Source organism: Amblyomma mixtum, chromosome 10, assembly GCF_055824585.1.
Source record: "Amblyomma mixtum isolate Tamu chromosome 10, ASM5582458v1, whole genome shotgun sequence".
NCBI lineage: Eukaryota > Metazoa > Arthropoda > Arachnida > Ixodida > Ixodidae > Amblyomma > Amblyomma mixtum.
The window spans coordinates 18,897,025-18,968,796 of record NC_143021.1 but is presented as its reverse complement, the minus strand read 5'-3'; the positions used below and the strand labels follow the sequence as shown (position 1 = coordinate 18,968,796).

Sequence of the window (71,772 nt, the reverse complement as noted above, 5' to 3'; positions counted from 1 at the left end):
GTACAATGGCAATACGCCGGAATACCCACCCCCCTCCCTCGCCAAACAACACCAGCCTTTTGCAATAGATGGAATTCAACTTATACATTGCAATTCTCCCGTATGCGCATCGTTTGAACGCCAAACTGTGGAGAGACTATAGACCAGCATAGAAAAATTCGAGATCACTGCGGTAACCCGCATTACAGAGTAATGCGAAAACAATGACGCCTCCTCATTTCTAGTTGCTTTCTTGTTTTTATTTAGTTCTTTAATTACCCGCTTTATTCACATTTCATTCATTTTCGTTCACCTTAATTCACTTTAATTCACCCTTAATTCACCTTAAGGTATTAATTCACATTTAAATCACATTAATCACCCTAATTCAAAATTCAATCACCTTTATTCACAAGTAATTCTCCTTAATTCACCTCTTGACACTTTCCATAATCATTAATTATTGATTGGATTTCGATTAGCTGCACATTTTCCCTCGTTTCATCTCAGTATTGATTTCGGACTTTCAAATTTGGCGTCACGCGTTGGCTGCGCCCACACTTCCGGTCACGTGGTCCCACACTTCTGGCATTTTCAAATTTGACGCCACTTTGGTCTGGCCCCGCCAACTTTTTGAACATTTTTTGCTCTAATTAATTAACTATTCATCCGATTTCGAATTTTTTTTGGTTCAACATCCTCATATTGCCATTATAGTGTCCGTTCGTTCGCGCAAAGCCGCAGGAAAGGGGTGCTATCATTTTTGATCGTGACTAGAGAAGCGACCGGACTAATCACGATTGATCACATCCATGCCGAGCTGCATCTGCGTGTTTCCAGATTACTCTAGATGATCTCGACTTGTTATCTTGAAGTTTCCTTGCCGACTTTAAATTGAAAGATGCCGCGAGCAGCGGCCATTCGTAGTTCGACGACTGTCGAGCACGTTTGTTGCTTACGCCGCCGCCGAGTGATTCAGTTCTTTTGCGGGCGCAAGTCAGCCGAAATAAAGAGCTTCGTTTGCAAGTCTTGTTGGTGTCTTCCTGACCGCTGGACTGCCGTCACTACAACGTGACACTATCATCCTCTTTCAATTACTATCGCTCGTTTGACGCTCTCTCTTCTGAGTTACCCACAGCTGCTGCCGACACATTTTGCGGACACGCCCTCGCCAACATAGCCTAGCAATGCTTTCGCATTATTAATGGTGATGATGATGATGATCTCCTCAGGCTTAATGGCACATACCCACGGCGGGGGATCGGCCAGGGTGCATAGCGGATACAAACGCACTCATGTACAAGGAGTGGAGGATTTGGATATTATTACCCTAACCATTTGAAATAAAGAGGAAAACGAAGAGGAGAAGGCATTGTTGGAGGAGGTGACAGATTGCGCGTGTGCCATTGTATGAATAACAACAACAAAAGCAGCTGAGAGAAAGGGCAAGAGAGGCTGCAGGATCCAACGGACTCCTGGAATGATGGGACCGACTGCCTATTTTTGGTCCAACTAAATAATGTAAAGAAATGTAAAAAACGACATTGGGACAAAAAATTTTGTACTTGGAGTGAAGGTAACCGCACCCTTACAGTAGCTATGTTGTGGCGGTTTATGTAGCGTGCATTAAGTAACACGCGAATTAACACGCTTCTCTTGATAAACTGTATCTGTGTTTTGATATGAGCAGCCTTCTTCATCGTTTGCTCCATCAGAGGTCCATAATTTAAGTGATGGCTTTCGGTCTACACCAGAGGTGGCCTTTGGCATACCTTTAGCATACTCTTGGTATTTCGATACTTCATAGGAGATACAGGGCACAGGCGCTGATGGGAAATTCAAGAAGCATGCATTTTCAGCGCAAATGCACTTCGTAGTCAGGCTTTATTACCCTTGTCTGCCACTTAACCTTAGCGCGTAAGCATACCGGGTTGTTCCATGCTTCATTTGCATCGAAAAGTGCCCACTGCCTCCAGCCCACCCCGAGCAATGCTCAAGGAATATTTGTCGTCGAACGCCACATAATAAATCTTAACCGGAACCTCGAGCTACTATGGAAGTGACAGGACAGCAGCGCGAACGCCATGCACATGTCGGAGAGCGCGGCCAGGAGAACAGCGATACTGTTTCCAGAACCCACCATAAGAGGGCTTTCAGTGGCGCCGTCTTAAAAATACACGAAAGCATAGAGTTAATATTAAGGGAAAGTCCAATAGCTCTATGGATGCTAAATTAAGCATCGGGAACTATTCCAGCGCTTCTATATTTTTTTTTTGCGCGCTCAAAAAACTGGTGCGCTCAGGAGAAAATCGCAGATGAGGTCTCCGTTTTCTTTCCCTACTTGCGCCTGAATGAAACGTTACGTAATCCCTCTGGTGAATCAGACGAATGGGAGAAAACGTACAAACACAAACATGCCAGTAGAATGCCAGACATAACTATTGGCATCCGCTCTGAATCGGGGCGGTGGCAAGTGTCACCTTGTCAAAGTAAAGGCGCCAAAACCCACACACACACACAAGACAAGAGAACGGGACAGAGGCGCTGTGTCGCGTTCTCTTCTCTTGTGTGTGTGTGTGGGTTTTGGCGCCTTTACTTTGACAATGAATCACCAACTAGCCCAGCAAGTTCTCTTAAGTGTCACCTTGCTTAGTAAATTAAATGGTTGTTCTGTCTTTTTTGGAATACGGTCTTATTTTTACCCCGAGAGCGTTAATACCTTCATGTCGGAAAAAAGTAAGCAGAGACTGCTTATGTGTGAGAAGGCGCACGACCGCCCGTAACCCGATACCACGCAGCTGGAAATTCTACCTCTCCATGGTTCTCTCTACCTCTCCATGGCCACCGCACTCCTTGTGATCTGCGCGCTTTTTGAAGCCAGTCGCCGCCTTGAAGGCGCGCAGTGCAGTCATCTTCCATGGAATTAACACGGACCGCCAGTTGATAAAAAAAAAAAAAATCTTGAGAGCCTTCTTAACCATCCGTCTAAAGAAATGCGCAGACTGACGGGCGAGTTGGTGTTGCATTGCAGACCACGTACGCATACGAACGAAGAGAGAGAAGAACGCAGACGACACAAGCGCTCAAGACAACACAAGAAAAATGCGATAGCAGTTAGGTTCCGTGCTATGGGGTCTACAATGTGCGTCTAATGTTCTTGTGACTTTCTAGCTAAAACTCTGGTATGAACCACTTCCATTGCTCCTCTATGGTATGCATGGTCCATCACTTTGAATGTTGGAATACCTATAAGCATATGACATCGCACTAATCCTACCCAATAATCAACCTTACTTCGTTTTCTGAAGGACTACTTCCAAAATTTTGGGGGTCCTTACAACAATCTAAAAACAATTAGAAGCAGTTGTATGTGGATGCGATCATTCGAGGTAAAACTGTTCGCATCTCGCGTTAGAGAGTGATGAAGCCGCGTGCCGACGGCTCTCAGCACGAACAAACAAACGTACAAAGCTTCGCGTCATTACTTCCCTCTCAAAGAAGCACCAGCCCGATGATTTACAACGAAATGAAAGGTATGAAAAAATAAACACTGCGAATGCAAACAAAAAGCGTCCATTAGCATCCATAATAACGCTTCAGGGGCACAACATGTACAATTTATGGGCATGAATGGCACCGCTGAGACGGTTAAGCTCCGTCGAGGACGACCTCGTAACAAGTTTTTCGATTCGACGAAGAAACTTGTAGGGGCTGATATAGCGACGCAAAAGCTTCTCAGTCCGCGGTAGAGGTGTCCGCACCCACACTCGCTCACTGGGCTTGTATTCCGTGCGGCGTAGATTGTAGCGTCGGGCGTCTGTGCGCTGTTGATATTTGATGCGTAGCCGAGCAAGTGGACGGGATTCTCCTGCTCGATGAAGGTAGGCGGTGACATCGGTATTGTCTCCATCGGTGACGTTTGGAAGCATGGCGTCGAGCATGGTGGATGACTCCTTGCCGTGGATGCGCCTAGACGGTGTCATCTGGGCGGTCTCTTGCACAGCGGTGCTGTACGCAAAGACGACGTAGGAGAGGATGGCATCCCAGGTCTTGTTTTCGGCGTCCACATACATGGCGAATACGCCAGCGATATATTTTTGTTCCGACGCTTTGTTTTGTTCCGACGCGGATGGCACGCAGTATATAGTTCGCCGGTGGCTTGTATGGCTGTAGTTCAGAATGGCTTGTGTTAGTTCGGCCGTAAATGCTGTACTGCTATCCGTGGTGAAAACTTCTGGGGCGCCGTAGCGCAATAGGACCTGTTCGATAAAAAATATTGTGGCTTCCGTAGCAGTACCACTTAGCCGGGCTTTTGCTTCGGCGTATGGGCCAAGTGGTCGGTCGCCACGATGATCCACTTGTTGCCCGATGTTAACGTTGAGAAGAAGCCCAGAAGGTCAATTCCAATCTCTTGAAAAGTCTTGCGCGGTGGTGATATGGGCTTCAACAGTCCGGCTGGCCTGCTCGGTGGAGTCTTTCGTCGCTAACAACCACGGCATGCTTTGAAGCATCGTGCGACGTTGAGAGACTGTCGTGGCCAGTATGCCGGTAAAGCCGATGTGCCCAGCTGTTGGTTCGTTGTGCGAAGCCTGCAGAATTTCTACATACACGGCAAGAATGTTCCAAGAACGAACCTCTTAAGCAGCTCTCGAAGTAGGAGGCCATGTTGTTCAGCTCCGTCCTGGAGAACCGATTCCGGGTGGTGACAGGAAGGACCCACGAAGGTCGCCGAGCGCCAAGAGCTCAAGGCCACAGGCGGGGTTAGGCCCCTCATCCAAGTCCAACCAAGCCTTTTGGTCGACGAAATGAGTTTTCATTTCTGTCTTCTTGTAAGCTGTTCGGAATGACGAGGAGGTACGCGGTCTTTTTGGTGGCGAAGTTCTTCACGAGGATGCCATATGGCAGAAACCACGCTTGAACGCTGCTGGGGTTAAGAACTCATTCCAGATGCTCGAAGAGACGCTCTAGGTTACGCTGTAGGTTACGCTGTAAGAGACGCTCTAGGAGACGCGTTGGTGTTGCGCGAAGTCGCTGGTGCTTCGGGCTCAAAAAGGTGTCCTCATCGTTCTCTTCCTGCGGCTTGTCGCCAAGGGCTCGAGATAAGCAGTCCGCATCAATGTACTTGCGTCCAGATTTGTAAACGACAGTGACGTTGAACTCCTGGAGGCGCAGGCTCCACCGAACGAGGCGGCCGGAGGGGTTCTTCAAATTGGCAAGCCAGCACAGTGCGTGGTGACCGCTGACCACCTTTAATTGTCGTCCATACAGAAAGGGGCGGAATTTCCGCGTAGCAGAAATGGGGCGAGGCACTCCTTCTCGGTCGTCGAATAATTGGCCTTCGAGAGGGAACGACTAACGTACGCGATTACTTTCTCCATCCGTTGCTTTTCTTAATGAGGACTGCTGCTAGGCTCACGCTGCTTGCATCGGTATGAATTTCGGTGTCGATCTTTTCATCATTGTGCCCGTGGACCGGGGGGAGGGGGCGGGGGGCGACTTTAAACGACGCTGAAGCTCTATGAAGGCTTCCACTTGCGATGCGTCCCATTTAAATGGTACGGCTGCCTTTGTCAGTTGGATCAGATGCTGGGCGATGCGCGAAAAATTCTTCACAAATCGTCGGTAATACGCCCACAGACCGAGGAATCTGCGCACGGCTTTCTTGTCGATCGGCGGCGAAACTGTGCGATGGCAGCTGTTTTCTGTGGGTCTGTGCGTACTCCATCGTTGCTTAAGATGAGGCCCAGAAACATCAGCTACACAGTGGTGAAGTGGCACTTCTCTGTTTTCAAGGTTAGCCAGGACGACTTGATGGCTTCCAGCACTGTTAGAAGGCTTTTTAGGTGGTCACCAAAATTCAAGCCGAAGTCAACGACGTCATGCAAGTATAGGAACCTCTCGTGGAGTCCCCATCTCTACGACATGCGAAAGAAACTGAGAGCGATGTTCATATTCTCTCCTTCCTCGGGGGAAAGTCCTTGGGCGCATCTGTGCGCTTGATGCTTCAACTGTACCGTTCGCTGTTCCTAGGATACACGCGGTATAGCTTTCCCATTTTAAACAATATTAGAAAGACAAACCTTCAGACACTTCAAAGTGTTCAAGCGCAAGCTCTACGAGTCTGCCTTGGGCTACCTAAATGTGCCTCAACGGCAGCCACTATCCTTGTCGCTGGGGAGCATCCTGTTACTTCATACATTGCTGTTGAAACCATGAGAACACACATTCGGCACCTCACGCGAGTTCCGAGTCATCATCTTGCAGCTCTTCCCGTACTCAGACCACATACTGCATTTGCAAAAGTAATTCAAGCTCACCGTGCCTATCTTCCTTCGCAGTCCGCCCATGCATCAAGACCATGCTCACCCATATGGAGTCTCCATGAACCTCCGGTGCACCTCTCTATTCCGGGAATTACAAAGAAATCTGATTTATCGTTGCCTGCTCTCAAACAACTGACACTGCATCATCTGCTTTTTAACCATAAACACCACATAAATGTCTACACAGATGGCTCAGTGACTTCAACAAGCTCTGCTGGGTCTACGGTGATACCGGCCAGGCCTATATTAATGAAGGTATTTTAACGAATACCCATCTCACCTCTTCAAATGGTGCATAACTAGCTTCTTTACGGGCGGTAGTTGAATTCATCCGTCAGGAATCTGCACATTACTGGACAGTTTTCACCGAATCTAAAGCAGCCCTTCAAGGCCTGCAAGCTGCACTACGCCGCGGGTCACAAGAACAACTCGTTGCAGAAATCCGCAAGCTGTACCATGACGCAACATCGAAAGGACATGACATAATTTTCCAGGGGCTGCCGGGCCACTGCGGTATTCATGGCAATCACCAGGCTGATGAAGCTGCCCGTTCTGCCCACAATGACGGAATCGCAGTCAATATCCCTGTAACGAGAGCTGACGCAGCGTGTGGGCTTTGTTACTTGAGTCTGGGGCTCACACTTTCAGCGTGGAACACGGGAGAGTTCTGCAACCGTCGCCTCAGGACATTGGACCCTGGACTGCGCCTCCGTCTTCCGTGTGATGTAGCGCGTCGTGAAACAACATTAGTGTGTCGTCTATGGCTCAGCGTTGCCTTCACAAATAAATATGCTTTCCGGATCGCGATGGCCGACAGCCCTTCTTGTGTAAACTGTGCCTGTGAAGAGACAAACACTCATCGCTTGTGTGAGTGCCCTGTCTTTGTGACCGAAAGACGTAAGCTGCATTTAGCTCCGGACCACCTGGATCCTCGCAATTTCACAGAGGCCGAGATCCTCGGTCCGTGGCCACAATAGTCGGTTCAAAGGGCAAGGCATCGCGCCGAAGGGATGGTGTCGCTCCGTGGAGAAGGAGCGTCGCGTCGGTGACGGGAGCGGTCGCATGCCGCGTCGGCTCCGTGATAGCTCGCAATCAATTGCGATACATCGTTTTCCCCCTGTAAGCCTGGTACCATCGTCTCCAGGAACCTCAGCGGCACCCGTCTACACCACGTTTGTAAAGGTGGGGCCAATTTTTGACCACTTTTCGGGCATTTGAAGTCTTCGTCACGCCGCGGTGGTGCTAAGCCTAACGGCGCCGGGGCCTGCGATGGCCCCGGTCGGCGATCCCTCGGCCTCGGCGGCTCCAAATCAAGTCACCGGGTACGACCCACAGTCCTTGCGGATCGTAACAATAGATACAAACCAATCCGAGGGTACTACTCAAGGCGAGGATCCTCTACCAACCGAGGACGATTACCTTGAAGATATGGTCCGCGTCTGTCGCGGAAAGAAGAACGCGGCGGCGGCATCGAGGGACGCTGGTGCTGGTGCCACCCAGCAACAGGCGCCGGCTAGCTCTACGCATACGCAGGGCGGGAGTGCGCTGAACGCAACCTCGAAGCGCTCCAGGCAACTCCGGTGGCGGCCGCAGAACACGCCGCGTATCGAAAAAGACGACATCGTCGTGGTGCTGAAACCGCGAAACACGGTCGACCTCAGAGCAACTTTTGGTCCCGGACAAGCCGGCGCTGCAATCCGCAGCATCCTCGGGGACGACGCAAATGCAGGACTTGCGGTGTGGCCTGTTTGGGACCAAAACGTGCTAGTATGTGCGTTGAAATCAGTCGACGCCGCGGAGAAGCTACTCAGGGATGTTGTGCTCCGGGTTGGGGAACGCGAGCTACCGTTCCGGGGACACCCCAAACTCTCCGGTGCGTTCTGTCGCGGCGTCGTGAGTGTTTCGCCTGACGAAACGTCTGAAACCGTTAAAAGAAAACTCTGTGCGGAACCAAATGTGGTGTCTGTGCGCAAGCTGGGGGGAACCCCGGTTGCGGTGATCACCTTCGCGGGGACTAAGGTGCCACGGACGGTGTTGTACTGCTACGAACGGCTCCCTGTTCGCCTGTACAAGAAAACAGTGCCTGCATGCCACCGCTGTGGCACAGTGGGCCATCGGGCCGATGCGTGCCCGCGACCGCAGCCGGGGCGCTGCAAACGCTGCGGAGTCCAGAGTCCCGATGCCACTCCTGACGGCCCGGCGGAACATGACTGCGTTCCGAGCTGCCTCATCTGCGGAGGCGGCCACCCTACCGGAGCTCCTGGCTGTGCCGGGCGGTTCCGGAAACCCATCAAACCCAGCTCCCCATCAGGATCCAAACCGAAGACAAAGACGGGGCCCAAGCAGGCTCCTCCGCCCAAGGCCAAGAAAGCGTCAGCCGATCAGGAAACCAAGACCAAAACCGGGCCATCGAAACCTGTCAAGTCCGCGACCCAGGCGGCGCCCCCGGTCCTCAACGCCAGGGACTTCCCGCCCTTGGCACCCGTCCAACCACAGGTGAGCAGTTGGAGTAGGGCAGTCTCCGGGCCCCCTACCCGTCCCTCCCCTACCCGTCCCTCCCCTACCGAAACCGCCCTACAGCAGTAGGTAGAGGAGCTCAGGCGCCAGAACCAAATTCTAGCGCGCAAAATTCAGGAATTAGAGGCCAAACAGGCCGGGTCATCTGAACCAATGCAAGAAGCTGAGCCAGATGACGAGGATGACGGATCATCCGTAACATCTTGCCTCACTAGCGTCTCGCGGCAGAGCGGGGACACGGTAGTTGGATCAGCTGGTCGCGTCGCCGGCCTAGAGGCACTGCAGCGCCAAACCGAGCAACTGGAGGAGCAAGTGGCGGCCCTCCCGAACCAAATCATGTCAGCAGTCCGCGAGTCCTTCCAGGACATGTTCAAGGCAGCTTTAACGCAAGCACTTCCCGACCTTATGGCCCAGCTCACTGACTCGGTCCTTAAAGCCGTGCAGCCCTGGGTCAGCACCCAAATTAAGAACGCCACAAGCTGCGAATCCCCTCACCTCAAACGTAAGACAGCCTTCCGTCAGGCAGCGGAGGAACATGGTTCAGGCTCGGCAGCTGGTGGGTCGGTGCGGCCCCTCACTGGGGTTGCGCCGGCTCCCGGCCAGAGCTATTCCGATCACCCTTAAATAAATACGACAAGATGGCTAGCAGATGTAATAGGCATGCTAAAAACTTTGAAAAATTCCAGATCATCCAATGGAACTGCAGGGGTTTCAGATCTTGGAAAAAGCGGTCACACCTCCAGCTTTACCTGCAGTCCCTAGGTGACATGCCGGCGCTCATTGCCCTACAGGAGCCCGGCATAGACGCTTAATTATCAGGCTACAGCACCTTTCAGGGGGGCCCCTCTACGTGCATCCTGGTGAATAAGGCTTACACCGTGGTTCAGGTCGACTTAGACTTGAGTACCGAGCAAGAATATACAATGGTCCGAGTACTGCCTCTCAGACGCCGCGACCCGTCAATACATATCCTCAACATAAACTGCCCTCCGCGTAAGCCGCGCGTAACTTTCAATGAAATCTTCCTTCGCGCGATAAAATTGGCAGCCAAAGAGCCTCTAGTGATCGTTGGAGACTTCAATGCTCCCAGCCTTCATTGGGGCTACCACTTCGAACAGGCAAGAGGACGTAAGCTGGCGGAGCTCATCTCCACCCTCAGCCTCACGTTGCTCACGGACCCGGCGTATCCCACTCGAGTGGGGAATTCGGTAACCCGCGACACGTGTCCAGACCTTTCTCTCGTTAAAAATGCTAGAGCGGCTGCATGGGAGAACTTGGGAGATTCTCTAGGCAGCGATCACCTCCTTCTCCGGATTACACTCGAGGCAAAGGCAGCGCGCAAAAAAAGGGGTCAGGCCAAGCTGACCGATTGGCACAAATTCCGGAATCACACTATCCCTTCCGTACTATTTTCCGGCGGCTACGCGGAATGGGCTAACCACATATACAACATTCAGAAACAACACGTCACAACACTACAAACCACCGAAGAGATCCCCGCAGTGGACACCCACCCATTTGTGGGAGGCGCGCCGGAGCTTAACTAAACGGTGGAAAAAGCAGAAAACTAATCGCAAATTACGCGACCGCATAGCCAAACTCACAGAGCAGGCTGCAGCGTATGCTGCCGAGCTCTCAGATTCAAATTGGATAGCACGCTGCGACGCCGCAGCTCATCAGATGAGCTCGAAGGGGACGTGGCGTCTCTTTCGCAGTCTAATCGACCCCTCCCAAACGAGAGGGGAGACGCAAAAGCAGCTCCGGCGGGCTCTGCAAGGGTTCCAAGGTACGACGGCGCAACTTGCGGACACTCTGTGCGACAGATATCTCTGTCGTATGGAGGACCCGCCTGGGCCACAGTACATGTACTCTGGCAGGCCTAATGAAACACTCGATGCCCCTTTTGAGTTGCACGACCTTAAGGCGGCCTTAGCAAAAATGCGCCGGGGTACGGCTCCGGGACGGGACCACATAACAGTGAACCTGTTGGCGAACCTACTGGACTCAGCCTACCTTCATTTATTAGAATACATCAACCAGATCTGGGACGGGCGTCCACTCCCTTCCGAGTGGAAAACGTCACTTGTGACGTTTATCCCTAAAACAGGTAAGGCCGTGAATACGGACAACCTGAGGCCCATATCACTGACCTCATGTGCGGGCAAACTTATGGAGACGATGGTACGGGATCGCCTCTCTCCATACCTGGAGAGTAAGGGCTTCTTTGCAGTCACCATGTTCGGGTTTCGCCCTCACATGTCTGCACAGGATGTCCTTCTCCAGCTGCACAGGGATGTAATACGACCCACAACTATGCAACACAATGACAAAGCCATCCTCGCCCTTGATCTTAAAGGGGCTTTCGACAATGTGAAACACGGAAGCATCCTGGCCAACTTGAGTTCTACCGATTGTGGGGCTAGGACCTACGCGTATGTAAGAGATTTCTTGTCTAATCGCCAGGCCTTTCTTCGGATTGAGGGCGAGGAATACGGCCCTTACATGATGGGAACACGGGGTACCCCTCAGGGAGCAGTGTTATCACCGCTCCTGTTCAACATTGCTATGATGCGCCTCCCAAGCCAATTGGCCCTCTCCTGCCCGCTCTTCGTAAAATGGTGTATACAAATCTGCCACTTCACGCCTGCCAGTACTTTATCCATTGCCGGTCGGAAGGTCGCTGGAGCGGAATAGAGTCCAAATCGCATCCCCTTGAACTCGAAGAGGCCATCCAGCGTAATGAATGCGGTTTTCTCTCGGTATGCCATCGACTTCGATTTGCCAGTAACCGCTCCTGGGGCCCATCGACAAGTAGTGCTTGGCGGTACAGAGCCGGTCCAGTGCGTTGTCTATGCGAGGGAGCGGGTAGCGGCAGTAATCGACGCAGAACCGGAGTGCGCCGTCGTTGTTTCCTAGCAGAACAACCGGTGCCACCCATGGGCTCTTCGATCGCTGGATGAAGTCATAGCGAAGTATGTCTTCCACTTGGTCCCGCATTGCCTGGCGTTCTCACGGCGATACAGAGTAAGGGCTTTGTCGAAGAGGTCGGGCGTGTTCGTCAGTTACAATGGGGCGGCTGGTAATCGGCGTTTGTCGGACTTGCGACGACGACGAAAAGCACTTGCTGCAACTTTCAAGAAGAGTGCGGGCCGGGTATTGTCTGTTCCGGGGTAGTGCTGGGTTGATATAGAAGGAGGGCTTATGGTCTTGGTTAAGCGAGTCTTCTACAGACTGGTCCGGGAGGGCGAAGAGGTCTGATTGTCTGCTGGTTCATCCAGAAAATCAGTCGTCGTGCCTTTGTTGAGATGCCGGTATTCTTTGCTGAAGTTTGTCACTAACACCTGAGCTTCTCCGCGAACGGATGATGCCTCTTTCGATGCCGATCGAGTTGTCGGTCCGAGAGCAACTGGGTGTTTTCCTCGATGATTCCTTCGACGGTCTCGACATCTCGGCCACCCATGGGGACGATGACACTTTAACAGGGTGGGAAGCTCATTTATTCATCGAGGACATTCAGAAGAACACGACGCTTTAGCGTTTTCGTAGAAGGTATGGCTATATCCGTCGATGGAAGGTCAGCTTCGATGGAAGGTCGATCGATGGTCACATCATGTTCACTAAGAAAGTCCATACCCAAAATAATGCCTCGGAAACACTGCTGCAGGATCCCGAAGCTGGAAAGATAAAAATTTGAGTACGCTTAAGCTTCGCCTTTAAAACTGGAACGCGACAGCGTGTTGCAGCCCTGCCAGGGAGTCCACGGAACGCCATCTTTGTCTCTTAACGCATACGCCTGATTATTGCCTACGCGTAGTTTCCTCTTCACTGCTTTTAGGCTATCTCCGTTCTTTAGAGCATGCTCGATTCTATTCATATTAAGTTTTTTTATGTGGGTTACCTTGCGCGTATTGATTAGCTTTGATAGCTATGCCGGTTCTATTCTGCCTGTGGGGTTACAGGCTGTCATGATTTGGCGTTTATGAAACAGCTCTTTCGTATCCTTAAAAAGCGTGCCGGTGTCCTGTTGTGAAAGTGCGCTGCGTGTCTCTGGATGGCCGCTATCTCCTGTGATATCTTCCCTTTTAGGGACCCCGGACGCGCTCGACCAACAGACTGTATGGCGCCAAGAATCGTCGGGGCCCAGGCTCAATATGGGCCCGAAGGGTGACAGTCTGGCCGTCATCTTTATTCACACGCCAACAAGCATTCAACGGGTCAAGCACACCCCTGCAAGAGTGACAATGGCGCCGGCCGGAGGAGAAAAGGCCCGAGCCGGTGGGTAAATGCGGGGGAAGGCGGGGGAATGCTGTAGTCGCCGGCGGTGAGATGAGGGCGAGAGAGGCGCTCCAGCCTGGAAAGAGGGATCGCCCAAATGGACGGGGGAAAACGAGGAAAGCTCGTCAGTTTGGTGACTGACGAGCAAGGCCCGAGACGACACCGCTGACGGTCGGTCCTCCGAGACCCCAAGCGACCAAGCCACTGGGGGAGAAGCAGAGCCTCAGCGAAAGAACAAGGTCAACTCGGCAGTCCCTCCCTTGTTGTTGTTGTTAGTGGCTATTTATTGGTGATAAAAAAAATAAAAACTGAAGGAACAGATGTTGCTAGCCGCGGCATTTTCCGTCGAAACCCGAAGCACCTGAGCTAGGGGTGAGCTGAGGATAGGGGTAGGGCGGCAGTATACACTGCGTACAAGTACAGGATGTTAGAATAAAAATAAATGTGGGGTCCTGCGCCGGGCACGGTTGTTGAGAGTAGTAGACTCATAGTTCCTCCTGACGAAGACTCCGGCGGCAACGCAGCTGCATGCAAGCTTGGGCAGCCCAGCCTTTGCATCATGTACTATTTAATTCTTGAATATATCTGTTTTGCTCAAACTGAGTCAAACGGTGTCTCGTTGCCTCTCCGTTCCGTGTGGACCCGAGCAGTATGCGGTGTCGACACACTGTCTAACCATTTTGTATGCCGCAAACGTTTGCTGCGCACTCCATAATGATAGCTGGCAGATTATCGTTTATTTCCTGACCATTAAGCTCGTCTTCCTCAGTTAAAGCCGAGCTTCTGTATGCAAGGAGATCCTGAATTCCTCTGCTTTTCCTCTGGCCGCTAGAGATCCTCAGGTGGTCGAAATTATTAGCCCTCCACTGCGGCACGTCATTCTTTCTTCACTCCCACCGATATGTCCCTTCCCCTCACGGCGCGGTTGAGGTGTCCACCGAGATGTGAGACAGTTACTGCGCCATTTCCTTCCCTCAAAAACGCGTCAAGAGGGCGTCGCCACGAGCGCCATCTTCGCCACTTGGACCACAAGGCCGCTCTCGTAATCGCCGAAGGATAAAATATATTGGGGCAACAATTTCTCAATAAGGCATCCCTCACCACCGGGTCTGTCAGATCCACCTCTACTAGCCACCTCTGCGCTTCTTTAAACAGCACATCCCTCTAAAGAATATATGGTCCCAGATAACACCGGAACTTAAGAATATGTTACCGTTTTGTTTAGGTCAAGCTTTTATACACCGTTTTTCTTAATGCCATTTTCGTCTAGCGTTACTGAAAATTAAACGTTGGAATAAAGTTTGTAGTTCAACATTTAAACAAGATGTATAAAAATCTATTATTACTGAAAATTAAACGTTGGAATAAAGTTTGTAGTTCAACATTTAAACAAGATGTATAAAAGTCTATTAGTCTATTAGTATTTAAAAGTCTATGTATAAAAGTCTTAGTTTTTTTTCCAGAATTCGAGGGGTAAAAATCGAGGATATTTCTTTACTTCAAATCCGGCTAGGAATTGTGTTTTAAGCTAAAATTCCAATAATTCCGTTTTTATCGGGACCTTTTCTTAAAACAAAGGACAATTTAATGTCTTTTTTGCTGAATATTTCACAAAAAAACATAGAAACGACAGGTTGCTCAGGACAAAAATTCTCTACGAAATTAGGTTTCTTTTTTCTCATTACGATCATTTCTTCGCGTAAACTGTCAGTTTCCTCGGCAGCACTTCGCGTGCCTGCCTCGTACGCTGAGAAAACAGTCATTGAACATCACAGAGGCGTCTAGCTTGTGAAAGTTACTTTTCGAACATATCCTCGAAATAAACCACGTCAATAACAAGCTTACTAGGCGTTTAGGATCACCAGCTGAACAGACACTCCTCTTGGAATAAGCACCGAATGTCCCCGGTTTCAATGCGGGGACTTCAGCTTTGATCAGAAAAACTTGTGTTTTCTATGCCTTGTCATATACCATACGTATATCTTAACGAGCCAGCCGCCGCGGTGGCTCAGTGGTTACTGCGCTCGGCTGACGACCCCGTAAGACGCGGGTTCGAACCCGGCCTCGGCGGTCGAATTTAGATGGAGGCGAAACTCCAGAGGCCCATGTGCTGTGCGATGTCAGTGCACGTTAAAGAACCCCATGTGGTCGAAATTTCCGGAGCCCTTCATTACGGCGTTTCTCATAACCTGAGTCGCTTTGGGGCGCTAAACACTAATAAATCATAAACCATAACGAGCCTCTCATTCCTTTGTCCTTGTGTGTTCTATACAGAAGAGGAATTTTCGGGGAGAAATCGGGTGTAACCAGATTTTTGGAAAATATGTTCGGGGTGCAAGAATCGGATAAAATCGGGTTTAACCCGAAAACAAAGAGACCTGCATATATGCAACTTTTTCTTAAACTATGAAGTAACCCTGCAAGCCTACACCCGCCATTTCTGACAACACAAAACATTATCGACATTTTTCAATGAGGGCGGCTTTCGAACGCTGCAGTAGATCTAATAATACATGCAACTCATTCACTCAGCTTTCATAAGTACGGCTCTTTGTTTTCGGGTTCTGTTCTTTCCGCCATTCGGGTAGTAAAAATCGGGCGACATTCTTCGAACTCCAGTTCAGGTGGAAATCGAGTTATTAAGAAAAAGCTACTGTTACAAGAAAAAAAAAATCTCGTAGTCATGGTTTTTTCGGGTCTCTCTTATTTCGCAGTACGAAGACAGTTAGTGTAGCAGTTCTTTTTTTTTTTGCTGGAAATAAAATGCCCTATTGTGAGCTCAATATTTCATAAACAACATGAAGATCGTGGGTTGGGCTAAGAAAATTCTTACCTGTCAAGATTTTTCTCTAACCTATTACAAATATTTCATTGCGTACGTTGCCAACCTCCCGCAAAGCACTCTTGCGTCTCAGCAGAATCAGCCTGCCTGTACATAAACATTGCGAAAGCATCCAACACCACAGCGGCGATTTTAAGCGCACTCAAGGTCCTTGTAGTGGGGTGTCGTTAGCGTGGGTATAGTGCTTCATACAGTGATTCCGATACGACGTCTTGTCGGTGGCCATGTTTTGCCCTGCCGCTTGTGAATCTCCCTTTCAAACTTGTTCTCAAATTTATCCGCTTCTACAAAACGAGCGTTAAAAGTCGTCCAGGATCCATACTTGACCAAAGACACCCCTTTCTAATCAGTGCTAGATATCTACAGACGTTCTTGCAGTGTCTTGAGATTTGTGAACTGGAAAATCAACATCCCCTAGAAGGCTCACTTTCAAATAGTAATGGGGTCTAACCCGATTTTTAAGAAATGTGTTCCGGGGGAAAGGATCGGGTAAAATCTGGTTGTACCAGAAAACGAAGGCCCCGACCCGTTAGTGAGAGCGGCGAGCGGTCATAATTAAGCGAAGCTTTCTGATGAAGTTTGGACTGTTCGTCTAATCTATGGCAGGCACCACGTGGGAGATTTATGGCGAAATTCTTCTATTTGAGGAATATATAACGAACAGTCTAAAGTACTCGGACACCATGCATGCTTGAAATATATCTATAATGTTGTTTTATGGTCTCAGTTTGAACATTATAATAGCATTTAGAAAGAATCAGCATAATGTTTCCTTTGAAGTTTAGGCTAATTTCCACCATACGTGAAATAACTTTATTTGTTAATTTTCAACATCGGCATGGCATTCCAGTGAACGATGTAACATATGTTTGCAACTTGCACAATAATTTTCTGTCATTATTATAAAGTTAAATGCTACCTTGGTAAGGGCTGCTGCTGGCAGTCACTGAACACTTTTCATGTCTTTTTTTTTTTACAGAGTTTAGTTTAGCTAGGCCACGCCGACCCCTCGCCGAGATGCCGGGTTCGTCGTACGCATAAAATGACATCGCAAGCAAAGCACGGCTGTCACGTGCCAGTTGCCACTGGTCATGTGATTTTTTGGGCATGTGGAAATGGGTGATGTTACTAATGTGACCGATTAAACCCCTTACTAACTCCACTCACGCTGAAACAATGCGCTTTAGAAAACGTTGCTCTGGTGCCGGTCTTCTGCGGTGCGTGTTCGTACGGCAACTGCATGGCTGCAACTTGCGTACATGGAGGAAAAAAAACTATGCTTGCGTAAGTTCAAGTGAAACGCTCAATATGATGCAAACACAAAACAGAATAAAACGGAACGAGTTAGCGCCTCAATTGGCACTGTTACTTTTTGTGGTACCTAGCATGCCGAGCAGCAAGTAACTTTAAGCATGTATTGCGCACGCCGCTCCACGGTTGGTTTCGATTTCGTAATCGGCTCGCGTGGTTATCGCGTAACGGCTGCTCCGAGGAGACGCACATCACCGACGGCAAATCTAGAATGCCTACGAGAAGTCCACCTCACGATGCGACCTATCCTCCGCGATCGCTGAGGTAGCTGAGGCATGCGAAAGCACAGCGCGCGGCCTCGCGAGTGCCATCCGCGCGTCCGATTTCCCCGCCGATCGAGCGCGTGGATGCGCACGCGCACTTCCGGCAAGCGGCGCACCTCCACATCCGGCAACAGGTTTGAAAACTTGGCTCGTCGAAGCCGTCGGTCGGTTGGTGGGTTGGTGCCCGCCGCCTTTGCGCTGTGTGCCCCGCGCGTAATCCGTGGTCGAGCGCTGCCTGTGATGTCTCCAGACGTGCGATAACCGACTGGTCCGACGAAGCGACGACCAACGACGACGCCGAAGCCTCGCCGGAAAGGGAAACAATCGTGGGGGATAAATTGGTGGTGTGAAACATAGCGTCCGCCGGTTAGGCCTAGTAACGCCGCAGCCGCCGGTTCAGTCGACATGGGTTGTGCCGTGAGTACCGCCGCCGACAAGGAGGCCGCCGAGCGGTCCAAAAAGATCGACAGAGACCTTCGAGCTGATGGCGAAAGACAAGCGAGGGAAGTCAAGCTCCTGCTGCTGGGTAGGTTGCTCCGCTCTGTGCGTCCGAACGTCGTCGTCGCCTGACAGGCACCCCGACCTGTCAAGCTCGCGCGCCTTGTTCGAACGTTTCGCGGACGCGCGAGCTCATTTGGGTGCCACATTTGCAGCGACGATCTCGCACTGATTTGCATTGTTTCCGATGCACTGTGCGCGAACGCCGCTCGCGCGCGCTTGACGAGCATGCTTGTTGCTCGAGGCGTGCGTAGACGCTGGCGCTTAGCCCTAATCAACCACTCCCACAGCGCCGGTGGCCGCCGGGGAACCGGCCGGTCGCTCCGTACGCCGGCGGGAATTTCGGCGCGTTTTTGCTTTTAACGGGAGTGATAAGCGCATCGCCGATAGGCCCGCGAGACGAGCCGTATCTCCGGGCCGCCGAGTCAACACAACTCTCACTTTCGGCTCCGATTAAAGGGTTCCTCGCTCTCACAGAGCGGCAGTCGAGGGGTTGCCGATTAGCATCCGCTCGGTCACAGCCAGCGGCGCGCACCGTTGGTTCGCTACGGCGCTTGTCACGCTGGCGATTTCGTGCCGCACACGTCCGATCGTCCGTGCGACCCGTTCGCGAAGCGGATGTCGGTTTTGGGCAGGACACCGTTACGGAGTCCGCACACGAGCATCGTTGTTTGGGTATCGGGGCCGGCCACACAATCCGGTGGGGGCGCGTGGGTCCCTTTAATAAACGAGGAGAGTCGCGTCCGCATCCGCCCTGGGTTGCCGATGGCTTTCGCAACGCGTCCCAGACAGAGCGGTTGAGATTGAGAATGCGCTGAGCGAATTCTCAGGCAGCCTGTCGCTGACGCATTTTTCCTCGATTCTGCAAGCATCGATCATCCGGGGAAGCGTCGGCGAGCAGACGGAATAAAATGGGCGCATTCAACGGCAGCATCATTAGACAGGGGCGCTGTTACTGCAAATTATCATCGAAAGGCGATGGAAAAGAAAACAAAATAGCGACAGGGACGGGATCGAGGGGCTGATAGCCCCTGAGTACAGACGTCCTGAGTGGACGCTCGACTTCGCAGAAGAAGCGCGCGTCGACTGTGCCATTTCGCGGATGCAAATGCCCGCCTGCCTCGGAGTAGCAGACGACGGCCGCTGCGACGGGCGTTTGTAGTACGCGTACCCGGCCGCCGGCGTAGCGGACCCCCGTCGCGGGCGACATTGGACGTGCCTGCGGCGAGGAAGCCGGCGCGCCACACCTCCGGGCGGTTGCACCGAGGCCTTCGCACCCCGCGCGTCACGTCCCCGCCGGGCGCTGTCTTCCGTGTCGCCGCGACTCTTGCGTAATTAACGAGGCGATTAGCATCTGCGCCCTTTCGATCCGCCCCTGTGCAGCGCCCAGGGAGCGGCCGAAAGCGCGAAATTTTTAAAGCTCCACTGAAGGGGTCATCTCTAGAGCCACACAGCTGGCGGCGAGAAAACGGAGCCCAATTCCACGGTACCACGCTGGCGGGGAATATCGTCGCCCGCTATCTCGGGCGAACCGTTCGAGCGACCGTAAATCTCCTCGGCAACCCCTTACCGTGAACGGCAGCACTGGTTTTTCTTGCCTCGCGAGTAGCGTCGACGCCCTGTGCGCGGCTTTTTCGCAACCGCGGAGACAGAATTTAAATGCGCGCTTGCGATGCCAGCCAGCAAGGACTCTTCGGGAACGTAATGTCGCGTGCGTGGCCAAGGCTGTCAACAACTTGGCGCCGGAGTGCGTTGGGCCCCGGGATTGCCCGAGAGTTTGGGTGAAAGGTCGCCGGGTTTCCCGTGTACGGGCGAGGGCAGGATGTTAGCTCATCTGTCGAAGGATGTGCCTTCTCTGCTCCTGACTTTTGCCTCGCTGCAAGAGCTCAGTGCTGGTTGCATCCACCTAGAAGGCAGCTGCTCAGAGCGTGCATTCCCCTTCGCCTTCATTTACGTACCCACATACAAATAAAAAAACTTTCAGCAGTTGTAACCTTGAAACGTTATAACTGCTCTGAAGTTTGTCATTGCACTGCACATCTGAATTGGAGTGGACGAAGGCATTGCCATTACCTTATCATGTATTTCTTACCAGCTGTAGTTTGAGCATTGGGCTGCTTAAAGGAATGTCAGCCTGGTTGACTGTGGCCATTGATCTTGACCTTGTTTGTCTGGTTTCGGTGGTTTGCAGTCATTTCGGGTTCGTAATCAAACTGAATTTTAATCCTAAAAGATTCGAATGAACTTGAAATTGCCCCTTTGTTTCCGTTACTCTTTAGCTGTCTTAAGAGCTAGGTAGCCATAGCCTCTTGTAAGCTGCTGTTGTCAGGCTGCTTGAAAGACACTAGGGAAAGATTGTTTACATCCAGCCTGTCCAGTCAGCTTTGCGAAGCCCTGTTACGATTGAAAAAGTTGGTGTATCCAAAGCTTTAGTGAGCTCGTAGCGCACAGTCTATACCATCGATGCGTTATAAGTAGAGGCCGGATTTTTAGGCACTAAAAACCACATTTTAGGCGCCATAAATAGGCGGCTAAAATTGCATTTTAGGCACCTAACGGAGAAAAATAGGCACTATAAACTTTATCAAAAGTGCATACAGTTCCGAACTTCAGCGCGCATTATCTGCTGTAAAATAAAACAAAAACACAGCAGGAATGATCTGGGACCTTAAGCAAGGTGTGAACATTAGAAGCCATTTTTTCTAAGGCTGTCGCGCAACTTTTCGTACTATACAAATGCTTCAGCAAAGCAAAAGGGACGGTTACCAACCATTTTAAAACACTTTGGTATACCTCGAAACAAACCATTCGCTTGTCGTGTACAACAGCAGAAACAATGAACACCTTAACAGGGGGCCATGTATTTAGAAATAAACATTGTTTAAGTCATTTACTCTTGGTTTGAGTGCACGAATGCGTTTTCGTATGCATGCACGACTGCCAGCTGTCTAGTGTGGCCTGCTCCAACAAGATTACTGCCAAATGCCATGTGATGAAGATGGCATGCGGCTGGGGCACAAGGAACGAAAATAAGGCAGGTTACCAAGGTGGAAATTTTAATCAGTTAAACTGTTTACAGCAGGTTCATGGAACATTTTGCAGATGGTTTCAATTGGAACCAACTGGGAATTATTTGAACGAACCTATAACTTACTCCGTATACTTTTCAAAATGTGGTGCCATCTGGTCGACTACCACTTTAACAGCCAAAGTCATCAACAAGCTGCCACGATGAAATGGCAGAAAATAGGAAAAATGTTGCTTCGATATTTTCGGCTGACGTGGTTGGTATTGTGTACACAGCCGGCGTAGGTGCAGTGTTCACCACAGCCAACTGACGGGGTCATCTAATGTTGCCACGTGTGTGTTATACTCAAAACCGAAATGGATTCGAAAGCAAACAGGATCTGAAAGCAAAACCACAGCGTATTTCAGGCCCCTTTTCTGTAAAATAGGGTATTTTTAGGCACCGACGTCGGAAATAGGGATTTATAGGCACTATAGAAAGAGTATTAAACATATTGTCAACACCTAATTCGTGCTCATATGTAAAAATCGTGCGCCTACAAAACGTTGAAAAAAATAGGCATTTGCCTAAAATCCGGTCTCTAGTTATCAGATACCTTTCACATTGGGAGTGTGTGTAACGTGCTTAGTGCCTGCAGTTGCATGTCCTGGGTGATGGTTTGATGTGTGGTGGGGAGCTGGATGACAGACCAAATTTTTCTCTGCACAAGCTTGTGTCTTGTTGGAAAAGTTGAAAAAAAGGCTGATGTGGGTGTGTTTCTTGAACTGCTGTATTTTTACCACTGCAGGTGTATCTTTTTTTCTTTTTTCCCTTAATTTGTCTTTTTATATACTGAAAGGATGTGCATCCAGCTAAGTTCTAGCATGAAGGGACCATTAATGCATGTGTAGAATATTGTTTGTGCCTTTTCATCTCTGGTCAAGTAGCATTTATTGTGAATGTGTAATCTGTGTTCAGTGCCCTCATACCGGTTCTTTACTACGGAAACATGTTGAAAATAAATAACTAGTTCATGTGTGCAAAAGGCATTGTCTCACCACTTCAAAATTGGTTGATGGTGTTGTTTGTCAGGTTCAGCGATTGATGTAGTTTTGTTACAGACAGTACTGGTTGTAGTCTTCAAACTGCCTCAAAAGACGACAAATTAACGAACAAAGAAATGAATCTGTGGGATTCCCTCGTGCGGTGTCAGGTTACGGGAAGGCGTGAAGCCATGGTTGTCCTCTGTCCCCTCACTTGGTCAAGGGTAAATGAAGACACAATATGCACCGAGGCACGACTAGTGTAAAGGGGAGGCCAATGCCTTTTGAACGTAGCTCAACTCGCAAAGGCCGAGAGGGACGAAGGAACAGTACCAGGGACAGTACCATCAGTACTCTGCACACTGGCTGCCTTTGTGCAGTTGCAGCCGTGGGCTTTGGAAACAGTGGTGACCTCACTGTTGTTTGCCTGTAGTGGCTCTGTGTCAGTGCGGCCATTGCCTGCAAAACTCAGCTCCTTGAACTTACTGAGCGAGATCAGTATCCATTGGTCATGAGCTAGGCACTCACAGATACGCTGCTGTCTTAAACAGTCACTGCTGGCAGGCTGCCACAGCTTGTTGTGACTGCAAACGGGGCCTTGCTTTGTTGTTGCAAGGCGAGCGCAGCGGTACATTGAGAAAGCAGTTCGTGGCCTGCACGCAGTGAAGGGCCGTGTCAGAAACTACTCAGTGTGACAAACAAACGCTGTGGCAGCAGCCTCTTCTTGGTGGTTGGGAACAATGCATCATCAGTGCTGAAGAGCTGCGGGCTATTTCTGCACCCTCGTCTTGAGCTCTGCTAGCTGGCGTATGCCTGTGGGATTCTGCCGCTTGGGTGGCTTGCTCACAGTGGCGGCCTCTGGAAACTGTTGTGCTTCTGCTAAAGTAATGCTGCATGTTGTAGCAGTGTTCATTTGGCTCCTGTGGCTCAGCGTGCTTATAGAGTTGCTGATTCGAGGATGGTCAGAGGGGAGGCTTGCACAGATCACTGGTACCCTTGAATTCGAAAACACCATTTTCCGTGCCATGTGTCATGTGTAAAACCCTCTGAAATTCATCATCATCATCATCATCAGCCTGACTACAGCCACTGCAGGAGGGCAAAGGCCTCTCCCATGCCTCTCCAGTTAACCCTGTCCTTCGCCAGTTGTGGCCACCATATCCCCGCATACTTCCTCATCTCATCCGTCCACCTAACTTTCTGCCACCCCCTGCTACGCTTCCCTTCTCTTGGAATCCACTCCGTCCTCTTTGAAAGTTCTGAAGTTTGAACCTATAGGTTCACTAAGATATGCTTACAGGGTGAGGCACGGTGGTGCTATATTCGCATACAAGACCAGAAGATAGTAGCGCAAATATAAGTCAGGATTACACGCCAGTGCAACCAACAGGCGTCACTTGAAGCAACACATGCGTATATTTCGGCAGAGTGGCGGCTTGACTCCTGTCATTTGTGTGCTTAAAAAAAGTAGTAGTACTATGGGAGCACAGTGGTAAAGTAGCATATGAACCCATTTGGCGGCTTTGCTTGCTTTCTCTGCCTGCCTGTTGGTTGTTTCACTGTTGCTTCGTTTTGCTTGGCTGGTGTGGGTCATTGTTCAATGCATACACTGGCATCACACATTGCCGAGCTCATGCACGCTGTCTACATCTGCCCCAGCCACCTAATGAAATCTGGCCTCCTTGAAATATTGCAAAGTTCCAGCATTGAATCAAATGGCGAATAATCAGGCTTGCCAAAAAAGAAAAATAGTTTGCGGTCTGTGTTGAAACTTTTGATTCTTCATTTTGTGGCAGATGTACACAAGCAGGAACTTCTATGTTTGTGGTGGAATAAAGAACCCGGGACGAAACAAACTTCTGCATTTTTAATTGAAGTAGGGAAGGCTGTGTAACTTGGCAGTCTCCAAACATATTAGCATATGCTTTAGGGACTCAAGTTTGAGTCACATTTTGCTTTGAAATACAGAGACATGTACTGCAGAGAATTGTACTGCACTAAAAAAATATAGCTATTCTAATTCGAGCAATGTCCTTTCTTGATCTGTGCATATGACTTAGTGTTTTTGCAGTCTTTCAAAATTACGAACTGGAAGTGACCAGAAGCGATTATTTCTTGCAGGTGTAAATATGCTCCGCACTTCATTTTCATCATTCTTCTTGAGAGCAAAACACTATGTGGGCTGTCTTAGTTTCTATAATGGAAAGAGCTGCTCCAGATGCACATTTATGACACCAGTGTTGTAACATGAACCTCGGTTAGCACATACAGAGTTTGCCAACATGGCTGCTGGTCATTGTAGTCAGGCCATATTCCAAATGCTGTTCCTGAAATGCTCAGAATTTCATCTGGCCTGGGTTCATCAATGAAAGCAGTGTTGTGTTTTAGTTCACCCACGATTACTTGAAGAGCGCTGTACTTCTGTGAATTGTAGGTGTGTTTCCACAGTAATACTGATCAGGTTTTTTTTTTTTGTCACCAAGTACTCACTTCGATTCTTGACAACAGAATACGGTACTTTGTTATCTGGCTCTAAATGGACCAATCGCATTGAAAATTTCACTGCCCTGCTGTGGATTTTTTCATGGTGCTTGCATTTGAATACTTCCCAAACCACTGAAGTCATCAAAACGATTCCTCACTTCATACCATTGCACTTTTGTGCATTGGTAGCGTTTGTTTCATATAAATTGTGCTGTCAGCGATAAATGAAACACTTAACAAGAAAAAGGTAAAGCCAACAGAGAAATGCACATTAGCTCCTGGAGAGGAAATGCAAGCGAGGTTGTTTAATACTTCTAATGGAGAGTCTTTGCATCTTCGAGGCGTATCCTTTGCTGGTATTTAGTGTCCCCTGACAAAGATCTTGTTTTGCTGTTTGAGTTTCAGTTGTCTCATTGGTGATTCATTTGCTGCTGATAGTACCTGTGGTTTTGTGGCTCCCGTTTCACTCCATGCCTTCCTTCTTTCCTTCCAGGTGCTGGGGAGTCCGGGAAGAGCACCATTGTTAAACAGATGAAGTAAGTGGCATCTTCTTTTACCGTGCTTTACAAGTTGGCTCTCCTGCTGCAAGGATTTCACAACTTGTGTTGTGCATCTGGTCACTGTTGTGTCTAAAAAAAAAAAAAAATTCAGGGGGCCACTTTGTTGACCTAAAAGTGCAGTGAGGCGAAAGCCTTTAGACCGGTGTTGCTGCTTGTGTCACTGATGTGTGATTAAGATGTTAAGTTACGCTGCCGTGGTGGCTCAGTGGTTATGGTGCTCAGTTGCTGACCCGAAAGACGCGGGTTCGATCCCGGCCACGGCAGTGGAATAATTTCTTTGGAGGAGGAATTCCAGAGGCCCGTGTACTGTGCGATGTCAGTGCACGTTAAAGAACCCCAGGTGGTCGAAATTTCCGGAGCCCTCCACTACGGCGTCTCTCATAGCCTTAGTCGCTTTGGGACGTTAAACCCCATAAAATAAACTAAGTTGTTAATTAAGTACACTATTGTTTGTGAATCTTAAACGCTGGAGACACAGGAGGGCGTTTGGGAGGCATCCGTCTGATTGGACGCCTTTCTGCAAACACTCTTCAGCGTTGTAGACAAGGAGGACTGCGTATGCGTTGGCAGGAAGTAGCGTAGCCATTAGCACGCTCGGCTGCAGAACGGAAGGATGGTGGTTTGAATCCCATCGTGCACAACGTTTTTTTTTTCTGGTCTGACTAGAAAAGCGTGACACCTCTGCTGACAACCTTCTGTCGACAACGAAGAGGCATTAAAGGCTTTCGCCTTAAAAGATGCATAGTGAAAAAAGGCACTTGGCTTATTGCAGCATGGTTTCTGAGCTGATTCCATGAGACGGGCGTGAAAGATTGGATGGATGGATCAGAGCACCCCTTATCCATTCAGTGTGTGATCGCGTGACTGTGCTGTTGATAAGTCTGGCTGTGGCCAACACTGTCGGTAGAAAATCACCTTTGTAATGCGCCAGTCACATAAGTAGTGCACAGAACCCTGCCAGTTGCTGTCTGTCATGGTGGGTGCATGGGGGAAACAAATTACTTGGATAACCTGGGATGCACATTTCTCAACTGCAACACATTCCAGTTTGTCCTGCTCTTGAGAATAAATAAATTCTCTAGCTGACACAGTTGACATGCGCTGGCTGAATGGTTATCATGTCGTAAGTGATCAGAAAATTCTTGGAAGGCTAGTGTTGTACTTTTTATTGTACTTTTTTATTTTTTGGTCTCCGTCCCCTTGTTCAGCACTGTTTTTTCACCATTCTTGAGATGAGAAAGTAGCTGATAGGGCCAGTATAGTCCAGACAACTCATGTATGAAGCTGCAGGTTCTCCTCAACGGAGGTCTACCAGCCAATGGAGTTGACAGATTTTCATGGCGTTGCTTTTAATCCATGGTTAATTCCTTGTCAGTCTAGTGTAACAAGTGATGAACCATGTGTGGCTTGGGATTAACTGCGGATTAACATGCTGTCATGGCCATTGGCCCACGCAATCGGCTGGAGGGCCTCTGTTGAGGGGAATTTGTTGCTTCGGTCTTGAGTTGTATCAGATTATAGCTGCCCAGATACATGGCTGGGAGAGCTTGTTTTTGTGGTGCTGTGATTGTTAAATCGTGTGAAGAATTTGCTGCATCGTCATCATCGGCCTGACCACACCCACTGCAGGGCAAAGGCCTCTCCCATGTCTCTCCCATTAACCCTGTCCTTTGCCAGTTGCGGCCACCATATCCCCGCAGACTTCTTAATCTCATCCGCCCACCTAACTTTCTGCCGCCCCCTGGAATCCACTCCGTTACCCTCAAGGACCAGCGGTTATCTTGCCTTCGCGTTACATGCCCTGCCCAAGCCCACTTCTTCCTCTTGATTTCAACCAGGATGTCATTAACCAGCGTCTGTTCCTTCACCCGCTTTGCCCGCTTCTAGTCTCTTAATGTTGCACCTATCATTTTTCTTCATAGAAGGTTGTGGCCGAGTACTACACCAGGGTGGCCAAATCCTACTCTGGTGAGGGAGTGCGTTGTCGGTCCTGGTCCCCAAGATCAGGCCACACTCCAGGCCTGGTTATGCAATTCCATCGACTCATGGATTTTTTTTTTTTTTTAACCTGGTGGACAGTTGCGCGGAACCGACATTCGAACCCTGGTCCTCCTGCATGCTAGGTGGATGCTCTACCTCTACGCCATCGCTGCAACACTTTGTGCCGTATACATTGCAGCGATGACATAGAGGTAGAGCATCCACCTAGCATGCAGGAGGACCAGGGTTCGAATGTCGGTCCCGCGCAATTTGGCATTTTGACTTAACATTCTCCAAGGTGCTAATAATGCAACAAAAGAAAAGAAAGAATATCGAACACTGTGGTGAGGCGAAGGAAACGTGCTCGTCAAAGCTTGCAATCTCCTCGAGGCTTGGTGTACTAAGTATGGCCCTTAAGGGTAACGGAGTGGATTCCAAGAGAAGGCAAGCGTAGCAATAGGGCGGGGGGCAGAAAGTTAGGTGGGCGGATGAGATTAAAGGACTATAGACCCCAAATTTTCGCTTGCGCGTTTTCTTCTTTCAAACGACGCACTACACATTGGTATACACGGAGCACCCCATGGTGTTCGCCTATGACACTAAATAATTTATTGTTGAATTTCTTCTTGACACTGTTTCGGTTTCATCAACCGAACGATGGCTGGGACGTGTAGTTTATATTTAGGTCACGTGAAGCATCAAAAACAGCAATATAACTGCCGTTACATCGTTAGTTGTAATTCCAATTATTGAAGCAGGCAGGTTTAAGTGCTGTAGTGAGTTAAAGCTATGTGTCAGCATTTATATATGTTTTTTCATGCATCATGTGACCTAAACATCAACTGCACGTCACAGCCATCGTTCGTTTGACGCAACCAAAACATCATGAAAGAAAGAATTCAGTTATATTATTTAGTGGTCGTTGGTGAAAACCACGCATTGATCCATGTATTCTAATGTCTAAAGCATCATTTGAAAGAAGGAAACACGGAATAAAATTAGGTGTCTATAGTCCTTTAAGAAGTTTGCGGGGATACGGTGGCCGCAGCTGGCAAAGGATACATGGGAGAGGCCTTTGCCCTGCAGTGGGCGTAGTCAGGCTGATGATGATGATGCATAGTCATGCCTTGTAGACATAATCATGACTCATAATCATTCTGAACGGTATCTGGATGCAGCAGTTTAATGCTCTTGCATTCTCACAAGTAAGCAGTCTTAAGTGTGTGTGCATATTTTTTTTTACCTTTTACTATGAGATAGGAGCCAACCTATGTCACTAAATGAGTGTTCTAGGCTGAATAGTGTGGCAGTTGCAGTCGGTATTCCGTTTTGATGTCCAGCTGAACAGTTTTGTCCCGCCAAGTTAGTGTCCTCGCAAAATGAGGCCTGCATAGCATTCTTGGTCGGTGGGTTGAACAGGATTGTGGGTTGTGTGTGTCTCTCGGGCATATGTGGGGCAGTTTTGTACTGTTGTTTGCTGGGAGCTTAAATGGCCCTTGACCATGTCCGGACTTGATAAACAAACACGCACAGGATGTAGATCGTGGGCTTACGGTTGCCTTTTTGAAATATTGCAGCCAGACACATTGCGAAATACCATGAAGCAATGCACTTACGTTTCTTTGTGACGTAGCCTGTGTCCTGTCTTTCGGAGGGGATGGAACAGACACATTCACGCTACTCAAATGGCTCAGAGGAATTAATTTATTGGTTGATCACCCTTACCGAAAGCTGCCATACTTCTTGGGCGTCTCGTCATCTGTGCTGATGTGGCTGCACTCTTTCTCATTGCTGCATGTTTTCAAATGTGGAGTTGGCAAGTGCTTTATCTTTCTAGGGCTGGTTTGTTGTGGAATTTCACGTTGTTTGTTTCCTTTTTTTGTTCTAGGTTTATTGTACATTCACGCGTGTATTGCTTGTTCCATGCAGTGTGTGCCAGTATAGTATTCTTAATTCACTGCTTACACGTTGCCACGCAGTTCAGGTTTGTTGAGATATTTCCGCCTCATCGCAATGTAGTGGTGTGCAGTTGTGATCTCCTGTGTCGAGCTAACAAACAGGTGTCGGCATACACTTTCACTGCTCTAATGAGGCTTTAAGAAACATGGCGGCTATCTGGTACTTTTTATTCTGTTCTACCCTAGCCTTCTTGCGTTTTATTTTTCTTTGTGTCTTGCAGTGTTTGTGACTAAAGAAAAATACATTATTCTTGGCTGAGAGACCACATTGGCCTGATTGCATACCTAAACCCATGTTGATGTGAGCTGGTAGCTGATGGTGCCTCTATAGTCGGAGACAGCTCAAACAAAGTTGGTAATTCCAACCAATGACGTCGACTGATTTTCATGGCATTGCTGGCAATCCATACATGTAGTACTTGTAGTAATGTGCACATAGTACATGTAGTAAAGTACATAGCGGTTCTCTGTCCCTTCTAACATTGTTGGGTCGGATGTCATTAGAGGAGGCAGGGAAGCTTTTTTTTCTCTCGTGTCCAGCCTGACAGCTTGCTACCTGGCAGCATCTCCAGCCATGCAGGCCTCATTCGCGCTCCACGGTGCAGAGGCGTGACCCTGAGTGGAAGTGTTGACCCAGATCATTAACATTGCAAAAGTTTGCGCGTCACTGGCTTGCACGTTTTGTTATGTGGGGACTTGTTTACTCAGGGGCAGGCTCATGTGAAGTGGGAACAATGTGTGCATTGCGTGCCTGGTGTAAAACTCGCTGGCAACTAATCTGACCCTGTCTGGCTGCGGACGTTGTCCTGAAGCTTCAGCCTGGAGTTAAAAACCATGCAGCTGTGAGCGTGAAATTACTGGGGCTGTAAATGAGTTCTGCTCGTATTAACCCATACGTGTGCGTAGCGTACATGCAGGACACCATTTTTATGCACAATAACTCTAAAAGTTTACTGTGCAAAGGCTTGCACCCACTAGCATAGGTTCAAGAGGGTCTAAGCTTTTTCTGTGCAAGGGTTGTGTTGTGTGCATTCAGTTTTGTGCATTGCGTGCATTCAGAAAGGTTCACCAGTCCTCTCTGGACGCAAATTTTGAAATTTGACCCTTTACTACATTAGAGTTGTGCAAGAAAACCAAAAATAGTTTTTGCGCATTTTCAGAAGGAAACCACCACACGTGATGAGAAATTTGTTTTTAAAGTCGATGTCAAATATTTAAAGCTTTGCCACACTTAATTGGTAGTGATATGGCTTAGTATCTCACATTGTAGGACTGCTCAAATGTCTGTGTTGAGATAAATATTGCCATGAATAAAGGGGTAATTTTAAATTGTGAAGTGAAATAAATGTTTTACATCGAGAAATATTTCAATTCTCTCAAATTTTTCAGGTTTCAGCATAAATGGGTTAACTCAAAGGAACATGCCATTTTTCTCCTGCCAAGAAGACATACTTGCAGTTCCTTACTTCTTGATACCACACAGTGGCTTCTTCTTCTACCTCTCTCTTAAATTTCTCAAGTTTTGTCATAAATGGGTTAATGCAAAGAAACATGCAATTTTTTTCCATGCCAGAATGCGTACTTATAGTACCTAACTACTAAGTACCGCACAGTGGCCTCTGCGTCTACCTTTTAGGACTGTATCAAGGTAGATAACTGAGCAAGTTGGTAAACATTCTTCGTGAATAACAGAAGCGCTACAAACACAGACACAAAGGGGGAATACAGCGCTTATGACTGGTAGGCTGAGAAAGGTCTCCCCCACTGTCACGTGACTGTTGCGTGATGTGCACCCACAGTGGCTACAAACCTGCCGCATTGTAAGCAACAAAATGTCTGCTCCTGTTTGTTTCACTTCACTGTAGCTGATGCAGCAGAGGGGAGGAGTAGAGATGGCTGTTTGGAAATGGGGAAACGCGGGGAAAGCGGCGCTCGTTGTTGTGGCTGAACGTGGCGCCTGATGGTGGTGGTGGTGCAGGATAATCCACGAGTCTGGCTACACGTCGGACGAGTGCAAGCTCTACCGGCCCGTGGTGCACAGCAACACCATCCAGAGCCTGCTGGCCATCATCCGCGCCATGGGGCAGCTCAAGATCGACTTCAGGGACCCCAGCCGAGCGGTCAGTCTTCCTTCCTCTTCCTCTTGCCATCATCGTCATCATTGTTAGAACGGACGGTGGTAGCCGCACAGGGCATTACCCCCTTACTTTGAGACCAGTGGGCGCCGAACGCGCCGAACCTCCCCGCACGACGACCTCGGAGGGATTATATGCCCTTTCTGGGAAAGGGGTCGGGACGGTCGCGGTGGGGACGGGGAAACGGGTTGTCAGGCGGTCAGTGTGGGTCAGGCGGGAAGGCAGTAGTGTGTGTTGGGAGTGTGTGCTGTGTGGTGGACTTGCCGTGGTCGATGATGGAATGTGCCGCCTTTTCTCATCCATGTAAATAAATGGTGATTGTTGTGTTGTAGAAAAAGAATGTGTGTGGTGGCGAGGGATTAAAACGCCGAACAGATCACTTCGTTACTACAGTCATCATCAGCCTGACTGCGCCCACTGCAGGGCCTCTCCCATGTCTCTCCCATTAACCCTGTCCTTTGTCAGCTGTGGCCACCCTATCTCCACACACTTCTTAATCTCATCCACCCACCTGACTTTATTCCGCCCCTTGCTAGGCTTCCCTTCTCTTGGAATCCACTCCGTTACCCTCAAGGACCAGCGGTTATCTTTCCTTCGCATTACATGCCCTGCATAAGCCCACTTCTTCCTCTTGATTTCAACTAGAATATCATTAACCCGCGTTTGTTCTCTCGCCCACTCTGCCCGCTTCCGATCTCTTAACGTTACGCATATCATTTTTCTTCTGCATAGCTTGATGCGTTGTCCTTAACTTAAGCTGAACCCTCTTTGTTAGCCTGCACGTTTCTGCCCCAGGATGATGTCGTGTTTCCTGCTCCGTAGCTTTCGTTGCATTGGTAGGAGAAGTTGTTACAGGGTGTAAGCAAATCATGCTATCAAGATTCGGCAGTTATGAACGCAGACAGGGGAATCGCGCTCTCCAGGAACGTAGTTATTAGATGGAAAACAGTGTTATTCATGTTATACTGCTGTCACACGGGCACTTTCGATCGCGATCGGTCTCGAGCGCGGTTGAAGTTTCAAGCGTGATCGAGATGGACAGCTGCTACACGTATCCACTCGATCGCGATCAACTAGTTGAAATGCTACATACGAGATGGCGCTGCTTGTACTATCATCATCACCATTGATTTTTTAATAAATCTATAATAACAATAGTTAATAAAACTTTCTTGTGAAAATATCAAACTGTGAGCGGAAAAAGCACCTTAATTACTTTCTGCTGCAACCAGCAGTGGACTCGATAGCGAACAGCAGCAAAACAACGCTCGGTGCACGCGTGAACGGTAGCGCCGTCTAGTGACAAGGCGCCAAAGCACATCAACGCTGTGATGAAGTTTTCTTCCGTAATTACTGGTAGCTAGGGTCAGTGCATTGCAAGCCTTTTTTTCGTTCCAAGAAGAAAAACTGCAAATAGTAGAAAATGTAACAACTGACTAAAAGCAAGACAACTGCTTTGCCAGGTGTCGCTCTTGCGAGGTAAACACACTGCATTTAGTTAGGCCTAAGAGCTTGAAAATCGCCAAATTATCTGAAAAACAGGGGCTAGTTGTCGCTTAAATCTCTACGCGTGGGTAAGAGTGTGCGAAATAAAAGCGAACTGCTACCATTTGAGCGAGCTATCGCGTCGAAGAATCCAGCGGTGACATGTATTTATTCCGAAGCGGGCGAGCAGGGCGGTGCCATCTTGTCAACGCATCCCCTCGATCGTGCTCCATGCGCTCGAGCAGGATCGAGGTCGATCGCGATTGAATTCGCCGTGTAGCAACGCCGGATCTGCATCGAGTTCGATTTCGATCGACTCGATCGCGATCGAAAGTGCCCGTGTGACAGCAGTATTAGTCTGTGGGGAACTCTTGAGGGGAGATGCGGATTTCAGCAAAACATTTTTCCGTGCCAACGCACTGTTCCGATGGGTAAACCCCGAGCCAGATCTTGCGATGTTTGTGGGTTTGTGCCAGGTGAAATAAATAAATAAACAAATAAATCGAATAAATTTTTGTACATAACTTTACACATATACTCAGTTAAGAGTGGCATGATGGTCGCTTTTGTAAGTAGGACATATTCAGGAAAACTTTGCACAGAATGCGTGAACTTTGCATGTCTCTCCCTCCGTCTTGTGTTATTCTGCGCAAAGTTTTCCTGAATATGTCGCTACACCAACTGGCCTAACGTTCTGCTCTACTAAGTTTGTAAATAGGTTGCGTAATTTCGCAGGTCTATTGCATAGTGGTGGTGCAATAATTGGAACATAATCTCTAGGCATGCTTGTTTTGCTCTTGATGATAGCGTGGCAAGGCCGGATGAAGTTGCAAGCAAAGTTGGGGAATGTGTGCTTTTGTATTTGTAATGTATTATTCGTAGTGCTTTGCATTGACTAGTGTCTAACTTTGTGGTGTTAGTTGCTGATTGGGGGAAACCAAACTGTTCGCATATTCTTAAACTGGCCCTTAACGAAGGTTGTGTAGGCCAAAAGTTTATTAGATGCTGGTGTGGATCGTAAATGCCTCGTGATATTGAAAAGTTTCCGTAAAGTGGCAGATGAGATAGTAGCAATTTGAGAGTCAAACTCTCATGGACTCAAACTCTTGTTGTATTCGTAGCTGCATTGTATTCGTGTAAATGGGCTACTTTCATGAGACGTAAATGAAATCGAAAATGTGACAACATAAAATGTGGTAACTGGAAATTAATTATCATATCCTGCAGTGGGTGTAATCAGGCTGCTGCTGATGATGTCATTAAGGGATCATAACAGAAAGATGCAAGGTATTTCTGAGTGTTTGTTTTATAAACCAACACTGTGTTTTGCAAGTAGCCAATTATTAGACAGCATCCTCATAGCCATGCGATCACCAACAACTGATAGTGAAGACACTAGTGCACTGAAGATATTTTCTGGTCTGAGCGACTTTACTGTAGAGTGGCTTTGTTATATTTAATCTAAAGACAATTTTTCTATAACTTTGTTTAGTGATGAAAGTATGAAGATGGGTCGGTAATTAGTTACAAGCGCTTTGTTCCTTTTTTAAAAGTAGGAATGACTTTTGCTCTCTTTTAGATATAACCATAAATGCGAGTGTTGAAAATCAGACCATACAGATAGTTATATCAGATGTAATAGTTGCAGGTAATTTCAAATGGCATACGCAGAAGCCACCTATGCCTAGGCTTGCATTAGAGCATTAAGATATATTTAAGCGCACTTCATTAGGGGTAACTGGAAACGGATAAAATGTGTGGAATGAACTGTGTAAGTTTGGTTGTGAAATCGAGTGCTGGTGATTGCAGGGTGATCATATGATATGCCCTTAAAAGGTAAGTTTAGATACAGGAGCACTGTGAGAGCATGTGTTAAAAAATTAGTGTAATAGTTTTCATTCTTTCTTGCAGTTATTTTTTTATTTCTATTGTAACGCTCTCTCCTAGTGATGCTTCTTAGCCTGTCTTCCCGACTGTCTTCTCCTACTTTTCTGGCTGCACATAAGATGACGGATGCAGGCTCATTCCTCGAGCTCCGCTTTTCTTGCTGTTTTCTTTTCGAGACTGGCGTGGGCAGGAAAGTTTTAGGGGGTTTCGTATCGCGGCGGACACATACCAAGGGGGGAAATCGGCAGAGGCAGGTGGAATGCCTTTGTCTTTGCTGTTTGTGCCTCTGCTCCCATTGTTCTCTCCGCAAAGGCGTCCTCCGATTTCTGCGTGAATGTGATGCCTGTCTTGGCTGGTGTGTCAGTGCAATTGCAGTTACGGATAGACATCGTGACACGTGTGGGTTTGCGCGAATGCGGTTGGGTCTGGTGTGTGAGGAGGGGGGGGGGGGGGGGGGGGGGGGGGGTAGAGGGCATTGCAGTGCATTCTTTGTTTTTTTTTATGATGCACTAAATCCTCCTTCATCACTCGTTACCATGCGATGACTTTATTATTTCCATTCTTTGCTGGTTGGCCACCGTCAGCTTTGATACTGCTGCATGCTCTGTTTTTAAACACTTCAGGCGCAGAAACAAACCGAGTGATAGGCGGGGGTCGCATTTGAGGAGAGGGAGAACCTCTTGCTTGGCAGTCTTAATGTCTTAAAGGGACCACGAAGTAAATTTTAAGGGCCGGGCCTTTTTCTTTTTGCTGTGGAAAAACTTAGGTGTGTAAGCTGTCCATCGTTAGAAGCAGTGAAAAAGATTTTGTGGAGAAATTATTTATCCTTGGATGCCCTCATTTTTCTGTCTGTGTGCGAATTTCGAATTTTCAGTTCCGAAGCAAATATGAGTGGTAAAAATTGCTTGGATATTGAATAAAATATTTTCGAATGGTTCTAAATATTCGGTACAGGTAGCTTAAACTAGGGTGACAACACAGCCATGAAAAGAGAGAGCTGTACTGCATATAGTTTCTGTGTGATTTATTATATCTATAAGGCTTACAAGGCATTAAATAAGGGAGGAGGAATCATGTAGTAGTGACAGTAATAACCCTGGTAAAAATTTCTCACTGTTCTCCAGCAGTTAAGCACATTTTAAGCAGATGCTGCGATCAGTAGCTGCTTGGAATTGTATAAACCATTTGTGCATTGTGCTTTTGTTTTGTAACATTTCTGAAACATTGGAAACAAGTGTTAAATTTGTGATTTCTAAGTGGTAAGCTTACACAAAAACTTAAAAAAAAAACACGGGAAACCTATTCTAAAATGTTGGTCATCCTGCAGTATGCAGATCTATGTATACTGGGAACACATGTAAGCCTAAGCACTGTTATTCACACGACTTATGTCAAACTTATATACTACTGTATTCACATTCAAACTAATACCATGTGTTCATGATTATATACCCTCCCATTAGGGCAGCCCACAGGTGATGGTGGGGAGTTTGTTTTTAGGCAGATTTTGTGATTAAATTTTGGAACTATTTATTCAGTTTTACTACATGCACAAACTAAGAGATTAGGCCAGAAAGTTCCGTTACTTGAAAAACAAAATTGCCACGAAATCAGTGGAAAAGGCTCTGCAAACTGAGCAGCAAAAGTTCCCAGGTGGAGCCAGTAGACTCCTGTTTAGAACCAGTAACTCCCTATGAAACCAGTTGGTGCAGTAAGGTTGTGACTAGTTGGCCAACTACAAAACCCACAATGTTTCCTCTGGACCCAGTTGGCTCGGTGCAAAACCAGTAAGGTTCCTGCTGTAGTTGGAACCAGCAGATTCCCCGTTGCAAATTTTGAACTGGGGAAACTTCAACTTGTGGACTTGGGTGTATTTCTTTGCACGACATTATTAGTACAGTAAAACCTCATTAATACGTACCCGCTTACCAAGTAGTTGCGGTTAAAATGTAGTTGTGTGAATTCCCCGGCGTAGCCACCATTGAAACCAATGTATTGGCTGACCGCTTAAAACATAGTAGCCCATGAACTGCCTACCGCTTAATGCGTACTTGCCGTCGCGGTTTGGCTGGCGCCATGCTATTACGTAAAACGTTTTCCGCCTTTCCAAAGAGCATTGTCAACGTGCAAACCGCTGGCGATTCAACACTGCGGCCATTTCGGCCATGTCCCGACGAGCGCGGCGATGTCCATGTCAATGGGGAGCCCGAGAAGCGTCGGGTTCTTGCGCTTCTGCGTTCTTGCGCGCGAATGCATCGTCGCCAGCCCTATCGCAGTAACCATCACCGTCACCCCCCCACTCTACCCATGTCATGTGATCTCGCTACACCTCGAGGAAACCTCACTGCGCGCGTGACGTGTTGTGGATGTGTTGCAGTTAGGCGAAGCGCGTCTTTGTTCCGTGTGCACGCAAACGGTGGGCACCATGCCGAAGCCTACGCGACCGAAGTATCGCGTGCTAACAGTTAAGGAGAAGTTGGACATTATTCGTTCAATTGAAAATGGAACTACGAAAAGTGCACAAGCGCGTGCGTGGGACTTGCCGTTAGCAACGGTCTGCGGCATTTGGAATGCTCGGGAGAAGTTGAAAAGCGGGGCCCTATCGAATATGAAGAGGTGCCGCTTGAGGGGATCAGCTTTTCCGGAAGTGGAAGAATTTTCCGCGCAAAATTCATAGTAAGCGCAAGCGATTCCGAAGTCTGCGATCCCGCCGATGACTGCGACACCCTACTAACGGAGGTGTTGGAACGACAGGGTGGTGCGGAGGCTGTGAACTTCGAAATGTTCTGTGAGGTCGACAGCGACGTTGCAACCACTCCAGGCTGGTCGGACAGCGAGATTGTCGCCGCAGTTGCACCACCCCAAGGCGGTGAGGAAGACGCTGAGAATGAGGACAGCGGCGACGAATTGCCAACCGAAGATTTTAGCCCCACTGTAGCGGAAGCTTCGCAAGCATTGGCGGTAATGAGGGCGTTCGCCGAGAAGAGGGGCCTCATGGAAAAGCTTGCCCCCAGTCTCTCCAATTTTGAGACTGCTGTTGTCGCCGCACGGCCGCCACGGCGGCAACTGAAGATGACCGATTTCTGGTCGGCGGCACAAGAATAAAGTGCACGTACGTACGTGTATTTGTTGGATATTTACTGTGCCTGAATTTCTTCTCTTTTGGGGCGTGAATAATGGCAAATTTTTATTAGTTGGTTAAGGTGTACTACCGGATAGTGCGTACTATTCCCGCGTTCCCGCCAACTACGTATTAACGGGGTTTTACTGTAATTTGACTGCCACCTGCTATGGTGGGCAGGTTGTGAGTGACCTAGGTGGTAGGTCCTGCGTTCTCACTTATCACCGATGCCGGCGGGTTTTCAGCTGAATGGGAGCTTTAAAACTGCCGCGTTAATGTGTGTTGCACCTCATAGGCAGCCATATCTCCTTGGTGCATGGCTGTTGAGCACATCAGCTGCTTTCTTGTGCAGGTTATGCAATAGTAGAGGGGTGGAACAACAATGCAAGAACTCGCACAGCAGAATGCAGTGACTACACACCACCATTTGGTCTGGATACGTGTGCATCTCGAGTGGTGATGATGCCAGCCCTTTGTCATGATATCGTGGGCGGCTAGATGTTTGGTTGGCGCCGAAGTTATGATTAATGGGGTCAACCTGCCCACCACTGCACTCTCTGTCAGTTTGGAGGGGGAGGAGCGGCAAACTTCTCCGCCCCGCGTGCAAAAGATGAGGTTCGACTGCTGACCGGCGATGGGGGCCACGCCTGATTAGCCGTTGACCAGAGGCATGAGGCGTAGGCAAGTTTCTCAAGAAACCCTTCACTTGGGCAAAGAACAGCAACGAAAAGGGTACATAACAAACCGAGCAAAATAGCGTCAATACACAGGCGCAACACGAATAACAAACATAGAATGAACACAAGCAACTACTAACATGAAGTGGAAAACATCAGGGCAATGCTATACAACAACGTTACATGATTAAAGCAATATTGTACAAAAGAATAGGATGAGAAACAGCGACAGCACAAAGAAAAGAGTACAAGCGAGTGGGGAGAAACTGTGGCTTAGCTGCAGGGATCGCCGGTGCGTCGCGATATGCTTGCGAACAACCGGCGCCGTGGCCACCTCGCCCACAAAAGAAAAAGAAACGCAAGGCATGCACAAACTTTGTGACACCCGTTCAGTGCAGAGAGGCCCTCCGGTGGTGACGGGGGGTGGGGGCTGCCTCTTTCTCTTGACGCAGGATGACGCCCGCCAGTTCTTCACGGTGGCAGGGGCCACGTCGTCGCAGGAGTGTGAGATCAGCCCGGAGCTGGCGGCCCTGATGAAGCGCCTGTGGCAGGACCCCGGTGTGCAGCACTGCTTTGCCCGCTCGCGCGAGTACCAGCTCAACGACTCGGCCTCGTACTACCTGAACGCCCTGGACCGCATCTCCCAGCCCAGCTACACGCCCACCCAGCAGGACGTGCTGCGGACGCGCGTCAAGACCACGGGCATCGTCGAGACCCACTTCGTCTTCAAGGAGCTACACTTCAAGTGAGCACCGCTGCTGCTTCCTTCCTGACAGTGTGGTCGGGATTGGTTCGCTGGCGAACAGTTTTGTGTCTTTGTAAATGACAAAAACCGCAAAAAGAGACAGGACAGAGGTAGGTGACAACGCACCGCCCTGTGTTGTTGCCTGCCTCTGTCAGGTGTCTTTTTGCGGTTTTTGAAGCGAGAAGCTTCACTACGCTAGTCAACAACACGCTTCGCGTGAGCCGGCGTATGTCTAAGCATGAGTAACGTCACGCACGGCGCAGGCTACTGCGCATGTGCGCCGCCGCTTCTCCTCCTCGCCACCGTTTGACCTTTCGCCGCAGCTGTGCGCAGTGCGCATTTGAAAGGAGCGGTATATAAGGCGTGCTGGCCCATAGAACAGGCGCACGCTGCCGCGCGCTATGCGTCCTCGTTTGACGTTCGCCGCAAGCACGTGTTTATCGCGGATCGCCGTAGCTTTTCGCTTCGAGGTATCCAGGCTTAACCATAGCTAAGCCCCAGCCAATTTTTGTTCTTTATAATGTCCCATCAACCGTCCTGCCGCCGCGGTGGCTCAGTGGTTACGGCACTGGGCTGCTGACCCGAAAGACACGGGTTCGATCCCGGCCGCAGTGGCCGAATTCGATGGAGGTGAAATTCTACAGGCCGATGTACTGTGCCATATCAGGGCACGTTCAAGAACACCAGGTGGTCGAAATTATCTGGAGCTCTTCACTATGGCGTCCCTCATAGCCTGAGTCGCTTTGGGACGTTGAACCCCCACAAACCATCAACTGTCCTGCGACTGTGCCCTCCTCAGTTCCACATGTTCTGTTGTTAGTAGAGAGACTACAGTACAGCTGTTCCTGGTGTGCATTTGTTATTATTATTTTTATTACTATATGTACAGTATAACCTTGCTGATATACCGTGGTTTTCCTGCATAATGAACCCGCTTTTTTTTTTTTTTTTCAGATAAGGTGACACCAATTTGGTGGGAGGGTTCATTATGCAGGGAAAAAAAAGTTGTGACATTTTTTTGTAACAGTTTGATGTTGATGCGTTTTGTCTAGCTGGCAGTCTCTGATCAAAGTGTTTGGCATCATTATGAGGAAACCATGGGAAGAAATATGGGGCAACCCTTAAAAATGGCACTCATAGCCAGTGTTGCAGAAATCTTTCTCTCATTTTCTGACAAGAGTTACGGGGAAAATAGGGAGACTTTTGTTGGATGAGAAATTTCCCACTGTCCCTAGCTGGGCCTTTGAGTTGGTTCAAGACCTCGAGTTGGCCTTCCACACAGAACTCAATCTGGCCGCACAGAATGGACCCAATGCCCATTCTTTTGAATTGGCAACATATCGATTTCTAAATTTTTAGCAGCATTAAAAAATTTTCATTTCTACCTTTAAATACCTCTTCATTAGCTAGCATAATATCAAGCTAATGATTTTTTTATTTTGTTCCTTGTAATTTGGCCATGAAATGGTTAATACTTCATCATTTTCAGGTGCTTTTCTATTGTGCACCTGTGCTTCTGCTTGTGTTGCGTGCCCCCTATGCTCGGCTCGCCTGCATGCTAGTACACACTACAGATATCTTGTGGTCACATTTTGGTGCAGTTATGAACACAGTTACCGACCAGTGAAACATTTGTATTGCTCACGATTTTGACCACATAAACCAGAAATCTATTAGTGACATCCTACTGTACACTGGCCTTTTACATCCGCCGTGGTGGCTCAGTGGTTATGGCGCTCGGCCACTGGCCCGAAAGACACAGGTTTGATCCCGGTCGAAGCACTCACATTTCAATGGAAGCAAAATGTTAGAGGCCCGTGTACTGTGTGATGTTGGTGCACATTAAAAAACTCAGGTGGTCGAAATTTTTCGGAGCCCTCTGCTGCGGCGTCCCTCATGGCCTGAGTCGCCTTGGGATATTAAACGTCGCCTTGCCATAACCACCAAACCAGTCCTTTCATGTTTTGAAGGACAGGTAGGTGTAAGGATGCTCGTACAGGTGCCCACGTCTGGTGCTCTCATTTTATTGTACACTGGAACCCCGCTATAGTAAACTCGGATATAGTGAAGTGAAACTGCGGTCTCATTTTGCTTTCCATAGACGACTGTACATTTTTTTTTTTCCGGCTGTATGTTTATATAGGGTAGCAAACCAATTATTCTTCCGGTTAACCTCCCTGCCTTTCCTCTTCAACCTTCTCCTCCTCCTTCGGTTATATGAAGGTTTTTTTTTTCAAAGAAATGGCTGTAGTAAAGAACATCTGGCTGTGACGGTGTACGTCCCGCATAATGATGGCAACGCGGCACGCGCGAGCCCAACATTCAGAAGGAAATCGATACCGAGGAAAATAAAACGGTGCTCTTTGAGATTGGCAATAGCTTCACCACTATGCTTGGAAGCTGTGAGGAGAAGCCAACGTCTAGACGTCCTTGGGGCTGTGAGGCAAAGCATGGTGTGCACGGGAAAAAAAGAAAGTTAAGCTGACTATGACCGCAGAAAGAAGGGTATGGGTATGGTCGCTGAGAAAGGAAAGACAGTAAAAATGCGGGGAAGAGCAGGGAAGGGAAGAAAAGGGCGAACGTTAGTGGCACAGCAGCGTGAAGTGCGGGAAGCGGCGGCAAGAACGGAGGTGCGACAACACTGCAAGAACGGTACCACCGTGCGTTGACTGTGTTGCGCGCGTCTTCCTATTGCTTCTTGCGCAACTCTGAGGCTGTGGAAAATGACGCCATGTTTACTTTCCACAGGGCAATACACGATGTTCTTACCGGCTACTTCTCCTGAGCAAATGCTCTGTGTGTGTGTTGCAGTGGTGTGCTCGTCTAGTGTGCCGATCCCGTTTTTGCGTGTAGTGTGGGAGAGCAAACTGTGTATGTGTGTGCCCTGCAGGATGTTTGATGTGGGCGGCCAGCGGTCTGAACGCAAGAAGTGGATCCACTGCTTTGAAGGGGTGACTGCCATCATCTTCTGCGTGGCGCTCAGCGGCTACGACCTCGTGCTGGCCGAGGACGAGGAGATGGTAAGCGCCACACTGGCGTCCCCCTAGCACTTAGGTGGCTGTGCCTAGCATACTGATGTCCTTGGGTACTTGTGGGTATGCGTGCAGCAGAGTCGCAGTTGCCCACATATCAGCACCTTTGTCTTAGAGGCCCAAGCCCTGCTGTGTTTTCCACATCCCTTTGTTGCTTATAGTTTTTAGAGCACTAGCTCTCAAGGACCGAGGTTCCCTGGCAGGATGCAGTTTCTAGATGTTTCTAATGGGAAGTGTCCGAGGCGAACACGAAAGTGTGGCCCACACATGCTTTCTCCACCGCCACGTCCATGTTGTAAAGAAAACAGAACGGCATGCAAACAACACGAGAAAGCGAGAAAAATCAAGAACCCAAGCCATAAACACTCTCGGCACTCTTGAAGGAAGGGATGTCGTCGAAAGTGACGACCCTCTTAATGCGCACCGACTAGGCAGGGAGCCGTGAGGATTGACAGTGAGCATCTTGCTTTCGGAGTGGCTCCCGCCACTGAGCTCCGCGTGGAAGGTGTGCCGACCACGTTGCAGCATTCGCAAAAGTGTTAACAAAGTCCACGCAGCCAGAACTCCTTGTGAGTTCTCCATGGAGCTGGTTGGCGTGGAAAGGCGAAAAGAAGACGTTTGCAACCTCTCCTGAATGTATGAGCTTGTAGCTGTCGCCCAGTATGTGCAGTTCCTGCTTGCTGGTTCTTTTGCTGAATCTGAATGGGCTGAGGATTGGAAGCTAGGAGGTAGTCTAGAGCAGGCATAACTCTCAAATCACTTCTCTGATTACAGGGTCGTTATCCATCTTATCGTCTTAGTTGAAAAATTTACATGGTACAGTCGCCGACCGTTTATTCGGACCTCACGGGGACCGCGGAAATGTCCGAATAAACAGGTGTCCGAAAAAACAAATTCAGAAAAAAAAGAGAAAGAAATCGTTTATTTACATGCACTGGCTGATCCTGGGCTGGCGTTGCATATGTCTCCTCGCCCAACGCCGCCTCTCCTCCTCCTCTTCTCCGTTCCTTCTTTCACCACCTCCTCTACTTGCCTCCTCCCCCACATCGTTTCGAGAGCCGTCGGGCCTCATCGCATCTGCACCGCTGCGTGCTACCACGGCGCTCTCGCGGGCTTGCTGCCGCCGGCCTGGCGTTGCATAAGTCAATGCTCACGCGCGCTCCAACGAAACATCTTGATACTGCTACTCGATGACCCCTTTCGATGACAAAACGCCGGCTGTAAGCCGCCCTAGGCTAATATCGCATCTCCAGTGCTGCGTGCTACCACGGCGCTCTCGCGGGCTTGCTGCAGGATAAACAAACAAAGCGGCTCCTGGATTGCCTTGAGATGGCTTACTAAGCTGCGGCCGGAACTGGTGTGGCGCGCCACCATGCGGCGCGCTACCGAACCACGCGGAAACGATGATGATGAGCGGAAATTTGCAGTAGCGCCCCCTCGCGGGGCAGCAAGGAGGCTCAGTTCAAAACAAAAATGGCGTTGAGCGAAGTGAACCGCGCGTCGGTGAGCGTCGGTGCGGCAAGTGCTGCCGGTCGAGTTGGCTCAAGGAGTGTCCGAAAAATCAAACGAGAGGCTGCAAGATGTCCGAACTTTCGGCAGTTGTTATACATTACGGTCTATGGGGAGAGTGGCGGTGCCACGAAGCAGTCTGAATAATCGAGCATGTCCGAATTTTTGGAGTCCGAAAAATCAGTCGGCGACTGTAGTTGCTCTGTAAAATGCAGTTTCTCGCTTATTTTTGACATTAAAAATGTGTTGGTTACTGATTTGATGAACCTTCCATATTTTTGTGCTAACAAGTGCAGGGGTTGTCATGTCATATTTTTTTCACAGAAATTAATGAGATGATGCCTTTCTTCTGATGCCATTTTTTTCCACTCTGTAGATTGCACTCGTAGTTTTACTCAATTTTTTTTTACTTATTGCCTTGTGAGAAGAGTTTGTCTTGCAAGGTAAGGTCAGGCTTCAAAGTGCATACCTTGGATGTTCTAAGTGAAACTTGTGCAGAATGTGAAGCACACAAGCTACTACACTGCCCAATAGTCATTGATAAGAAATGTATTTCAATGTTAGTTTCAATTTCAAGAAGATATCCTAAGTTGTATTCCTTGTGGTTTCCCCTCCCTTCTTCCTTCTCCCCCCAGAACCGGATGATTGAGAGCATGAAGCTGTTCGATTCCATCTGCAACAACAAGTGGTTTGTGGAGACCTCCATCATCCTCTTCCTCAACAAGAAGGACCTCTTCGAGGAGAAGATCACCCGGTCACCGCTCACCATCTGCTTCCCCGAGTACACGGGTGGGTCTTCTTGGATTCATGTTTCACGCACGGCTTTTTTACTTCTTTACTCGTTCATGCAAAACACTTCATTTTCTTTTTTTTTATATAATTTTGAGGGGTTCTTTCACATGTTTTTATTATACAGTGGAACCCCGTTCATACGTTTTTCACCGGACCGCGAAAAAAAAACGTAACAGCCGGGAAAACGCAACAGTGAGGAAAGGTCCGAAAATTAATGAAAACAGTGCAGCTTTGCCTTGAAACAATTTATTTCCACATCAAGTGAGCTTAGGTCTTAAAAAAATCGAGAACGGTCGATTGCCGTTTTTTCCGCTCGCTTGAAAACACCACGCGTTTCTCAATGGCCTGGAAAGCCGCATTGCTCTCAGCGTCGCTTTGAGGTGCGACGTACCTGCGGAGGAGGTCCAGAGCCGCGACAGCTTCTCCAAAGCTCGGGTCCGCCAACTCCCCGGAATCCTGCGGCTCGTTCTCCTCGTCGTCATCACAGTCTGAGGCTTCACTCGCGACTGAGTTCGCAACGATCTCAGCGATACTCTGACACTCGGACGTCACGACAGCAGCATCCACGGTGACGTAGTCGTCATACGTGACTCCCGTGGCACCCAGCGCATTCAAAGCTTCACTCAGCTCTTGATCATAAGAGGCTGCTTCTGTCTCTTCAGCTTCCGTGGCAGTTTTCTCTTCGCCGTCCATGCGAAAGCCGCACCGCGCAAAGCAGTGCTGTGCAGTTGACGCGCTCACTGCAGTCCACGCTGAAGCGACATAGTGCATAGCGTCCAATATAGAAATGATCGTAGGCTGCTGTCCGCGATCAATACGCGCCAGACAGCGCTTCACGATGGACTTCCTGTACGAGTGCTTCAAGTTCTTTATAACGCCGGCATCCAACGGCTGCAAGTGGCTTGTAGTGTTTGCAGGAAAAAAAACAAGCTTAACATTATGAAGAAACGACGGGTCTTTCGGGTGGGCAGCACAATTGTCCAGAAAAAGGACAACACTCCTGCACTGGGAGCCCATCTTGTTGTCGAAGTAACGAAGAAATTCTTCGAACAAAGAACCCGTCATCCATGCACGACTGTTGCTTCTATAGTAACATGGCAGCAGGCGAATGTTCTTTAAGCACCGTGGGTTTCGGTATTTTCCGATTACCCATGGCTTTAGTTTGTCCGAGCCATCCATGTTGCAGCAAAGGAGCACCGTCAATCGTTCTTTGCTGCATTTGCCTCCGTGGCATGCGTCGCCCTTCAGGCTTAATGACTTGGATGGCTGCACCCGAAAGAAAAGACCCGTTTCGTCGACATTGTAAATGTCACGAGGCTCATACCCCTCAATTATGGCAGAGAGTGTGGCCTTCCAATCGTCGACTGTTTCCAAGTTTACACTTGTTGCTTCCCCGGATACAGTCTTATAAGCGATGCCGTGCCTCTTCCGGAAACGGTCGATCCAGCCATTTGACGCCGCAAAGTCACTGATGCCCAGTCGGTCGGCTATTTCAATCGCCTTCTCGCGCAAAATGCTGCCGTCGAAGTTAACACCGGCAGCGCGAGCTTGTTTAAACCAAGTAAGAAGCGACTCGTCGAGGTTTCCATACTTGGCGCCACGAGCCTGCTTAGCTTTCGGGCCGAAGAGCGCGGCATTCCCTTGTATCTCGGCACGCTTCGAGACGATGCTGTTAAGCGTCGAGGGTGGCAGACCAAGATCCTTGGCGATGTCGGCTCTTTTCCGCGCTGGCTGCCTGTCGACTGTGTTGAGAACATCCAGCTTTTCCTCGAGGGAAAGCGCCTTGCGCTTGCGCGATGCCATCAAAGGACGACAAATCGCTCGCGGTGTTAGCGAGGCCCGACGAGGCGTAGGCAGCGTAGGTGTTGACAGGAGGACACGGACGACTCGGATGGGTTGAACCGCACAAACAAGAAAGACAGGATTGCCGCGGGCTGACGAGGCAGTGGCCATCTAGTGGCGATCTCTCCAACTCGAGTGCGGCTTTTTATGGCCTCCGAGATTACCCACGCGCGTGCAAGGGGGTGATCTCGGAGGCCGTGGTCTTGCAGCCGATTCCGTAGCCAAGCCTTGCCAAGACTCGTCAAAATGGCGGTTGGCGCGCGTTGCCCGGCCGGGTTCGGGGAGCCCGGTTGCGACGTATCATGCGGGATCGTTTCCTCGGCTACGACGTAACAGCGGGGTTCCCAATACATTGGATCCTATGGAAGCTATGCCGGGACCCGAAGAAAACGACGTAACAGCCGGGAAAACGCAGCAGTGAGGAACGTAACAGCGGGGTTCTACTGTAATCTAGTCATACAGTAGCCAACCAATTTTTCGGACTCCAATAATTTGGACTTGCGCGATATGTCGGACTTCGTTAGGGAATCGTCGCGACCCTCATAGGAACATGTGTACAGTCTTTGTCAGAAGTAACGAGGCTGCATGGTTTGCTCTTCATTTCTATTCATTGCGATTCACAAAGGCGGATCAAGAAAAGATGTGTCAAATTACAGGCCTATTTCTCTGACATCAGTTTCATGCAAAATCTTTCAGCACATCTTATACACAGAAGTAATGAACCACCTGGTAAAGAATGATTTGCTGATGAAGGAACAACATGGGTTCCGGAAAGGTTTATCATGTACTACTCAACTTGTTAAGCAAACAAGGGAAGGGGAATGAGGGGCTCGTTATAAATATGAAAGAAGCCAACAGCCACAGAAACCAAGGGGCACAGGGGATTTTTAATTAATTTATTTATTTTGTGGTGTTGATCAATTTAGAATATTACTGAATATGTTATCGCTTATAGCTAATTGATTAGAAAAGCAGAAGAAAAAACAACCACATGCCGCCGGTGGGATCCGAACCCACGACCTCCGAATTACGCGTCCGGTGCTCTACCTCTGAGCTATGGCGACGGCTGTCAAATCTTCTGCTTTCGGGGGTATTTATGTTTACAAGTAACCTAAACTTGAGAGTGTTCATCAGCGCCACCCACGTTCATAAGCGGCGGACGTAGAACGTCCTGAGTCACCGCAGGTGTGACGTAGAACGTCATCGAACGGAGAGGGTGGAAGCTGCGTGAGAACCCTCTTATGCTTCCCAAGGCGTCAAGGCTGCCAGAAGCGAAGCCCTCGCTAAGCAATTAAGCAAACGAGAAGGGGAATGAGGGGCTCGTTATAAATATGAAAGAAGCCAACAGCCACAGAAACCAAGGGGCACAGGGGATTTTTAATTAATTTATTTATTTTGTGGTGTTGATCAATTTAGAATATTACTGAATATTTTATCGCTTAAAGCTAATTGATTAGAAAAGCAGAAGAAAAAACAACCACATGCCGCCGGTGGGATCCGAACCCACGACCTCCGAATTACGCGTCCGGTGCTCTACGTCCGCCGCTTGTGAACGTGGGTGGCGCTGATGAACACTCTCAAGGTTAGGTTACTTGTAAACATAAATACCCCCGAAAGCAGAAGATTTGACAGCCGTCGCCGTAGCTCAGAGGTAGAGCACCGGACACGTAATTCGGAGGTCGTGAGTTCGGATCCCACCGGCGGCATGTGGTTGTTTTTTCTTCTGCTTTTCTAATCAATTAGCTTTAAGCGATAACATATTCAGTAATATTCTAAATTGATCAACACCACAAAATAAATAAATTAAAAATCCCCTGTGCCCCTTGGTTTCTGTGGCTGTTGGCTTCTTTCATACTCAACTTGTTGAATTTTATCACGAACTTGTATCTGAAGTTGACCGCGGGGGCCAAACAGACTGCATATTTCTGGATTTTCGGAAAGCGTTTGACACTGTGTCACACCCGCTCCTTCTCTATAAACTAAAAATGTTGAATCTGGACACAGCTGTTATAATATGGATTCAGAACTATTTGCTCGGCCGCCGCCAACGTGTAGTCCTAAATGGTGTATGTTCAGATTACGTTGATGTGACATCAGGGGTCCCACAGGGGTCGGTCCTGGGGCCACTCCTGTTCTTAATCTATATAAATGATATTTCACTCGGTATCTCCTCAAGTATACGTCTGTTTGCAGATGACTGCGTTTTGTACAGGAAAATTAACAACGCCAATGATGTCGTTCAACTTCAGACTGACTTAACACTTATCCACGATTGGTGTCTGTAATGGAAAATGTCTTTGAATACGGAGAAATGCGCTCATCTTTGTTTTTCACGAAAAAAAATCAAAGTCCAAGCTCAGTATCGCATAAGTAATGAATTGATCACACAGAAACGTACTTACAGATACTTAGGTGTTATACTAACAGATGACTGTTCCTGGAATGCTCACGTGGATCATGTGGTTACCAAATCCGGTAGGGCACTAAATTTCATACAGCGGAGTTTAAGGTCTTCGCAGCCAAACCTCAAGAAAACTGCTGTTCTCTCTTGTGTTCGACCTATCATTGAATGTGCCTGTATTGCATGGGACCCTGCACATCGGGTGTTAATTGAAAAACTTGAAAAAATTCATAACAGAGCAGCAAGGTTCGTCTTGGGCAGGTACGGGCGAAGGAACAGTTGTACAGCAATGAAAAAAGAATTGCAATGGGAACCACTCGCTTCCCGTAGAAGAAAATTGAGGCTAAAATTGCTGTACCTAATAGTTCACGGAAAAACGGGGATAGATTTTGAAAATTACTTAAAACAGCCCTTTTACGTTTCTCAACGACATGACCATTCCCGTTAAATTAGAGAGTACCGTGCCAGGACGAACTTGTTTGCAAATTCATTTTTTGTCAAAACAGTGCAACAGTGGAACCGGCTTTCCGAAGTGCAAGTGTGCTCTGCAAGTGAAGATGTATTTTTTGCCAATCTGTAACCCCCCTGCTACAACGCCTTCGGGCAAATGCGGGGTAACTCTTGAATAAAGAATAAAAAATAACAGAGCCCTCACGGCTTCCCCAAAGATGAAAAAGTTCTCTGAAGGTGAGAACAGGGGTTCTTCTTACCATACAGAGATTCAGAGCTTGGGGGCTGGCATAATAGCTTTAATATGGGACTGAGAAGAAAAAAAACGTGCAGCCTGGTTACTTTTGACAAAGACTGTACATTTTCACGACCGATATTTTGGACTTTGTGGAGTCTAAAGGTTCGAATTTTCGGACTAAAATAGACGCTAACAATACTGTGGAGATCGCTTTTCAGCCGAAAGTTTGTTATTTCGGCTTAATATAGATGCGAGCGGGCATCACTGTTGCAACCAACCTGTTTCCCGCCACTGTGAAAGGTGCCATCTTGGATTTAGACGTAATCAGCGGGTGCAGTCAGACTGACTAGGATAGGCTTGGCTATTTGTTCTCCATCGTTGCGATTCGAGATAATGAGATGCTCCCCATTGCCATCGAGATGGCCTACAAAGGACACGCGATCACATTGAAAACGGTTCAACGGGACAGTGGGACAGCTCCAGCGTCTGCCACGACTTGGATGATGCCCCCCCATGGTCCGAGGCAGCAAACGCGGTATACGTGGAGGTGGGGGTCTGCATTTGGAGGCGCTCGCTTCTGCTCGAGTCTTCCCGTGGGTTACCTCTCGGTCGGCGACTGTACTTGCCAAATCCCGAATTTCGACTGACCTTTCGAGCAGTACGGAGAGGCTCTCATTTCTCCCAAAAATTGTCGCTGACATCATTCAAAATCACTCTTTCAACACACACAAAAAAAAGAAAAAATGGCTGCATGCAATATAAGTGAACCATATTTGTTAGCGCATGCTTGTTATCTGGCCAAAGCCAATGTGACTGCAGATACTACTCCCACGGACAAATTTTTTCCTATTCACACTTCTGTGATGAAGCCGCCAGCTTTCCTGAAGGGCTAGTGCATGTTTGTAACCAATTTTTTTCGACAGCAGTTAGGTGAAAAAAGTTTGGTTTTTCGAAAAAAACGACATGTTTGAGGCAGTGATCTTGTGCTATGGGAGCTGCCTGGTTAAATTTTTTCTTGGTTTAAGGAGTTTCTATGAGCTTTCATGACTCGTCTCCGAGCTATTTGCTGGTTTCCTCGCAATCATTGGGACGCGTTGCGAGAAAGTGAAACGCAGGCAGAGAGGGGCTCAACTCTGAGGACATGTTGGCCACCCAACACCGTGAGCATCCTCGCATTGGTTAAGGGGACACTGAGGAGAGCTCTATTAATATTTTTTTTTATAGCAAAATCCGATAGTTCAGCATTTCATGGCTTTGTTGCCACTTGGCCGGCAGCGAAAGACGCATTTATTTCTAAGAAATTCGGATTCGAAGTTGAGAAAGTTTTTCCCGCCGCTCTGATTCAAACGTGGGATTCTCCTATGACGACACAGGACTAAGTGACGTGAAACATGACGTGCACATGACGTAACGCAGACTCCGTGATTTCTGACGGCCAGCAGAGCGGCCTAGCAGCAGCCGAAAAGAAAGCTACCGCCAGCCGCACGTTGAAGGCATCTATCGGCTATTGCGGCCGTCGCTACCGTCGCTTCGTTTACGTTTGCACCGGCGCTTTGCCAGCGTTACAATGGATCCCGTTCTCGAATTCGTCAACGAAGTTCTCGCAAATAGACACCTTTAGCATACCGTGTACCTTGTTACCGTTAGCGGAATACCAGGAGCCGCTGTGAGCAGGCGCTGATTGGTCCCGGCGCTGCAGGAGCGCGCGTAGCTGTAGGGTACGTGGCGCCATCTGGCGACGTCAAGGAGATTTGCGCATGCATTTGCTGCGCCTCAGTGATTCGTGGCTTCTCGTGTCCTAGTGTTGCTAGAACCAATGGTTCTAGCAACACTGTTTTGTCCTATGACGTCACCACGCTTGTACTTGCGAGTTTGGCTTGTGGCGGCGATACCTGTATTTTGGTTCTTGCTCGTTTCTACGTTACAAGAGCTTTGTTGTCAGTATGAATGGCGTTTTTGTAATCAGGAGCTGGTATTCTGTTGATGCAAGTCAACTTCAATTTTTGCTCAGTGTCCCTTTAAGGGGAACAATGCAGTGCATGGCCTGCAAAATTATCTGCTCTGCTAAAGAAAAGCATCGATGAAACTGCAAGGTTGCACGCATGCACCCTGCAAGTCTGGCGCCCATTTCCTAGTCCCATTCATTTTGGGAACGAGGAAGTCCGTGGTGGTTCTCTCACGCCGGTTAGAACTCAAAGGAAGGACAGCAGTGCTCGCGGGTGGTCTGCATTGTTGTGTACACTTTCCGTAATGGCACGGAAGAATTGTTGGAAAGAGCTTAGTCTTCCAGAAGTGGTCTGCTGTGAGTTGTGGTGGCCAGCAAATCTTGCAAGTGAATTATCTCTAGACGCTCACTGCCATTTCTACCTCACGCGACACATGCCTCTCAAGGGAAATAAGGGGGGGCACCAGAGGCTGCAGCTTGACATGGAAAATTTCTGTTGATGAAGACCACTTGTAAGAATTTTTTCAGGAAACCTACTGCAAGCGAGGCCGCTACAAAATTCGTGTCACGACAAACTACGCCATTTCCTGTTGCTCCTTGTTTCTCCTTTGTATTCCCTGAGTAAATAGAGTGTGGTGCTGAAAAGACGAACACAGGAAGAAACAAGAGTGACGACAGAACAGAAGCACACGCTGTTTTACTAAAGATCATGTATGAACTAACCCGTCAGAATGTCGGACTCCTTTGTGTTATGCCGAGACTTTGGAATCGGAAGTCGTCTGTCGGACATCCTGCTCCATCAAGTCGCAGTACCGTACTTGCTCCGCATTCTCCAAACTGGGGAGGGTTGTCCAGTATGCGAATCATGGCCAGTGTGAGGTGCAAACCCCTGGGTATTCACTCTGGGAAAGTAAAGGAGGATGACACCAAGAACGCCGCTGCGTTCTGGCTGCCTTCAAGCCTTCCACCATTTTTCCGCAAAGCATTCACGTGCCCCTTCTTTGTCAAGAGAGCTCGCTAAAGATTCTTGGATAAGCCCAGGACAGAGGTAAGGGTGGAGCCTTGCAGTGCCATAAAGGCAGTGTCATAAAACGAAACTTCTTGCTGTCGTGCCTCCTGAACTTGGCCAACCAACTTGGGCTCGGAGCCGTAAAAAGAATTGAGCAACAGCACACAATTTTCATGTCGCTGAAATTTTTGTGTCATGGATACTGGGGAGAGGGGCAGGAGCGCCTCTCTGGCTGGCTGACCGAGGTTTTCTTCTGGTGTCACTGCAGCTTCAGCATGTGGTGCACTGTGGTTGTAGGGGCAGAGAGCTTCCATTGGTCGATCATGGGACGTTCTAACATCTCTTTGTGTGCGGTTCCTGAAGTTGGGGTGTTCACCAGCAAAACATATTAACCAACATGCAAGTAAATAATATGGTGGCTAAAGGGGTGGAGACTTCACATGCTTGGTTGGCGTGTTCTTTGTTTCAGACGTTGTGTACTGCTCCAGGACTCGTGACACACGCTGCGCATTCCACATATGCACAGCAAATAATTTATCATTGCATTATTTATACTGAGCGATTTCGATTTTGGTTTCTGAGTGCCGGGTATGCTAAGACTTCGCTATCAGGGAACCCTGGTCATATAGGCTCCAAAAGCTGTGACGCAAGGATTACTGCGTCGTCTGCTCTCGTACACATGCTGTGCATAGCAACGCCTTTCGAAATCGCGTGCCAGCGAATTTGGTCAATACTGCGACATGCTGAGAAAAGCCAAGTGAGCGAGAGACATCGAGTCCTGAAACCAAGCGGCTCGCTTCGGCCGATCTCAGTCAGCACACCGCGTATGCTAACGCAGTTTCTGTATTGTATTTCACCGATCCCGTCGCCACATTGCAGAGACAGTGCCTTACTCTTCGTACCGACCAATATCCGTCTCTGTCCTCACTTCGCTCCGCCCGTGCAGTCTTGCTGTGAGACTGCTCGGAGTCTCGTGGCTGCTGATTACGATTGCTGCTTGCTTAGCAAACAGTCCATGTATTCACTGGATGAAGGCTGCCAGACAATTGTACAGGATTCAGCGTTTACCGTACGAGTATGTAACTCCCTTAGGCATGCGCAACGCATGGGGAACTCTTCATAGCTAGGTTGTTGACAGGACTGGCATTTCCGACTCGCTGTAACTGCTTCTTCTGATGTGTCCAGTACTTGAATTTAAATTAGTTTATTGAGAAGTATGGTTGGGGCCCATTTGCAATAAATAAAATAGCTTAATTTGTTGCCCTCAAGCGATGCCGATGACTGCTAGCTGCTGCTGCTGGCTCCCGCAGCTTTGGTCGGCAGACTGGGTCACACCGCGTAGCTGCAGCACTTCTTGCTTGATGTATTTGCGTCCTAAGATGTAAGCAATCCTCGATTTCAGGTCACTGTTGTCAAAATTATGCTCGATGACCATTTGTATTCACTAAAACCTGTATTTGTATTCGCTCTCTACAATTGCCGACATCGCACATACGATGGCGGACTCACTAGGCCTATTCATACTGCTGGTGAGTTGAAGGATGAACATATGAAATGTAGTCACTCGTTCCGCATATTCGTATTATGGCGAAGGTGTAGACAAAAGAAGCCACAGTCATCGTCTCATCGATGTGAACGTTTCGCTCGGCTGCCGATACTGCATGGTGCCGGCTGGCGTGTCTGCAACGGCATACTTGCCGATCATCACTCAGGCCACCGAGTTGCCGACACAATGCCTGGTCGATGCTGAGCGCCACCGTTCATAATACATCACATTACTGTGCTGTGATGTCACCACAGGTCTACGTCACAAACTACCGCACTAGCGATGGGTCTCGATCAGGAGAAAGAGCATTTAAGGACTCTTTGGAGCTGAATTAAAATATATTTTGAGCGTCGGTCGCATCCAATACTTGGCTGTAGTTGACCGTATGTGCAGAGGAAGCCCATAACAGGCTTTTTATAACCTCAGAATTTGGTGTCTCTACCCCTTTAAGCCCCGTGTAGTGTAAACGGAGAGCCAGTCGTTGAGCTACCTCTCAAGTCGGAGAAGGGAGGAAGGGCCTACTCCCAGGCACTGTGGCCGGTTTCCTCCTTGCCTGTAAAGACAGCCTATACAGTGTGTTCAAGAGTATGATTTTCGGCATTTACAAAAAAAAAATCTTGTGGGGACACTTCAGCTCCTCCACCTTAAGGGTATGAAGCGATAGCCTTATAGGGTTAATCCCCATGTATGCAGAAGGTGTTCTGCATATACTGTATGACCCTGGGAGTCCTTATACTTCTCCTGGTGCAGTGGTGCAGTGGTGCAGCGGTCAAGTGTGCCACCACTGCCCTGCGATGACAGGTGCTCCCAGCGGTGGGCCTTGTGCGCCCCAGGTTGCTCTTCCCGAGATATCAATCATTAATTTACCCCTTCCACCTGCCACGATGGACAGCTTTATCGCTATCCCGTGGGCAAGTTGTGAGGACGCCGCAAGGTCATGTGACCTGGGTGGCACACCTGCCTCCATGGTTGCTCTCTGGGAACTACCTGCCAGAGCCCTGCGATTTTTCGCTCACAACGCTGACGCTGGGTTTTCTGGTGAACGGGGCCGTTAACGTTACTGCATTAATAAATGATGAGCAACGCAGGAAAGCAGTTTTCTGCACGTAGGTTATACAACAAGGTCGACACTATGTTTTGCATTTTTGTCTAGTGTAGTCAAAGAGCATGCAGTGACCATTGCCAGTGAGAACATTTTGTCCTTGCAGGTGAGACATTTACTAGCGGGAATTTTTGGCTGGCAAGAAACTGCTTGCGTAGTTGGTAGCTAGCATGAAAGTTGTGCTCAGCATTAAGAAATGTAAGGCGTCTTTTCTGTTTTTTTCTCCCCCCCCTTCTGAGCATCACACCTGTCGTGCTTGCAGCTCTGAATGCGTCTGTCGTGGCCGTGTTCTCACTGGCTCAGCTGTCCCTTTTGCAGGCAGCAACACCTACGAGGAAGCGGCCGCCTACATCCAGATGAAGTTCGAGTCGCTCAACAAGCGCCGTGACACCAAGGAGATCTACACGCACTTCACCTGCGCCACCGACACCAACAACATCCAGTTTGTGTTCGACGCTGTCACGGATGTCATCATCAAGAACAACCTCAAGGACTGCGGCCTCTTCTGAATGCCTCTCCCTCCCCCGTGTCTGTCCCCCGACGTGCGCCATGGGAGGGCGCTGGCGTAAATGCAACGTGACCAGTCGCTGCCTGCCTCTTCCACGCCGCTGCTACCAAGACCGCTGTCACACGTGACGTTTTCGGGTGGTGCCGGAAGAAATCTCGGCGATGTGCCCGAGGCCTCCGTGTGCTTGGAGTGGCCTCTATTTGCGAGGGCCCCGGCAAGCTGAAAGAGTGGGTGGAGGACGTAGACTGCTCGCTGACAGTGGAGACGGACTGGCGTGGGCACGGCCGCATTCCGACCTGCTTCCTCTGCTCCAGTTGCTGCGAGGTGGATGTGTGTGGTTGCTTTGTGGGCATGTGTGTGTGTGTGGTCTCGGGTTTTTGGATGAGTGTGGATATGCCCCTGTGCAATGCTGTCCTGAATTTGCATTTATATTTTATTTCCGCGCATTTAGTCATCGCCACACAAATTGTCCTTTCCCCGCCTCTTTTTCTTTTTCTTCCGTTTCCGCGTGACCGGAAGTTGCTGGTGGCAGAGGGGAGGGGGGGGTGTGACTTGTCACAAACGTGAGAGAGGCCTTGGTTGTGCTGCTTCTCTGTCTCATCTCGACATGGCATTTATTTTATTTTCGCTATAGTTATTATAAATGCTGCTTTGCTAAGGGGATCAGTTCTTCCAGTACTGTGCAGTCACTTTTTGTTTTATTTTGTTTTATTGTTGTTTTCTCGTGAAGAATGCGTCGATACTTTGCGTCTCTCCTGAAAGCCTCCCTCTTTCAAGTGTGGTCTGAGCGAGTGATCTGTGATGCGTCCGTTGGTCGGCGTGAGAGCCTGGCCCTATTCTTCTCAGTTGAGGTTTTTTGGTGGTGCATGGCAGTGGCCTTCTTTTCTCCCTCGCACTGTCACCTCCATGCATTGCAACTCTATCTTCGCGTCTATTAGGTCGTATACTTTCAGCCCGCATCGAAGCTGGTTACCAAGAGTGTGTACACTTATTTCATGAGCAAGCGTCCTGGGTGTGATCGCATGGTGTCACTTACTGTACGGCCCCCACCTGTGGGGTGAGCAGTGCCTTTTTTTTTAGCTGGGCTTCTCAGGAAATTTCGGGCACCATTTTTGAGGTAGGTCCTCTTGTGGATGCTGTTTTAAGTGGGCAAAAAAAAAAGAAAGAAAAAAAGAATAGAAAAAGAAACATCCACCTTTGAGTCGCAGCCTCTGCATCGTCTGAATATGCAATATGCTGACCTTGTGGGAAACTATTCCATCTTGGCATTGTTCTCGCATAAATTGTGGGAGTTGCAGCAGGCAAGGACCAGTGGGTGCCCTTCACTTTTTTTTTTTGTAACATAGAAAACAAATATTTTAATGATGTACAGCCCCCGTCAGAAGTATACAGCCCAAGGGGTTTGCTTCTAAGCTGTTTAGCCTAGTACGTCTGACAGCCCCCTAGCACGTCTTAACAGTCCAAAGCTTAGGAAAATTAAGGACACATAGCCATTCCTCTTTCGAGAAATGAACGTCGCTGAGGATGCATAATGAGGCGTACAGCAGGCCTCGCAAGAAAACCCCTTGGGCCGTTTACTTTTGACGGGGGGTGTACATCAGCTTACCTGAGATGTTGCGTAACTTGGGAAATTCGTAAAAGTTGTCTGCTCGAGGAAATGAATGCAGCGGTGGAACGTGAAATTTGAAGCATAGTGCAGTCGGGGTTGCGGTTTTGTTATTGCCTGGTGAGGCATCAAGATGACACGCATTCACTTAGTTATAATGAAGGCATATTGCCCGTAGCGTCAGGTACCAGTCTCAGTGCCAAAAACTCAGGCATATGCAGGGTCCTGGGGTTCACTGTGGGGAAGTATTGGCCAAGTTCGCTGCTGGTTGGCAAGCTGCACAGCACATCCTGTACTCCCGCTGTGTCCACGGGCATCGTGGCTTGTGCATGGTGTTGAGAAGTTGGTGTCGGCCAGGATATATTGCCAAATTTGTGAAGCTCACCCGGGTTCCGTATTGTGGGAGGTTTGGCTCTCTTAATAACACTCTGAGCGTTAGCTTAGCCTGGTTGGGTCGAACTGCCTTCACTGTTGTTAATTTTGTTCACACCCAGATCTCTGAGTGAGCAGTTGTGATTTTTCATGCAGTCTGTGGAGCAGATTTAAAATCAATCGCTATTAGGCCAAGTAGCTACCAAAGTTGCACTAAGTTGCTAGTAGCTGGTAGGGCGAGTCTTGCAGTGTAGTGGTCTTTCAGGGTTTGGGCCTCGGGCTATGATGATTTTCGCTCAGGCACGGCGATTCGTGAAAGCTGTGCAGGTTTTCTACTGTGTAATCATGCGGCCGCACTCGAGAGGGTGATGCTAGTGGTATTTGTTCTCTTTCTCCATCTTTCTTTCTTTTTGTTTGTTTGCTTCTTTACAGAAATGCATTTAAAGAGAGAACGCATAGCTTGCTGTGCCAACTGTTATCTGAACAAACAGTGATGGCATTGTGTGTCGGGTTCCAGTGTGTGCAGCTAGCCATACGCTGTGTGTTGCTTGTTGCCTCATTAAAGGTGGCGTCGAGCATAATCCACTGGAATGTATCGGTTCCAGGAAAGGTAAGGTGCAAATTTAAACAGGAGATGGTGACCTTGGGAAGAGCTTTACGACGGAAGCACTCTCCGTAGAGTCTTCGATGTTTGCGTGTGAGGTACCATTCATTGTCGAGTAAAAAAAAACTCCAGCCGGGCTTCGAGGTATCCAAGTGTCATTTGATAAGCAGATTCTGACAAGGAACCGTGGTTTGCTTGTGGAAGTAACGGTAACAGTGGCAACAATGCATTTGCCAAGGTTTGTGTTATGCCGCTTGATTTATGTGGATGTTTACCTCTTGGCACCAAAGGTGTTCTTGTATACCCTGAGTGTGTGAAAGGTTTCGAAGATCTTCCTGTTCTTGACGCAGCCTAAAGATGGTTGATTCAGCATATTAGTGTCTACAAAATTCGCAAAGCTTCAGCTGGAAGGTCTGTTTCGTTCCCTGTGTGTAGAGCCATTCCGGCTATGAAAAATTTTCGTGCCAACACTAACTGCCATCTGTGTAGCTTAATCCTCCTCGTACAATTGCCCCATATTTTAGCTGCATCCTTTTTTGTGTGTGTGTGTGCGCGCGCATGTGTGCATTGCATCTCAGCACAACCGGTGCCTCTCCCATTGTTTCCTCTGCTCTGCAGTAGCACCCTTTGATTAGCTTTGGGCTGCGTGCAGGTTTTTCATGTGCCATAGTGTTTTCCTTTCTTTCTTTCTTTCTTTTTTGAAGTCAAGTCGCCTCTCTTGCCCCATTGTAGCCCCCAGTCAACAGCAGCAGGTGAGGTGCAAAATTGCAAGTTTTTGCGTGCATCTTGTGACTGCAGCACTGTCTGGGTTCTTTTTTTATGATCTCTGTTGTTCTCTCGGCATTGCACGGCTGCGTGCATGTGTGTGCATGTGTGTTGTGTGTGAACTAGCAAAGAACAAGCAGCAGGGCCCTCCACTGGTTTGGTGTTGTGTACGAATCGTGGACCAAGCGGTGTGTTTCCGTAGCCTGCCGCATTGGGTCTCTGCGCACTCCAGTCTTGCCCACTGTTTGCTGCACTGCTTGTAATTCAGCGTGCTCTGGCAACATTGAGCGTAGACTGAAAGTGGAGCAGTGCGGCCAGCAGTCTTCGTGCTCAACAAACTGTACCTCCCATTTTCTTTCTCACCCTCATCCCAGCTCCGATGTGCATATGCGCTTGGGAAATGATTTGTTGCGTACAAACTTGTGTGCCACACTTGAAGTCTTTTTTGCAGCAGTCGTGCGGCCCCAGTGGAGTGTCTACAGGCTGCGGCTTTTGTCGGCAGTGCTGTTACAGACCAGTTTTTCTAGCTTCCCTCAATATTCCACTCTCTGTCGGTATGTGCGACAACTGTGTTGTCAAGAGTCTGGGAACTCGTCATTGGATGAAAGGGAAGAAACCTCTTGCTCACCCATCATTGTCGCAGGCGTCTTAACTGTTCTCCCTCTCTCACAAGGGTTGTGGGCACTATGACCTTAGCGGGCCAATGTCAGCCTTCTAGCATGGCTGTGTTGTCGCGAGCCCCCCGATCATTATGCAATTTCTACAGTCAAGCTCAGCGTGTGCCCAGAAAGTGAACAAGAACTGGTCTGGGGCTCAGTATTTTGAAAAGAGTGACAACTTCAGCCATGCACTCGCTTGGCTTAACGCCGCTGTTAGCACTTGCCCTCGGAGGGCCACATGCACCGAGTGAAGATGTTGAAGATGTTGCAGGCACCATCGTGGCTATTGGCACAATAGGTTTAGCGAGCTGTCCGCGTTTGTCTTTGCGTGTGACGCTCATTTCTTTCCCTTTTTAGCTTATCCCCCTGTGATCCCTGTTTAAGTAAGCATCGGCTTGAGCGCTGCTGTTGAACCACCTTGCGTTGCGGATGTGCCAGCTTTTTTGCTGCTTTTGTTCTCGTCTTGCACCGGCCTTGTTACTTTGTGCTTCCTGGGCTTCTGAATTGCCACTCCGAGGTTGCTTTGTACGGGGCCTGTTGTGTCCACTCCTCTTCTGTCACTGCCAGCGTTGAGAGCGGTGGACAGGCACGCCTATCCTTCTCGGTCATCTTGCCACTGCTCCGCCCTCGTGAGGTTTGATCTTCATATCTGACAACCAGAGTCACAAACACGTTTCCCCTACACACTTGTGCCACACACTGCTGGCTCCCCAATGGGCATTTAAGCTGTCCTGGACATGCTGTGGACATTCACGATGTCCGCAGGATGTCCTGTGGACGTTCGTTCAAGATTTCCGGAGGACGTCCAGCAGAGTTTCAATGCCCATTGGGTCCCGTTGTGGATGCGTGATCTTGTCATGTATAGCAGCACCAAGTCTGGATCTTTGTGTTTTTTTTCTTTGTCAAGTGAGTGGATCACACACTTTTGGCCTTGATACAAATGTTGTCACAGTCATTTTTCTATTGTGTAACTGCGGTCATGCAAGGTTCAATAACGTCACTCGGCCCGGACCTTTTGGATGGCACGGTGTCACCTTCTGTTGACGCCCCACATTTTGTACCAGGTGAAGGCAAATGCAGTCCGGACTTGCGCATCAGCTTTAGCACCCATAAGATGAAAAGAAGTGTGAAGTGTGTTGTTTGTTGTAACCACTTTGCACCTTTGCTGCCACAGATCCCCTTCAGCTGCAGCGTTGCAGTATTGTTAGCGGTCTGGGAAAGACTCGAAGGCGTGATTTCTACACATCTTGCGGCTGTGGAAGCCCCTAACTATTTCTTGAGCCCCTTTGGAATATGGTATTGACGCTTCGAAAAAGATTTAGTGGTTCGTGTTTTAGGCAATTCACCTGTTCGCACAGTTTGCGAGGTTCATTGCTGGCTGGATTTGGGTTGCCTTACCGTAACTGGCTTTGGCCAGCAGCGAGTTGGGGGCGCTTGTAGTACAAGTTGTTGCACATGAAAGACAGCTGTGCATGAGTGCTTGGTTGCTTGTGTTGAGAGTGGTGAGAAGCCGGTTTGGGGGGTACCATATTCAGCCACTTTGGTTGTGGAAGCACGCGCAACCATTCATTGCGAGAAAGGCAGGGAAATGAAAACGGGGCAAACTGGCGTTGAATGTTGGGTCTTCAATGCCCACATTGACTGCCTTTGGTTGGCATAGCCCAGGCTGTGAGAGGGGACTTGCTGCTTGTCTGCACTGATGCGGGTGTCTGCAAGGGCTTTCCCTGGGTCTGCAACTGTGGACTGCAGCTGTGAGCATGCTGCCCAAGCTGGTCTCGATTAAAATGTGGCTTCTGAATAGGCAAGAATTTGTGTAACTTGTTGGTTTTGCTTGGCCTCGTTACAAGCTGATGTTGGCACCACTGTGGAGCACATCTGCACGCCGTGCCGTGTTTGTAGCATTTACCTTGCGCATTTTTGTTTCTTTTCTCCCGCCAAGACCTTGCATTTTTGGGCCATGTTGTTTGCAGTGTGCGCTTGTGCGGCTTTCTTGCACAGGTGTCGCGTTGCTCGAGCTCACTTTGAAGTTGCTGTGTATAAAAAAAAGTTTACATTGATATTGATACACACCCACATGGCGCATACACACAGGACACTGTTGTATATGTATACATAATTGTAATTCACAAATTTGCGATGAATGAAAGATATTGTTCTTGTACAACTTGGTGGTGCCTCTGCTTCTCATAAGGGAGTAATTACTCATTGACGTCCACCCGAGCTCAGCCATACGGCTACAAAGGAAAGCTATACAGCTTTCTCAGAAACTTCGTAGTTAAAGAAAAATTCGTCCTGGTCCGTGGTCAATGAGTAATTACTCCCGTATTACAAATCTACTCCACCTTGGGGGATTCCCCTAAACATTTGGTCAACTCTGCTTCTCACTTGGGTCCAGTGGTACTGCATGTGGAGCAGTCATTCTTAGGATTAAGAACCTGTTGTTACATCAAATGCTTGTGCCCTTATAGGCAAAATAAAGGAAAATTGAGGCGGCACGAACACAGATCTGCGTTGCCAGTGAGGTAATCTGCCTCCTAGCGGTAGAGTCGCTGTAACCTGCCCACCCCCCCTCCCATTGTGTAGGATGGAGCTAATGTTGCATATTATTGAAGGGGCCATGAAATGTTTCTGAAAATTTTCAAAAGACATCATATAAACGAGAGCTCGGAGATACCACTTGTTGACCAAACTGTATGCCAACAATTTTGTTTCTATTTTGCGCTAATTTAATTTAACAGGGTAGGCCTAAAGGACTTATTGACCCGTATGCAAATAGTAATTTAACGGGGTTGTGAAGTGTTTTCCGGAAATTTTGAACGACGTGTGTATTTGGGATTCTGACCGTTCATTCTATACTATACCTTAGTTCATTTCATCGTCCGGGTTGATTGAATAGCGAAAAAAAACAATTTTGGTTTCCCGGCGCGCGCCCCCCCCCTCAACTCTACAGCAAATGTCATCTTAAAGGGACAGTGAGGAGAGCTCTATTAATATTTTCTTTATAGCAATATCCGACAGTTCGGCATTTCATGGCTTTGTTGCCACTTGGCCGGCAGCGAAAGACATTTATTTGTAAGAAATTTGGATTCGAAGTTGAATAGTTTTTCCCGCCGCTCTGATTCAAACTTCGGATTCTCTTATGACGACACAGGACTAAGTGACGTGAAACATGACGTGCACATAACGTAACGCAGACTCCGTGATTTCTGACGACCAGCAGAGCGGCCTAGCAGCAGCCGAAAAGAAAGCTACCGCCGGCCGTTGAAGGCGTCTATCGGCTATTGCGGCCGTCGCTTCGTTTACGTTTGCACCGGCGCTTTGCCAGCGTTACGATGGATCCCGTTCTCGAAGTCGTCAACGAAGTTCTCCCGTCTACCTTGTTACCGTTAGCGGAATACCGGGAGCCCGCCTAATGCCGGTGAGCAGGCGCTGATTGGTCCGATGCTGCAGGCGCGCGCGTAGCTGCCGGGTACGTGGCGCCATCTGGCGACGTCAAGGAGATTTGCCCATGCATTGGCTGCGCCTCAGTGATTCGTGGCTTCTCGTGTCCCAGTGTTACTAGAAGCATTTGTTCTAGCAACACTGTTTTGTCCTATGACGTCATTACGCTTGTACTTGCGAGTTTGGCCTGTGGCGGCGATACCTGTATTTTGGTTCTTGCTCTTTTCTACGTTACAAGAGCTTTGTTGTCAGTATGAGTGGCGTTTTTGTAATCAGGAGCTGATATTCTGTCGATACAAGCCAACTTCAATTTCTCAGTGTCCCTTTAAGCCAACGTTAATGGAACTAAACTAAGTTGCCAAACTCTCCGCCTTCTCCATGCGGCTGAAGCGGCCCGCAAATTTTAGCGCGAGGGGGCGCTGCCGTCGAAACAGGCTCCCGCTGGCCGCCGCTAGCAGACGCCGCAGGCCCGGCCGCCCAGCGTAGTAGCACGCAGCCTTCGGGAATGTTGAGTAACTGGCGTCCCAAATATCGCACTTGCCGATGTTTATCGTAAAGACACCAGTCAGTTCTGAACCCTGTGCGGCCAGTATGCCACAAATCTTTGCTGCAGCAACTCGAGTGACAGATAATCGCTGCCTAGCCAATGCCACCGTTGGCCGAATTGGCGGGCGGTCATGATTTTTGAAAGGAGCGTGGTTATAAGAGTTTCTTCACCAGAGTAGCATATTAGACATCTACTTTAAAGGTGGAGATCAGATCATCGCAACGCTAATCGTAAGTTCACTTACCAGCTTATCTAAACGCAAATGTCTGCCTGCTACTGTGCGCGCATGTCGTAGAGTGCTTTCGCGACGCGATTGCTGCTGTGATCGTTGTCCTTGGGCTACGTGCGCTTGTATGCAGAGCTTCAGGTGCTGTATCTGCCATGCCGACGTGCTGTGTGCCGGGCTGCACGAGCGGTTACCGAAACAAGACTGCGAGGCATTTTTTCGCGGCTCCTCGTGACGCGTATCTCCGTGCGGCATGGGATCGAGCCATTCCCCGTGTTGACAGAAAACTCTCCGACAAATCACGTGTGTGCGATCTTAATTTTCACGAAGAAGACATACTGAAGACGTACAGCCATGTTATTAATGGGGAAGAAGCAAAGATCGAGAGGGGTAAGTGGAGCCTCGTCGAGGGATGCACGCGCAAAATGTGTTGTGAATAAAATGTAAAAGTATCTCTGTATTTGTGTCCAGCTGTAGTGCACTGCGTGAAGGATGGAAAAATATTGTTGGAACGGTAGCGCACGCTAGGAACAATAAAAGGAGACGGGTAAACTCAAAATACTGAAATTTCTTGTCTGGAGTTGGCGTCAGGCACCCGTTCTGTTGTAAGGAAAGAGAAAATGATGACTCAGGAACCCGAGGAAGTTCACTGCCTTCGCAGCTCGGGTTGTGAGCAGCGCGCGGAGTCATTCACGAAGTGAACGCTGTGCGTAAAATCTGCTTATTTCGGAAAACTGCGCCACAGAAATCGTAGGTACTTGTGGTCTGCTTTTGAGTGCCATAAATGCGGGACTTTGCGCTCTGAAGCTATTGCTAATTTATGTTTAAAACACACTGCACCAATGCCTGCCAGACATTCGCGTTTAGATAAGCTGGTAAGTGAACTTGCAATGAGCCTTGCGATGATCTGATCTCCACCTTTAAAGTAGATGTCTAATATGCTACTTTGGTGAAAAGACTCTTATAAACACGCTCCTTTCAAAATGGAAATGAAGATCGCACACACGTGATTTCTCGGAGAGTTTTCTGTCAACACGGGGAATGGCTCGATGCCGCACGGAGATCCGCGTCACGAGGAGCCGCGAAAAAATGCCTCGCAGTCTTGTCGATTTTGTAACCGCTCGTGCAGCCCGGCACACAGCACGTCGGCATGGCAGATACAGCCCCTGAAACTCTGCAATCAAGCGCACGCAGTACAAAGACAACGATCACAGCAGCAATCGCGTCGCGAAAGCGCTCTACGACATGCGCGCACAGTACTAGGAGTACAGCAACTGATCGGACCGGCTGAAGCCTGGTACGACCGCAGCGCCACTCAAAGCAGCCAGTGGTGGCGGCGCCGCGAAACCGCTCTGGGTTTGGCACAAGACCTACTGAACTACAGACCTGCACATTTGGCACTGCTCCAGCGCGCATGTTCTAGTTCATGCCTTTTGCCGCTAGGAAAAGGCACCTACGGGAAGCGTGGCGCTGCATTATACCTGTTGAACAAGATGGCCTCCTCCATCATTTTATTTCAAACAAGGCAGTTTTGTCGTTTGTCCACGTAATCATTAACATCCATTTATCTATGCTAGGCACGGTGGTGCTGACGAAAAGAAAGCGGATAAAAAGAAAGACGTTTTTTATACTCATCCAGAGCGAAAAAAGTCGTTATTGTGGATATTTTTACCGTTGATGTTAAGATAGCAGAAGAAGACGAAACAAATGTATTAAATATCTTGCTCAAATTGGCAAACGATGATGATGATGACAGCAGACGAACAGGTCAACCGAGCGCCCTCAACGGCCAATAAGCTAACGAAAGTTGGCGCACGCAGTCCCATAGGACCCCGCCAAATGTGCAGGTCTGTAGTTCAGTAGGTCTTGGTTTGGCAACTGAGTTTAGTTCCATTAACGTTGCTTTAAGCAGCCAATCAGAGGCTTCTGTGTTCAACACAACATGGCGGCTTAGCGATGCCTGCTGAGCCATAGTTGACCGAGGTCACAGCACCATATGGACTCGAATGTGGCGTCAAAATGACGTCACACCAGGTAAATTTAAAAAATTGTCGTTCATCCTGAGCTGCACCGTCGCCTGCTTAGAACATGCCGAGCTTTCGGCAACGACACCGCCTGCGGGCGCGCCGGGCGATGAACTACGAAGCTCCCCGACTGCCCTGGTCGTCGCTAAGCCTAGCTGGTTCCGCATCGATGCCGCAGTAGAGGGAGCTTCGGAACTTTTCAGCGCTGTAAAAGGTACTCTCTTCACCCCTTTGACTGTGAACGTGCCCTATAATAAAATAAAGATATACTCGATTTCCGCGACACCTTCAGTAGTGGAGCTAGCAGATGTCAGGCGATCCGTGACCAGGCAGCAAATAGTGGCCATGGGATGAAAGTTGCTTAGTATTCAGTACTACCAGTAACTCGGTATCTGCCAACGATTCTCAAAAATGATTTATATTTGAGATTAATCTATCCCACGGCTTGTTATAAACGTAAATTAAGTATACTGGCCGGCATCCAGGCTGACAGATCTGGATGCCTGAAACGCGCCCTACGTCACCATGACGCTGGCGCTCTGCGCGCTCGCATTCTGTCCCTTGTCAGTGCGACGCGTCGCGTGCGGCCTGTCGTTGACATCAGTTGGGCGCAGGCGAGCTGCTGTCGGTCGTTATGACGTTCGCAACGGTGCGTGCCGAGAGCCCGCGGCACCTCTGCCTGCGGAAGCCCCGACCGTGAACCTCCCGAACCCGGTCGTGGACTCGACTCATAACCTTCATCGCAAGGGGTGGGTTGACTCGCAGTCCCCTCCGAAAATTATGCCTAATCTTCTTTCACGCTTGGGGAAAGCATTTTTCTGCAGCGAAGAACAGAAGCGCGGAGCCGGTGCACGTCACGACAGCTGACTCGTTCGTATCGAGTTCATGTAAACAGAGAGTCGTCGAGATGGGCTGAGCTTGCTCAGCTCGATTCCCTGACTCAAACCACCGCTGTCGGGTTCGTGACACACCGCCTACATAGGTTCATGTAAGCAAGGCTATAAAACCAAGGAGGATATATAAAACTTGCTGGAGTGGAAGCCGCCTATACGCGCCTATGCGGGAGAGTGAAGCCTTGGCGGCCATCTTGCCAGTGGCAAAAAGCAGCAGTGCGCAACCGCGCTCGTGCTTCTTCGCGCTGCCTATGAAGTTGCTCGCGTTTACAAAACAATGAAAGCAAGCGGTTGGGGTTGTAAACGTTTATTTTTCATCCATCAGCAGCCAACTGGCATGTAGAAAGCAGTTAACCTGAACAAATATTAAGGAAAAAAAGCTTAATAATCAGACGCACAGTGAAAATAATGGTGAGAGGCAACCTATTGGTGATTGAAGATAATCACCCTTGACAGAACTGGTCTGACTTTATTCTTGATCAATTCCCGATTTCGTTCCTTTGTCATGTGGTGTATCCTCACTTTCACGTACTCTTCAGCGATTTTTTTGCACAAATTGTAGATATGATTGTCAAGCGGATCGAAGTCAAGGATGTGCTCCTCCAGTTTCTGGAACCACTTTTTCTCTGAGCACACACCCAGGACTTCCAAGATAAGGTGTCTTGCCCTTGCCAGCACCGTTGTAATGGCATCACATTCAGCCTGCAGCCGTCGCAGCCCCTTCTCAACTGCTTCACACAGGCCAATGACGTCTTGCGACGGCGAAACAAGTCCACCCCGGCTCTTCTGCTTAATTAAAGGCGCAAGCGCATCAGAGTGCAGGGCTGTGATGCACTGATCGCATGTTGTCGTTGCACTAACTTTTCGCACAATGAAGCCTGCTATATATGGCACCACGGCACCGACAAAAGCAGAAAGACTTTCGGGCCAGTCAATGCGATGTGTGTAGTCGTGGTCATCGGGCTGCAGGACTGATGACCTGCGCATGTCAGTGACCGTGCTTTTTGCATCTACCATGGCTACAGTAGTGGTTGAATTCAAGATGGAGACGATGTCTTGGGAGCAGTTTCCAGAATTGGAAGACATCACTTCCGTCTGAACCAACAGACGCTTGTATGCAGCCATGAACTGCGCAGCTGTTGGATTGTTGTTATGTCCCCCTCGTCCACGTATGGACCCGAAGAAGTTCTCGGCGTGATCTTGACTGAGTTTGTGGGTCAGCAAGTATTTCAGCTGATCCTGGCCGACAAGCTCGTCGAACATTCTTTCGGTGCTTGCCATGCATATCAAAAAGCCAACAAATCCAGTTTTTTTTAGTCCTTCTGTAACTGGACGTCCTGCCGGATCTCTCAGCCCGTTTATGTACGCCCGGGTCTCCAAAAAGAATTGCTTCCAGCAGGATTCATTCTGCTTACGAAGAGGTGCCTTATAAGACCTTGCTAATGGGTTCCTGGAGTTCATGATGTCGAACAAGTGATCGAAAATTCTAATAAACTTTGATGTTGCGCTGGCACCCTTGAATTGTGGCAGCTTGAGCACTTGCTCGCAGAAGTCCAAGGCATCGGCAACTGAGGCACTGAGTGCTTGTACAGCATATCGGACCTTCATTTTTTGCTTTTCCCACTGAACGTGGACCTTTGTGAGCTTGTTGCCAAGACGCAAACCCTCTCCACGTTGCAAAGCCTCCAATGCTACTACATAAGCCCACTTCACATGCTTTCCTTCAGCGTCGATGAGGTGGCTTACGGTTGCCAATGAGTTGCGGATGAGCTTAATCATATGGCAGGCATCTAAAATAACGTGAACATTTTTAGTGCAATCAGCTGGGTTGACAAAGCTTGTAATAAACCCATCAGAGTCCGGTCGAAGCTGAGCACCTAAGCACTTAGCCATAGTGAAGTTCGATGAGGCACCGTCAAATGTAAGAGAGACAACTTCAGCCTGAACTGATGCAAGCTTCTCAATACATTGTTTGGTCAGCTCCGCCCTCTCCGCTCCAGTTAGTGTGTCAATTAAAAAGTATGCGACTGGCATCTTGAGTCTGATGTTTATACCAACAATCATGAAGACACACACATTTCTGGCTTCGGGGAGACTATCATCATCTAACCCCGTTCCAAAGTCTACGTACCCGACAACTTTGTCTCCAACGAGTTCTACGTGTTTCCTTATGGCCATGTCATCTACGACCAGAGCGCAGTAGAACGGTTCACTCCGTGCTTGTGCAAACTTTTCGAGGAAACAAAATGCCTCACTCGTGAACCCAGGAGCTCCGTGGATTGATCGATACCAATCCCGAAGTGTTCGCTGTGACGGAAGGGCACCATTGAATTTGGATCGGACGTACTCGTATGCGGCTGGAGAATAAAAATGTAATGTCAGCGCGAACGCACGGAGCTCAGGTGGGTACTTGCCCTTTTGTTCGTTGCTTGCCCTGCACAGAAGTTGTTGAATGTCACTTGAAAAGGCAGATGCAAACACGTGCGAGCCTTCCTCGGACAGGAGTTTTCGTTCTCTGATTTCTTTTATGATTTCTTGTGCTGTCTCATTTCTCTTCGCAAGCCTTCGCTTCGTTTGCTGCAACATCTTAATTTTCTTCTTCAACTGTGTTATCTCTTCTTCAGAGGCACTGACTTTGTCCTTGTACCATTCTTTGCTCGGCGAAAACGCAGTTGATGGCTCTCCAACTTCAGGCATTTCGCAGTCTTGATGCTTGCGCTCTGAACGCTTCCTTTTTACCTGAAATGGACACCACATATTTTTGTTCAGTCTCAAGTAAGAGAAAAGTGTAGCTGCGAAAGCAAATGGGTTTCATTTCTTACCATGAACTTAGTGCTTCATAAGACGATTTTACAGAAGGGTGAAGGGCGCTTCCATATTACCACGCAATCACAATAACTGTTACCACGCAATCACAATAACTTCTTTTCAACAACGAAGCAAAAAAATAGCGCGCAAGGCACTCCTTTTTTCCACGAACACAATTTTTCAGCACGATACTAAAAAAAGAAACCACTAGCGACAAGAAGCTCAGACGTTTCCTTCCATTTGCTCCCATCCACTATCCGACAAGAACCTTCGTCGAATCTCGACTTCGGCAGCCGTATTAATGCCACGAACACTTCTCACTTGAGAAAGGCGAATAATTCTGCCTAGCGTGTCATGGTTTAACATTCTCCAGTAATACTCACGGGCTTCTGTAGGTGCTGCGGAAAAGCGGGAAACACAGAAGGCACACTTCCCGCGCGCAGCCGCGTCGTCTGTCCGGTGCGGTCAAAGCACTCGGGCGCGAAGTGTACGGAGCACAGGCGATCTCCATCTTTTGCATGCCATCTTTCACGGCGAACGGCCCGCTCCCACAGGCTCCGCAGCTCGGGATCTTTTGGAAACCTGCCAGTAATTTAGGCACTATTATTTGTTGCACACACCTACCACATCAGTTTGCGCCGCTCGACAACGCGCGCGTAGGGCTCAATTGAACACGTTTTCGTGTACTTACAGGTGGAATGTGAGGCCACAACCCTTCTTCAGCCTGTTTGCACATCCGTAGGCAACGCAAGAGGCAACCATTATCAAACCGTTGGTGTTTGCATGCCCGTCGCGTCAGCTTGCACTCAAACAGCGCGCCAAAGCAACAGCGCGAGCCGGCGTCAAGCGCGCTTTCTGCCACTGGCAAGATGGCGGCGGCCGGCTTCACTTGACAAGCGCCCCCTCCACTCCAGCAAGTTTTATATATCCTCCTTGTATAAAACCGCTGATACTGGATCCACGGAGGATGGAGAAGCAGAACCGAAACCGGTTTCAGGTCAGTGATTGATCTCTGCAGCTCAACGGAATGCAATTACGTGTCGGAATCATTGGAAAACTTTATTTTACTTTCTAATTGTTGCATAAAGCTATTATTTTAGAGCAAACAAGTTAAAAAGTATACGTCTACGTTTCTAAAAGTCTTAAAATCACGTAGTCGAGTAATGCGTGTGCCTGCCGACGGTGTTGCATGTTCATTTCACGAGCGCAAAAAGGCAACGCTTTCAAATGGGCTTTACTGCGCCGAAATATTTCAGAATCAACATGTCTAATGTTTATAAAAGCAGTAAAAATTAAAACCGGGCAGTTGTCTTTTCAGGAGCTGGAGTGTCTCCTCTAATTTTTTCCACCCGCCTAGAGACCCTTCGCATAAATCGAAGTAGCGCAAACACAACGCAGTCGTATTATATAATGCATTATTTTAGCTGATTACAGTTGCTTCAATATCTGCGGTTCATGAAGATAGGAACAACTGACCAACAAAACTACGCCAAGGGTTTTATAACAGCAAAACAAAGAAATACTTAGCATATAGTCGCTCCACGAATTAGTTAATAGTTCGAATAACAGTGAGATTACAGGGTTCAAAGATTACATGTGCCGAGTCTACAAGAGACTTGGGGTAGCTATATATTTTGCTCTGTGTTGTCAATCGAATCAGTCACGTCGATTGGTCGTAACTGTGAGTCGCGCCGCCAGTGTCTGGGCTCCCTCCTGTGGGTTCGCGATGAATCTGTGGAATAAGGAAAACAAAATACCATTCTGTTAAAACACGTGAAGACTATCAACGACTTCAACGCATGAAATAAGCAGAGCGTGGACGTCTCGGCTCTTTGCAGTGCTACCAGGCTTGCAACATTACCCCTTATTTTCATGTATGTTACCATCTACTGCCAGCTGTCAGCTTCATGACGTTAATGAACTCAACACACTTGAGCACGGCTTTAGTGCTACCTCAAAAGAAAAGATGTGCCATAGTGGAGAACTCCGGAATAATTTCGACCACCTGGGGATCTTTAACGTGCACTGACACCGCAAAGCACACGGGCGCCTCTTGCGTTCCGCGGCGGCCGCGTTTCGATGGAGGAGGAGGAGGAGGAAAACTTTTATTCCTATTTACAGTGAGAGGTCGATGGGGCGAACCGGAAGGGCCCGCCCCTTACAAACACTAGGAGGGATCCCTAGTCCGGGATCCCTGTAGCTTCCGCAGCGGCCCGGGCTCTAGCTACCAATGCCTGTTGGGCATGGAGTTCGGAGCAGCCGCGCAGGGCAGCTTCCCAGTCCTCTCGAGTGGGGTGGAGGTGGGGTGGGTAGGCAGGATTGGAAGGGCATGCCCACATCATGTGGTAGGTGTCCGAAAACTC

The 71,772-nt window shown here is 48.7% G+C and overlaps 1 protein-coding gene across 1 annotated transcript; it reads left to right on the top strand.

Annotated features, from left to right (window-relative positions):
- The first annotated feature begins 17,637 nt into the window (after nt 1–17,637).
- Galphai (G protein alpha i subunit) lies at nt 17,638–61,634 on the top strand. Its single transcript, XM_089563908.1, has 7 exons — nt 17,638–18,036; nt 25,036–25,078; nt 31,019–31,160; nt 38,798–39,090; nt 41,981–42,110; nt 44,267–44,420; nt 55,275–61,634. The coding sequence occupies exons 1-7, from the start codon at nt 17,916–17,918 to the stop codon at nt 55,463–55,465; spliced, it is 1,074 nt and encodes a 357-aa protein (XP_089420034.1). The 5' UTR covers nt 17,638–17,915; the 3' UTR covers nt 55,466–61,634.
- The last annotated feature ends 10,138 nt before the right edge of the window (nt 61,635–71,772 follow it).

Excerpts from the sequence above, each read along its gene's own strand:
- Galphai (XM_089563908.1), top strand. The coding sequence starts at position 17,916 with ATGGGTTGTGCCGTGAGTACCGCCGCCGACAAGGAGGCCGCCGAGCGG. Across the intron at positions 25,079-31,018 it reads ACCATTGTTAAACAGATGAA|GATAATCCACGAGTCTGGCT; the intron begins GTAAGTGGCATC and ends GTGGTGGTGCAG. Across the intron at positions 31,161-38,797 it reads TCAGGGACCCCAGCCGAGCG|GATGACGCCCGCCAGTTCTT; the intron begins GTCAGTCTTCCT and ends CTCTTGACGCAG.